The following is a 71086-nucleotide window of genomic DNA, read 5'->3' on the forward strand; positions in this document are numbered from 1 at the left end:
TATATATGATATTTTGATTTAAATAAAAAATAATAAACGTAATTATAAAAATAATGGATGGTATAGACCCCTGCAACTATTATTCCACTTCAGGTAATCCATATCCGTGATATGAGTCTTAAAGGCAGCATCCGATAAAAAAACAAAGTATGCAGCAAGTATTTTATTCATGTCGTACAACAGTCAACACGATTACATATGATAAATAAAAGGAAAATGTTTCATAGAACGTCATGTTATAAGACATCTAGATAAAGAAAAAAAGAGAAAAATATAAATATGTATTATTTTTTAGCGTGGAACTTTTAATATAAAACACGTTAAAATTATATTGATGATTTTTTAATGTTATCTTTTTTTCTTTTACATAAAAAGAAGGTTTTTTTTTTAAAAAAAATTAATCATTACTTTAATGATATTATGCAGCATTTTCCATTAAGCAGAGTAGTTGTCTTTGAATTGAATTGTAACTTTTGGCAAGTGGTTGAACTTTTGCCCTTTGACTTTTTATTATGCGCATAAATTTCAGCTCTTGCATGAGTTAGTGGTTGGACTTTTGCCCTTTGACTTTTTATTGTTCTAGTCATTGTTTATGCATCTTTCTGTTGATGTGGTTTCGGCATTTTTTCTATTGTACTCTCCTTTAATTTAATATGCATTTGTATTGTTTTTAATTACTAAATTTGAAATGTTGTGAACACTTAGCTTGTCGGGGCTAGCTATTAGCAACATAAAAAATTAGTTACAAATTAAGAGAAATATTAACAAGATTTTCTCCCTTTTCAACACTTTTTTTTGTGATTGATAATTTTTTTAAAATTACTAATTTTAGTGGATCTCATATTTAAATCATGAGAGAATTGTTAAATTAAATAATAAGAGTAACACCCACCAAAACAACAAAATTAGTAATTTAACAAATTTGAACCAATCACAACAAAAATAATGAAAAGAGAGTGAGTATCACTAATATTTCTCATGAATTAGTTATATCTTAAGAAACTTGTTGTTTTCATCAGCTATCTAAACCTTATTGTACTTAAATATAATAGCCTTTATCTATTATATTCAATTTTTTTTCTTTCAATCCTCTTTTCTGAGCCATGTTTAATCTGTTAACAAGAATAAATCAAGATAAATAACTGTGTTAATCTAAGATTGCACTGTGTTTTAAAACTATCTCTTTTTTAAAAATATATTTGCATAAATGTTTGAATTAAAGTTAAAATTATTCAAAAATATTTTTTATTTTTATTTTGAAAGCAATAACTAATTTATTCCTTCTTCATTTATATTACACATTGGAGATTACAAAAAAAAAAATAGTTTAAATCAAACATGAGTATCATTTGACAAATGTGACAGTTGCTTTAACAAAATTCTACATTAAACAATTGAAGCGATGCTTTGACTTTCTCCTTACATGCTTTTCTTTTTATTGATAAGCAGAATATTATATATATATATATATATATATATATATATATATATATATATATATATATATATATATATATATATATATATAAATTATAAATTATATGAGTGTAACTTTAATAATTATTATATCATTTTTAAAGCTTGATATATAATATGTTTTTTTTATTAATTTGACCTTTGAATTATATTTATATATTATTGAGTTTGTGTGTGTCAAATTTTGTCAAAATTCAACAATAAAAGTAATCATATAATCTATATTTTAATATATTTTAAAATATTTATATTATTACATATGGTCTTGGATAAATATAAAATTTTGCATATATAATTTATGTGATAAAAACTTTCAATCCAACCGTAAAATGTAAGAAAATATTATTCAGTTGAAAATTATATAATGATGTACTTGTCAAATATAACATATACAGAGAGGCTATATCGTGTTAGAATGAAAATGATTAATTTGAAGAATTGTCAAACAAAAAAATCAATTATCTTAAATATTTAATTTAAGTAAAGATCATCACTACTATTATCGCCGCAACCACTAACACTCTGATTGTTGTTATAACCACCGTCGTTGCTACCAGCAGTAGTGGCGACGATGACAACAACGATGATCATGTTAGTAACGACAATAGTGGTCATGACAACTATCACAATGTTGTTGGTGGTAACGACAGTAAGGAGGACAATAATCATCTTGATGGTAACAATGATTAATAATTATGATAGTGGTTGAGATAACAATTGTGATGAAAATAGATATAATAATAATGGTAGTATGATATATTTGAGATATTTTAAGATGTCATAAACTAATCTTTAAGATATTAGATTTTTTGTTTGGTAAATCTTATAAAAAATTTATAGTTAGATAAATTTTTAAGTTAAATTTAAAATATTTTAATCTTAATTTTTTATTTTAATATAACAGTTGAAATTAATCATTCTTATTTTCATATAAAATAATCATTCTCATATAATATACGAGATTTATATATATTTGATAAAAACAACATGAGTGCCATGATACAAACAATTATCACCCAGTGCACAAAATGATGATCACTGAGCAAACATCCATAAGAAGATACCCCTCACCCTTAAGAAACCACTACTTCACCAAACCTCCCTAGCCTTCAGAATCTTGATATATACCATCAAGATGGCATATAATTAAGAAGATACAAGACTTTACAAAGATCTTACATCACTTTAATACCTATCCCTTTACACCTTACAATCAACCCTCGTAAACGAATCTGAAATATACAAATATCATCACCGCCCACACATGCTTGTTTTGACAAAGTTTTTATTAATGTGAAAAGCATTGAGAAATATAATTCAATTGCCCTTTTTATGTTTTTCTATGTACTGTTCACTATTAAATTCACATTTTCCTGACATCTTGATAAACTATAAAAAAAATCTTAGAGCCCAAAGAAAGAGATTCCGTTCCTAGCTAGAAACATACCTAGAATTAGAATACAGGTTTTCATGCTACATAAATAAATAAGTATTCCATGTAGGGGTGCATGCATGCCTCACGAACGAGTTATATTGAATTATATATATAATTAGTTTTTAAAATTATAAATGTCAATTTAGTATGTAGATGATAAAATATTATTTAATCTACAAATTATTAAAGGTCGATTATTTTATTACAATTTTGAAAGTTAAAATAAACGTTACTAAATAATATCATGAACTAAATTTTTTTTTATAATTTTAAAAACTTAAATAATATTTATTATAATTATTTCAAAACTATTTTCTTAGAAGAAGAAAAATATTATTAAAATATAGAGTACAAGATGTACCCTTCAACATTCAACATAGTTACAAGCCGACAGAGTTGCTGTCACACAGTAGCCGCCGCCCGCCAGCCACACAATTGCATTTACCAAAACAAGAAGATCATGCAGCCGAGATTTCCAATACTAGCTTCTGCTTGATTTGCCGACTAATAACATTTCTACAGTAGTTAGTCTTCACCTTCATATTATGTATATAATACCAAGTGTTGCTATGAATTTCATTCAAGCGTGTTTGGGTAATAGCAAAATACCTATACAGTAGCAATGATCTCTTTCACAGTCTTTGTTTTCCTTACACTCTTGTTCACTTTGTCATTGGTTAAACAGCTGAGAAAGCCTACTGCAGAAAAGAGAAGACTACTACCTCCAGGACCAAGGAAACTACCCTTCATTGGCAACCTCCACCAGCTTGGTACGTTGCCACATCAATCCCTTCAATACCTTTCAAATAAGCATGGACCTCTCATGTTCTTGCAGCTGGGTTCAATACCCACCTTGGTAGTTTCCTCTGCTGAGATGGCCAGAGAGATTTTCAAAAACCATGACTCAGTTTTCTCTGGCAGGCCTTCGCTATACGCTGCAAACCGTTTAGGATACGGTTCAACCGTGAGTTTTGCACCGTACGGTGAGTACTGGAGGGAAATGAGGAAGATCATGATCTTGGAGCTGCTGAGTCCGAAAAGGGTTCAATCGTTTGAAGCTGTGAGGTTTGAAGAAGTCAAACTTCTGCTTCAGACCATAGCTCTTTCTCATGGTCCTGTTAACTTGAGTGAACTTACCCTTTCGTTGACCAACAACATTGTGTGTCGTATTGCTCTTGGTAAAAGGAACAGGAGCGGGGCAGATGATGCAAATAAGGTTTCTGAAATGCTTAAAGAGACACAGGCGATGCTGGGAGGATTCTTTCCCGTTGACTTTTTTCCACGGTTGGGGTGGCTCAACAAGTTTAGTGGCCTTGAAAATAGGCTTGAGAAGATTTTCAGAGAAATGGATAACTTTTATGACCAAGTGATTAAGGAGCATATTGCTGATAACTCTTCTGAGAGGTCAGGAGCAGAACATGAAGATGTAGTCGATGTGCTTCTTCGAGTTCAGAAGGATCCAAATCAAGCAATTGCCATCACTGATGACCAAATCAAGGGTGTACTCGTGGTATCATCTTTATTCTTTAACTCTAACTATGAATTACTAAGTCATACTTTTTTTCAGTAGTCGTAGGTATCTCTATATAATAGGCAGGTAATCCTAGAGGGCTAGAGGCACCTATAAGAGCACTAATATTCAACAACAAAAAACACTATAACCAGTAACACCACTTTAGGAAAGAAAGTGCAAAAGGAAAGAGAAGAAAACTTGAAAAAAGAGAGTGAGATAATTTTTTAGGTTATTTGGTAGAAAAGAAAATAAGTAAATTTAAAAGATAATTTTTTTTCATTTATCATGCTTAATTGTATAGAAAAAAATGTGTATAAAATTAAATAAATATCTCTAATAAAAAAATACGTATAAGTAATTTAGTAATAAAAAAATGGTACGTGAATATGTCCAATTTAGACTATGCTTAAAAATGAGAGAAAGAAATAAAAGTATACATATGATATGTGATATGATATGGTAGAAAAATAAATAGAAAAACTTGTGTTAATGAAATATTTGAAATAAAAAATTGTATACTATAATTACTCTTTAGTATTTTTACTGTACAGAACAATTTTTTTCTTTTAGACTAAGAATAATGATATCCGGATATTCATATATCATAAATGCATATTTGATATTTTTTTTTCTTTCTCTCTGCGCATGTTTATGGTGTGACCAAAGATCTTTATCACTCTCCTTAGTCTAAAATGGATGGATAAGAAAGTGTCGAGTCTTACTTTATTTTTCTTGCTTCCTTCCTTCATGGAAAATAATTCCATCCAATGGATTTGATTTTTCTATCCTTCCATGGTTCCAAGTAGAGCATAAATATGGATATTATTTTTTATCAAGCCAAATATAAAAGATATTATAGATGGGGTAAAAGATACCCAATGTTGAAAAGGAGAATATCAGAGGAAGTATTTAAGAGAAATTAAGGAAAAAAGAAGATTAGTTTTTATTATTTGAGAAACATTTTTATTTTGACTTCTTTAGGTTCATTTTTTTATTTCACTTACAAATGACAATATCTTCCTCTTTTATAGACTTCAAGAGAGAGTTTTTAGATATATCACATATTTTATAAGAGAATTCTATATACTTCTTCTAATTACTTAATTCTACATATTACTTTAACTAAATATTATTTTTATTTATTTTTACACTTTTTTAAAAATTTCTTTAAAATAATATCACAAACTTAATAGGCCTAACACTTAATTAATGGGCTAAATAAGTTTATATTATCCAACAGCTGTTGTTTACATGAGAAAAACCTACTATAAGGCTCTTCCTTACCACCCAATACAGAGCAACATATAAGAGTTCTATCCAAAAATAAAACTCACTATCAGGTCCCTACCTAAACTGCTGGTATCGGCTATGAAAAACAACACCAACAGCCATCTTCCAGTTAGACCACGAAGAAAGCAGCACGTTGTTTCTTTGTAACCACACAGACCAAAGTGCTGCCACATCCACACTGTCATCCAAATTGGAATCTTACTAATAATCTCCATTCATATCAAGATCTGTAAATAGAAAATCTAGGAAATATATTTAAAAAAACAAAAAAATATTTTTTTAATTTTTTTTTCATTGATTCCATTTTGAATCGATTTGTCAATAACAAAAAGATTGCTCGTAATCTGTGTAAACTTTCCTAGTTTTGTTTCCATTTATGAACCAACAATGCTGCCAAAAGTGTTGCGGAAACAAAACTAGACAACGTCCCCATGAATAGTACCGAAGCCAAATACCTTGAGTCTCCTGTTCTTTTTGACATAACATACACATGGCATACACCAACGACTTGTCACTTTCACTTGCTTTGTCCATGCACTTTTTTGAACAATTCGAATTAATTACTTGTCACTTTCAGTTGGTTTGTCCATACACTAACATTTTGCCAGAACAATTTTTATGCAATAGAAGGATTACTCTCGTTACTCGTAATTATTTTGAGATAAATGGTTTTTTTTTTTTACTGGATATTTTTGTGTAGGACATCTTTGTAGCGGGAACTGACACTGCTTCGGCCACGATAATATGGATAATGTCTGAGCTTATTAGGAATCCAAAGGCAATGAAAAGAGCACAAGAAGAGGTAAGAGATCTTGTCACAGGAAAAGAGATGGTAGAAGAAATTGATCTCTCAAAGCTCTTGTACATCAAGTCAGTTGTTAAAGAGGTATTAAGACTCCATCCCCCTGCGCCATTACTTGTTCCAAGAGAGATTACAGAGAATTGCACGATCAAAGGGTTTGAAATCCCAGCCAAAACAAGGGTTCTTGTTAATGCAAAATCAATAGCAATGGATCCATGTTGTTGGGAGAATCCAAATGAGTTCTTACCTGAGAGGTTCCTAGTTAGTCCAATAGATTTTAAAGGACAACACTTTGAGATGTTGCCGTTTGGGGTTGGTCGAAGGGGTTGTCCTGGAGTGAACTTTGCCATGCCAGTTGTTGAGTTAGCACTTGCAAATCTTCTGTTTCGTTTTGACTGGGAACTGCCTCTTGGACTTGGAATACAAGACTTGGATATGGAAGAAGCAATTGGTATAACCATACACAAAAAAGCTCATCTTTGGCTGAAAGCCACTCCCTTTTGCGAGTAGTACTTTTTTCCATAATTAAAAATGGTCATGTTTATGTCATAGAAAATAATAAATATGATTTGGTTATTAAAAATTACAATAAAAATGCACTAATAATGTTTACATTTTTTCCATAATTCTTTAGTTTTTATCATTATTTTTTGTATTAAAATTTTAGATTAAAAGAAAGCACACCTTCTTCCAAGATCAATGAAGACCATTAACTTTAGTGAGAATTTATTATTATTTTTTGTCTCGTATAAACGAATCTCAATTATATATTTTCTATTTAATGAAATTATTTTTAAAATACATTTTATTTAATAAGGTTAATTTTTTTCTTATAATTGATATGAAGTTTCAATAAAAGATAATTTAAAAAAATATATCTTTTACTTCCTCTGTTTCTTTTTAAGTGTCTGATTTTTAAAAAATAATATTTTTATTTATTTGTTATTTGTAAAATTAAATGTGACGTTAATTACTCTTTTATTAATTATATTCTTATTTATTTTTTAATATTTAATTATTTTATACATACATACATTTATCGTGAAGTGAAAAAAAACAAATTAAAAGAAAAATTTTCATGACTAATTTTATTAGAACCACTAAAATTTATTATATTTCTTGATTTCTATATAACAACCTTAAACACATAAAAAGAAATAAAAAATAATTAAAATAACACAAAAGTTAACTAATTTTCTTGATTAAATTGGCTTCACCGGTAAACTCCAGCACCATTAATTAGTCCAATTAATTGATTAATTGCACCGAACTAAATTGCTTTCAGTTGCCTAGCTTATCGAAGGAACCTCATAAAAAGTACAACAGCTATTCCCGTGAACATTACAAACAATTAAAGCATTCTCATCCATCCCAGCTCACAGATTATTTGGTCAGTAGTTTTACCTCGATGGCTTCATTGGGCAAACTTCCTTACCAGAGACTGAGAAATGAAGAAGAACTGGACGAAGAAGCACTAGAATTACAAAGAGAAGTGAAAAAAGCAAGGGCGTGGCTTAAGCTTAGGGCTCTAGCAGGTAGAAGAAGGCCAAGGCTTCGTGTTGCAGCCTTGAGGAGATTCCTTAGAAAAAGAACCAAGTTTCTCTCTAGATTCAGAGTCTCATGGCGCAAGGCGTTGAAGAAATTGAATAATGGCCAGAGTCATGTGAATGATCTCTTTGGAGGCAATTTTCTGTTAATGCAAGGCAATCTTACTCCTTTTGGATGTGGTAAGAAACCTTATTACATGGGTTATGGCCTTCAAGGATTATCGACAACGATCGCCTAATAAATTTTGCTTTCATGCATGCTATAAGAGGAATTATTATATTCCTATATATTACTCTTTTGTATAGTTATTTCTACTAAGATAAAAATAAAATAAAATTGAAATGATGATTGATGTCATAGATGGATATTATAAACATGTTTGTAAAAATAAAATGATGATATTTTTTTCCTTACGAGAGAGGGGTTCCAAAGGGGTTTATTTTTCATCCTTTTGTCGCCTGTTTTTGCACCCTTAACTATACATAGGGAACCACAATAGAAAAAAAAAAAGCACTTTAATATTCATCTAACACAACAATGCATATATAATTTTAATTTTAATAACTAACTTTTAACTTAGATGCATGTCGTGTGTATGTATTAATTGTATGTATTTGAGCAGTTACTTTTCATAATTGAATAACACCACACAATAGAAACTATTTATTTATAACATACGGTTATTTATTATTTCCCTAAAAAGTAAAAATATTTTATAAGAGATCAATCATATTACGCTCTTTCCTTACTCTGTAATTTGTTTGTGTGTAACAGAAGAAAATGGAAAAGAGAAAAATAGGATATAAATATCAAATTTCTACTTACTATTTGAACCTAGAATCCTAGAATCATTCATGTTGCGAACAATAACAACAATAGGATTTAAACCTAGAATCCTGTATAAAATATCCACACTTTTTACCAATTAACAGACTCTAGAGGGTGGTTTTCTCTGGAACTCACTTGTTTTCACTTTTGATTAAGTATAAAAAAAATTCAAAATTCTATATTTATATTTAAGCTAAATTGCAATGCTCCTGTTTTGGGAAAGTATTTGGGTTTGCGTAATATGCCTGGTATTAATTCGTCTTAATCATTAAGCAAATGCTTCAACAATTGAGAAATTGTTTATCATATAGAAAATGCCATATGAAGATAGATCAAGGCACCAAACGTTGCCTACTCGACTGGGTTACGAAAGAAGAAGAATGCCTCCTGGCCATTACAAGTCTTCCCGAGCTTCGCTCCCGAACACCAAAACTTCCCAATGGAGGTTTTTTGAGGAAGAAACCTGTCCAATTAACCAACCAAAATGCATAAACCTAATCGTTTTTGTCCATATAACTAGTTTTAGCAAATTTTAATAACAAAATGTTGTGTTTAAGTTTTTTCAACAAAAATTAATTTAAAAAAACTAAAAATTATGTGGGTTATGGGGATGTGTTCACCTTAAGTTAACATTTGCATTCAAGTATTATTTATTGACTTGGGACAACTGTTATGAGAAACTAGACAAGAAATAAACTTTATCAAAATTATAAGTCGGACTAAATAATAGACTTAAAGAATATTTAAGCATGTGATAACATCGTGCTTCTAGGAAAATGGATTCCAACAGATTTTCCTCCAATGATGTTTATATATAGAGTTCTCTTCTCATAAGTAAGCAACTCTCGAAGCACATATATTTACTTAATACTTTTTTACTTCATTGTTGGAGTCCTTATATATGAAAATCACCTCCATGTGAAATCTCTCTAACCACTAATGCGCCACCGTAGTACATACCATCGTGCTATTAATCCTTCCTCTGATCTCCCGATCTCGCATCACAACAACGTACGTGTAAATTGTTACATGCACTCAACTTGCCAATCTAGAAAGGAAAATATGCTCGGTGACACGAATTACTATATATAATTACTTGTCCATGATTTCTGCTCATTATAAATCACTCGCTTATATTCTTTAATTAACATTTGAACCAAATGAATTAAAACAATTGTTTCGTCAAATTTTACGTGCAGAAATACTTCGTACCATTTAGCATTGCTAATCCAGAAATGTCACTCACTCTCTGCTAGACAGTTAGCCTTTTATGTACGTAAGGCAATAATAAAATGTTTTGTAATGTTAGGTATTAAAAATGCACAAAAATAAAAAATTACAAGAACTAAAAATAGAAAAGAACTAAATTGCAAAGACTTAACATTTTATTATATTATATAGCTGTTGGCCTAATTTAAACCGAAATTAAGCCATACAGCTGAATGAGATCAGCAATCATGCATCTGCAAAGAAATGATACTTTTGGATGTTGTTGACTATCAACCGAATTGCTGAAATTGTGGTTGCTATTGTGAGCAGAAAAGAAAAAACGATGTTGAACCAGTGCCACGCCTTCTTCTCTATTCTAGCTGTTCTTCCCTTAACCTAACATTGAAGCAAAATTAAGTCAAATAATATAATAATGATATATGTGTCCAAATTTGACAAACTCTAATTGGGTTAATTATTTCGTCATTAAAGCTTCGTTTTCTGTAGTGTAATTATAAAATAACCTTGATGAAGACCATGCTGGGGAACATGAAGGTCAGAGGAACGAGTGAAAATGAGCCAAGAAAGTTTACAAAGTCACCCATAAAAGGAAATGCTGCAGCAACGAATGTGTTCCCTGTAAAGAAAAGCGCACGTAGGAGAAATAAGCGTTTCAAGTTCTCCCCTGAATGCATGGCCTTGTCAATTTCTAGGAACTTAGTGTCCAATGCCTCATGAATTGGTGCTACAAACATCTGCAATTTTAAGAGAAAAACAAAAGGACACCCTTCAATTTGTTATATATTTTATTTTTCCTTATCAATTAGTAACATCTAAAACTGCATATTCTTTTACTGAATATTCAAATGTAACATCATTAACTACGATGACATAATGCACCTATATATGCTAACATATCTTACATGTTGGGTGACTATGGACTGCAAAAAGACGATGGCATTAATGAGGACGTCAATCCATTTGGGACCACTTAAGTTTTCAGGAAGGTATGCGGACACCATTGATCCATAAGCCCAATATCCCATTACGGTAACACCATAATAGAACAGAACTCCCACTGTATATTGTAAATACAGGGCCTTCCTCATGTTCTTCATTGCTGGCTTACGTAGAGTGGACTACATTCACATTGCAAACGACTACTTTACTCATTATCAAATTATATATAATAACAAAATTCTATACATGTATTCGGATTAAGAAAACAAAATTAAAAGTATTTATGATGTTAAAGACAAAAAATACTTAATATTTATTTTAAAATATTCAAGATAATATATATATTCCAAACCAAAATATTAGCTCAGCCCAAATTTGGAAATGTTAAATGTACGGAAGTCAACACTAACAATAGAAAAAATTATTCTATGCCCTATAAAAATAGTGTAATAATTATATATATATATATATATATATATATATATATATATATATATATATATTTTGCCAATAAAAAAATGTAAGTCAACTGACAATAGAAAAAATTATTCTATGCCTTCAATTTAGTCAAGTAAATTTGTGTTTTTTTTTTATGTTTGATCTTGGTAAGGTTTTTTTGTCATTTTAATCTTTATAAGTTTATATTTTTTTAATTTTAATTTCTAAAACACAAACTTATAAAGATTAAAAGTGAAAAAAAAATATTTGAATGAATAAAATTAAAAGGAATTTTCTATTTATGTAACGTTCCACGGGTTAAATGACATTAATTATCCATTTTTGACAAACTTGGCTACTTAATTTATTATGTTTTCTTGAGAGAAAAAAACAATAATTTTTCTTCCCTATTTATGTAAGAGGCATTGAGGCCACTGCCAACGCAATTAATTTGTGTAAGAAAAAGAAGAATAGAAATATAACCTGTATCTCGGGGAGCAAGCCGCTGGTATTGCAAACAATGATGGCGGAAATTGCACCAAAAGCATTGAACACTTTGTTCATGACTTCACTTTCGCCAATATCGTAATCCCTATTCGAATTTGATCTCCCTTCCAACCACAATATATAATTTAACGCTAGTTATTATTATGATTTGAGGACAAGTTTGGTGAGAACTAATGTAGTAGTATTTTGAAAGCAGATGCTTAATTACCATCTTTGATTAAAACAATAAGAAGAAATATAATATATGTAAAAGTGACCACCGCAGAAGCTCCCAACCAATTTTTCATCGCAGATATTGTTGGGAAAAAGAATGAATAAAAAAAGTAAGCAGCTCCTGTGATGACTATGTAGTATTGGAGCCTCAAGGGAGAATCACTAAATTCTGAGTTTATTGCCTGCAATAAATAACCACTTTCTCTCTAATAAACTCAACACAAGTTGATACATAGAGTTTAATTTTCAATTTACATATTGTTACACACGGCCAATTAATTAAAAAAACACTGTAAATATGATTTTTAAGTAATTGTTATAAACATGAACCAAGTTGATTATGTTTGATAAAACTAGTTAATAAGCCAATTAAAAAAACTTAAAACTAATAAGCTAAATAATTTTATCTTATACATTGTGTTTTGGTTTTGATGATAAAAACAAAAACAAAAAATTAAAGTAAAGTAAAATATAAAAGATGTGAATCTCACCTAATATTTACAAAAAATTTCTCCTATTTCTCCTCCTTTCCTAAACCAAGTGCAACGACCTTTCATTATTTGTCTGTTCTAAATAAACTATTTATAATATAAATTAAACTTTACCTTAAGTGCCTTGCCTCCCAGGAGGATCAAGCCCATATTTCCAAGAAGAAGGGTCAAAAACTGGAAAACCCATGTGAGTTGGTACATACCCTTGCCTTGTGAAATTAAGGAATGCTTCAGTTAATAGCCTCCTTCAGTTAAAATGTAATTAAAAAGTTATAATGTCACGCAAAGGAAAGTATCATGCAAAGAATTAAAAATTCACCGTAAACATATCCCATGAGATCTCTGTATCTAATGAATCTGCGGTCATCGATGAAGTGAAATGCTGCCAAGAGCCAGTTTGCATAGGCAGTGTAGAATCCCACAACAATAAGGCATATGATACCCCATGTCCAACCCAGTGGCCACATGACCAAATTAGAAAAACTTAATATCCACCCGCAATTGAAGCTTGTCACCAGCATCAACCCCACTTGATGCCATGAATCTGCAAATTTTAATCAATTTCATCATGAAAAGGAGAATCTCTCAAAGTCAAGTGGACGAATCATTTTTTATTTTTTTTTACAATGACGGGGACAGAATCTCAAATTTAAATTTTTATGCATCTACTCCAAATCTTTCATCACTAGGGCGATCTTAATGGGTTAGTAGACGAATCATATATGTAGAGACTAGACAGTTTGATAAATTTAAACACCCCCAAAGAATGGTCAAAACAGAATTTAGCATAGTATATATAGATGAAGTATTGGTGTATTACCGCGGTCAGTGGTATGAGCAGAAGCGCGACCATAACCATCATTTTGGGTGCCCTTTTCTTGACCTTGTTCGAGGTTCATAGTGAGAGACTTGCCCTTGCTCCCTCTCCCTTCTACATGCATGACGAATCCTAGATGTCTGAAAAAGAAAAAGTGTTTGCACTTTTACGGTGTGTTTGGTACCGCAGAAAAGGAAACGAGGGAGAAGAGAACAAAACTAGGATGAGTTTGGGATCATTAAGTAGTTTTGGTAAAGTAAAAAATAAAAAAAAAGAAATATTAGAAAAGAATGATGGGATATGCATAAAAAAAATTCACGCAAGGAAATACGGAATTGCGTCAAAATGCTGCTAGCATATGGCCATGTGCCATAATGGATTTTTTTAACTTTAAAAAGTAATTCTAAAAAAAGTTATTTTAAAAAACAGATGGGATTAGTTCGTAAAAAAAGCAGAACTGCTTTTTTAAAAAAATAAAAATAAAACACTTTAATAAACATATCAAGAAAGCAAAAAATTATTACCTTTTCGATTATTCTTTTTAATCTAAAGAAAGTAAATTTTGACACATTTTTTCATGCACATGATAAGGGTATTCTAGACAATTGATTTTTAGTTAATTTATTTTTGTTTATTTTATATATCATATCAATTAATGAGTTATTTAATACAAAGTGACTTTTAAATGCAAATTTTTTGTTATTTATTGTGGGAAGGATAATAAATTTTAATGACATCTTTAATGAGTACTTGAATTCATGTGTTTATTAATTTTTTATTACTAGAAATTGAGGACAATATTAAAGGTTTATAAAATTCACATATCATGTTGAATCAATTAAGTTGGACTACTTTGATTATTAATTGATTATTATACATTCATTTATTATATTTATAAATATTACTTTTTTAAAATAAGATTATTTTTATTTGTTTTATAAATCATAAAGTATTAATTAGTAAGTTATTTAATACAAAGTGAATTTTTAACCAAGAGTTGTTGACAGAGCTGATTCAACATTTGAGTCTCTTGATCAAGATTTGGGGGTTGATTCCTGACTTGAATATGGAATTGCAATCGGAAATATTACTTTACCTAAAATGAGCTAACTTGATTGAAGGGGATTAATTGGAAGCCAAATAAAAAAACCTCATATACCTCCTTTTGTCCCAAAATAGATTGTTTTACACATATTAAAAAAATTAAAATAAATAAAAGGAAGTAGTAATTATACAAAACTAACTAGATGAAAATGAATAATATTAATATTAAATTTAAAAACTAAAATGATATTTATTAGAAATATTGATGAAAAACAAAAATTAATATTATATTGAAAAGATGAATGAGATACTTATGATTATGTCTCCAACTTTAATATAATATGAGTAAAAATAAATATTTTATTATATAAAACATTTTATTAAAAAATTACAAATATATAATACTTATGATACATTACATATCCTTAAAAAGTATACATTTTATATCTTTAAAGTATATATTGTAAATTAACCTTTTCATAAAGGTGGATCAATACAATTTATATTACTATCCCTTATACCATTAATTGTTATGTGTTTTTAATAATAATAATAATAAATTCTCTATAAAGATATTAATACTATACGTCACTTATAATAGTAAAAATAATTTCCTTGTGATTAAAGATTATTTTGATAATAAATAAGTTGGTTATTTGTTTAATTATTTCGTAATAATAATTCTTATATGAATTAATTTATATTTTACTTAAAATATTTTTATTTAACAATTTCATTTGAATATTTTTTTTTTGTTAAATTTGCAATTACATGTAATTAACAATATCTCCCATGTTTAGCTCCATCTTATTTGAATGTAAAGTGCAAAAAAAATGGTACAAGTCAAGGATGTAGTACTAGAGGAAAAACATAAAAAGTTTGTAACAGGAATTTAATTTTCTGAAGGCTCAAAAATTAACTTTTGTGAAAATCTTGAAAGGTTTGATAATGTTTTTAAAGGTCAAAATAAGAAAAAATTTAGCAAAAAAAATACCTGATGAATTTGATGAAGAGTGATAGTCATGTTTAAAACAATTGATAAATGTAATTTTCACTATAAATTCAAAAGGGCTTAAACAATTATTTTATTTTATTTTATACTTCCTCTATGATATGAAAAAATATTTTTTATATAATCAATTAGAATTTTTTCAGCTTAATATTTTTAAAATAAAACAAAAGTAGTATTATATATATGTGTATCATATATTAATTCGATTAAGAAATTATAATTATTTAGCTGAGAAATATATATTTCACTCGATTAAAGATAGTCAATTTAAATAATTAAATATTTCTAAGAATATAAAAAATCTAAAGAATGATTTCTGTAACTTTCATCGATGATATTTAATTAATTTTTTTTGAAAAAAACATAAATCATAATTTGAATAGTTATTTTTTTAAAATTCATAATTTGAATAATTATTATAATCTATGTTTGACATAAAAATAGATAATCTAATATTATATATTTAGTTATATTTTAAATATCTTATCATACATTAAGATTAAATAGTGAAATGAAATTTTGTAATTTTATTATACTTTAACAGAATGTTAAAACTAATATTGTTAGATCAATTAAAAAAATTATGAAAATTATTTAAAGTGTGTCTTAATAAATTATAGCAATTAATGTCAATCGATATTACTTGATAAAAACAGGTGTCACTATCCAATAAAAAAAATTCATGCCCATTTAGTTTTAAAACGGTTTAAATTGGTTCCTACTGTCACTATTTTGTGACCTCCATTAACGGGCTTAATGAAAAGTGTTGATTTGCCATCAAATGGCATTTTTGACTTCCTACATGACAATGACTTTGAAATGATATCGTTTCAAAGTTTTATGGCTCAAAAATTTAGAAAGCTCAACTAAAAACGTTCAAATTGGTCCCTCATATTTTACAGAAGGTTCTAATTGGTCCCCAACCTTTTTAATAGGTTCAAATTAGTCTCTCATTGTTTTTCTTATTGAGTGAAAAACACAAAATTGGGTTCACATATTCCACTCAAAAAATGTTCAAAGTAATTTTATATTTGTAAAATGTTCAAAATGGTCCTTCTCCTAGGCAAATTAAAAACATCAATTAATTATACAGAACTATATTAATCCCTTACATCAACAAAAGATAATAAGAATGAATTTGAATCATATTTTAGTGCAGATTCAACGTCCATCTTCTTTCTCTCAAAATAGACATGTCTTTTTTTTTTTTTTTTATCAACAATCTCCTCAAAATACAGATGAAAAAAAAAATCACAATTGGTGTTTCCAACCCTTTTCTAACATGAAAAATGATTCCTTAATTAGATTGGATTCCATATCTATTTTCAACAAAATATTCAAAACTCAAACAACTTATACCATGAAATGTTTGCGACCCCGAAACCTCCTCCCTATGTTGTTTATTGTTCCAGTGCTTCTAGAAACCACAAAATCTCTACAGTCGCAATGAGGCACCCAATTGCACCACTCATGGACGTAGCTTGCGAACTCATGCCTCTCGAAGAAATCATCTTAGACCTACACGCAAACGCACTTGATTCCATGGCTCTCTAATTTCAGAATTAGGGTAGAACCACAAAAACTTCAGGACCCTGATTTTTCAATATGTTGAAGAAGAATTCCCCTTGTAACCCAATTAACCCCAACGGTCCAATACCAACCAACCTCCAAGGTTATTTTTAAGAAAAAAAGAAATTAAAAATACCAACTTTTAAAAAAATTACACATTAAATGCCAATGTGTGACACTAATCTAACATTTTCTATTACCACTATCACGTCATCGTTTGCAATACGGTACCAAAATGAAAAAAAAATAAAAATAAATGACCATTGAGCCAATGATATAATAACTTTATTTATTGAGCTTTTTTATATTTTTAACTATTCAAGCTCATCCAATATATTTCATATTTATTATATTATACAACTGTTGGCCTAATTTAAACCGAAATTAAGCCATACAGCTGAATGAGATCAGCAATCATGCATCTGCAAAGAAATGATACTTTTGGATGTTGTTGACTATCAACCGAATTGCTGAAATTGTGGTTGCTATTGTGAGCAGAAAAGAAAAAACGATGTTGAACCAGTGCCACGCCTTCTTCTCTATTCTAGCTGTTCTTCCCTTAACCTAACATTGAAGCAAAATTAAGTCAAATAATATAATAATGATATATGTGTCCAAATTTGACAAACTCTAATTGGGTTAATTATTTCATCATTAAAGCTTCATTTTCTGTAGTGTAATTATAAAATAACCTTGATGAAGACCATGCTGGGGAACATGAAGGTCAGAGGAACGAGTGAAAATGAGCCAAGAAAGTTTACAAAGTCACCCATAAAAGGAAATGCTGCAGCAACGAATGTGTTCCCTGTAAAGAAAAACGCACGTAGGAGAAATAAGCGTTTCAAGTTCTCCCCTGAATGCATGGCCTTGTCAATTTCTAGGAATTTAGTGTCCAATGCCTCATGAATTGGTGCTACAAACATCTGCAATTGTTAAAAGAAAAACAAAAGGACACCCTTCAATTTGTTATATATATTTTTTCTCATCGTACTCAAAGTCAATATAATTAACCATCTAAAAACTGCATATTCTTTTAATGAAGACATAAAACACATGTAAAATATCTTACATACATGTTGGGAGACTATGGACTGCAAAAAGACGATGGCATTAATGAGGACATTAATCCATTTAGGACCACTCAAGTTTTCTGGAAGATATGCCGACACCATTGTTCCATAAGCCCAATATCCCATTACGGTAACGCCATAATAAAACAGAACTCCCACTGTATATTGTAAATACAGGGCCTTCCTCATGTTCTTCACCGCTGGCTTACGTAGAGTGGACTACATTCATATTGCAAAAGACAACTTCACATACTCAAATTATTTATAATATGTAGACATACAAATAACAAATCCGAATTTTCTATTCTATACATTTACTTGGATAGTGATTTTTTAGTATCTGTAGTGAGGTTTATAACAAATCACGTGTCTTATCCAATCAATCAATCGAGCTAGATATTATTGGATAGTGATTAAGAAAATAATAGTAAAACATTTTGTTACGTTAAAAACAAAACAAAACAAAAAATATCTTAATAATTGTTGTTCAAGCAATTTAAAATATTTTATCTAATGCATTTATTGGGCTTAAATTTAATCTGTATAATGATCTCTCAAACCCAAATATTATTAGGTCAGCCCAAATTCGTAAATGTTAAGGTACGGAAGTCAACGCTGATAACACAAATTAACGTATATAGCAATCCACTCATAAATAACAAATCACATTTTAACCGGAAATAAAATTATCACTCATATATAACTAAAAATAATTAATTTCATATTGATTAAAAAAATAGTTAATATTATTTAATTTTATTAATCTCAAATAAAAAATAAAATTACTTTTAAAATGATCTTCATGAAAACTTTATATCATTTATAAAAAATCATTAAAAATAAAAATAAAATTAAATAAAAAAATATTTTAAAAATAATAAATTTAAATATAATAATATTAGTTATATTTATTTCTATTTAAGTTCAACATATAAGATTATTTTTTTCATATATATATATAGTCCAGAGAGAGTATTATAATAAAATAGGATATGTAAATATTAATTCGTGTCTTTAGGGTATTGAATATGGAATTAAAAGAAAAAATATATTTTGACAGATACATAATATCTGTTCATAACTTGTTTACGTTGCCCAATGATTTTTAAAATAAATATTTTTTATTTTTAATTGTTTAAACAAATACTTAAGTCACTAGTTAACCACAGTCAATAGGATATTATTGTTCACGAGAAGCCTTAGTCCTGTGCTAAAACAATTAATTTGTTTAAGGAAAACAAAATTAGAGATATGACCTGAATCTCGGGGAGTAAGCCACTAGTGTTGGCAACGATGATCGCGGAGATGGCACCAAAAGCATTGAAAACCTTGCTCACTTCACTTCCACTTAAATCATAATCCCTATTCGACCTTGATTTTCCTTCCAACCACAAATAATAGTTGGGGCAAACAATTTAACCCTAGTTATTATGGTTTGAGGGCAATTTAATTGAAGAGAACAATATACTTAGAAAGCGAAAGCCTAATGCTTAATTACCATCTTTAACTAAAACAATTAGAAGTAATATAATATATGTGAAAGTGAGCACCGCTGAAGCTCCCAACCAATTTCTCATCGCAGATATTGTTGGAATGAAGAAGGAATACAAGAAATAAGCAGCTCCTGTGATGACTATGTAGTATTGGAGCCTCAAGGGAGAATCACTAAATTCTGAGTTTATTGCCTGCAGTAAATAAATAACCACTTTCTCTCAAATAAAACTCATTTAGTTGACGAATTTAATTTTTATGAATTGTCATTTTTATGAATTATTTTAAATATAATAATAACTTCTAAAATAATTATTACAATAATCTTAACAGTTTTTTTTTTCTCGATAATCCACTATCGGAATTGGACGATAGTGAAAATCTTTTACATCATTTGTCCACTCTTAATAAACTTAATTTATAGCATAAACTTTACCTTAAGTGCCTTGCCTCCGAGGAGGATGAAACCCATATTTCCAAGAAGAAGGGTCAAAAACTGGAAGACCCAGGTGAGGTGGTACATACTCTTGCCTTGTGAAATTAAGGAATACTTCAGTTAAAATTTAATTCAAAGTTTGGATATCATGCAAAGAATGAAAATTTCACCGTAAACATATCCCATGAGATCTCTGTATCTAATGAATCTACGGTCATCGATGAAATGAAATGCTGCCAAGAGCCAGTTTGCATAGGCAGTGTAGAATCCCACAACAATAAGGCATATGATACCCCATGTCCAACCCAGTGGCCACATGACCAAATTAGAAAAACTTAATATCCACCCGCAATTGAAGCTTGTCACCAGCATCAGCCCCACTTGTTGCCACGAATCTGCAGATGGTATTGATCAATTTCATCATGAAAAAAAAAAAAAAAACAAAATCTCAATTCTCAATTGGAAACCTGGTAATTGAAGACTTCCCTCGCAAAAAAAAGTAATAGTTCATGGCTGAATCATATAACAATAAGTAAATATTAATAAAGAGTTAAACAGAATTTAGCATAGTATAGATGGTGTATTAGTGAATTACCTTGGTCAATAGCATGAGCAGAAGCGAGACCATAATCATCATTTTGGGTACCCTTTTCTTGTTGACCTTGCTCGAGGTTCAAAGTGAGAGACTTGCCCTTGCTCGCTCTTCCTTCTACATCCATGGCGAATCCTAGATCTATGGGAAAGAACAAGTCTTTGCTCTTTAAATGATCATAGCGTGGGCTAAATTCTGTAGAAGTGGAATATTCAGATTCAAATAATTGGATAAATAAGACAATTGGTCAACTTGACAGTTGAAGGAAAGGAAATGATTGTATAATGCTAGCTATGAACAGATTTTTCTACAAATTTTATTTTATTTTGTCAAATCAGAGACCCATTCCTTTGAAAACAGGACGCACTGACCTAGACTGGACCTTTTATTTATTAAGATATGCATAAATTCTTACCAATACGAAAATAAATAACAAATTCAGAATAAAACAATATGAAAAAATTGGTGTTAAATAATGATAAAATCGCTTGTTACAAAGAAAGAAACTTTAATAATAAAATATATTTTTGTCAAGAGTCTAACTCAGTGATTAAATAAGATATATTAATTATTGTAAATCTCTACTTTTGAATTATACGAATAAAAAAAAGATATATTTTTATATTTAATAATAAAAACTTAAATTTATATTATAGAAATTAATTTATTTTTATATTAATATAATAAAAATATATTAAAATAAGCTACTTCTATAATATAAATATAATAAAAAAATATTATAATTTTTCTCTTAGGCTTTAATATGTTTTTCCTCTCTATAAAATAAATTAATTTTTATTTTGGTTCCTATAACATTTTTCTTTGTTTTATCATTTTCAAATTTAAAATCTTGTCAGGATTTTAGTCCTTGTATTTATTTTTCTTTACTATAAAATTTGAAATAACTATTTTTGGTACGTAACATTTATTTTGATGGAGATAAATAACATTAACTTAATTAATCTATTCTTTTTATATAGATGTCACATAAAGTCATACTGATATAGTATTACATATACTAAACCAGCAACGCACGTCTCAACAAACCAGCAACGATTCAGCAAAGATATCAACAGGACTCGTGGCATGCACCAACTCTATATTAAAACATTGGACCCTATCAAGCCCATTTTATCATTTGCATTATCGAAGCCCGTAAGCACAAAGCCCAAATAAAGATTTTGGATCAGTTTATTTAAATTTATTTATCGAAATAAGTATTTATTTTAATAAAATAAGTGGTTTTATGATGTTTAACATATTTATCTAAACTATTTCTACTTAAAAAAATATTTTTTTCACTTATTTTAAGAAATAAATCCCATATACTTCTTGAAATAACACTTATGTAAAATATACTTATTCAAAAATTATTTTTTAAGTTTAAACAAACTCATCATTTGTTTTTGGACATGTTTCTGCCGTGTGACATAATTAAGCGTCTAGTTTCACAAATTTTAAATGTGGTTGGTTGGGAACTCAGTGGGTGGAGTTTGAAAAAGTGAAAAGCAGAAAAAAATGAGACTCTAAATTTGAAAAATATAAACTAAGACATTAATGCGATTAAAAGGGAAGGTGAGTCTTTCTATCCAGCTCATATTAAGGAGTATCTTTGGAGTTCTGATACTTTAACGAGTGTAATTGGGTTTTATTGAGTTTGTTTTGATATGTTTATTTTTTTTATTAGTGGTTGTTTTGTTAATATATAATAGATTTAAATATTTCAAAAATAGGTTATTTTTAATTTATTATTTAAAATTGGTAAACGATGAGGTGAGAAACAAAATATCAAGTCTAATCATAACATATGAATTTCACATTATTTTGCTAAAACATATCAAGTCTAATCATAACATATCAAGTCTATTCTCTGCATTGTTCAAAGAGCAAAATCAGTTTGGTATTATTAGGAACGAATAGGGACACTTTGAAATTTGCTAAAACAGCCTTCATGTTTGGTTCCCCAGAGCCTGCTGAAGCTGAGGCTTGGAATTTATTGCATGCACTATCATGTGGCTAAAAGACCAGAACTTTCAAAATATGGATATAGAGAGGGATGCAAAAGGAATTGTAGATGCTTTATACAATAATTCATGTGGATTTTCAGATTTTCAAGTTTTAATAAATAATTGTAGGATTTTTTTTTAAAATTTGATAAAATTTTATAAGATGACAAACAAATCATGACACTTAGAGTCTAACTACTTGGTCAAGATTACATGTAAGTCGTTATATTTTCTCTTTCATTAGGAATGAAATTCCACAATTGTCTTTTCTTAAAAAAAAATACTGAAATGAAAACTTATTTAAGAATTAAAAAATATTAATCATCATTTTTTATCTGTAATTGCTTTTATAAATAACTTTATAACCAAATCATGTTAGTCAAATTTCAGATCACGTCCAAAACTAAAAGTTCACATATTGACTGGACTTCATGCTTTGTCTACGAGATTTCCACCCAAAAAAAAAAAAGCTTTCACAATGAGATATGCATCACTATAAAAAACCAATACAAGGTCGAGTGGTATGGCTTCAGTAGTTCAGTTAAAATTTTTTTAAAAAAATGAACTGATACTAGTATGATTTATCATAGAAAATTTTACTAATAGAAACACATAGATTACATGCGGTATTTCTTTTCTAATTAGAATTCGTTTAGGGCAAAAAAAATGAATCACATAAAACTTTTAATAAATGAGCCTAAATTATTTTTATTCGAGACTAGATTATACAACTAAGGCTACTACTTACTACGACCAAACCCACTTTCAGAATCATTGAAAAGATTTGAAGAGATTTGAAAAATTATTAGTTTAGTAGTTTTCCACAGGATTAAGAATAGAAAAATTATACGCTTTTGATTTTCTCTGCGAGATATGTCCAGCTTGTATTATTTTAAATTTAATATAATTTATATTTTTTCTGAGAATAAAAAAATCATTGTCGATCCACGTCAACTACGCTTAAAGTTATCCGACATGGGAAAATTCCAATTGCATAGTCCCGTAACTCCCGTTGGGTAGACGGTATTAAATAAAAATATAAATTATCATAAGAAAATAAGGCTATAATAGGCCATCATATTAAAAATATTTTTACGACATATGAAACACAAGACTTTATTTATTATATACACTCGATCAACCTTCTTTAATTACTTGAATATAATTTTAATAAATAAGACTTTATAAAATAATGTTTTACAAATAAAGAAAGGCGTTTTCGTTTAATTTCAAATACATAATGGTCTTATTTAGTTATTTACTTTAAAAATAAATTTACTCTAAAAAAAATGTTTTTACATTTTAGAAGTAGATAAGGAATGTACCTAAAGCCTTAAAATATTGGTGGTTAACATATGAATTCTTCAATCATGTTCATATTGAAGGGGCATCTCTAATAAAAAATCTCATTTTGGATTCTTAATTATTTTTTTAATGGACCCTGCGATGTCATATCTCTTTTAAGATTTTTAAATTTTTTTACTTCAATAAAAGATCTTATATTATATTTTAAATCATTTTTTAAACCCTACAAGGAACCCACTTTTTAATATTTATTTATAAAATATTTTAAAATAATGAAAAATAAATAATTATATGTTTTTAATTTCAAAAAAATTATAATAGAAATACAAAATTTATTAATAATTAAATTATCGTTCATGATAAAAATAGAAATTATCGTAGATTTTAATTAATAAGATTAAATCTTAAGCTCAAATCTCCTTCCAAGAAGGATTATTAAAGATGGCCTGATAGATGCCAAGTTTCTCGTTGTGTGTGTGTGCACATGTGCTTCACCTCACACTTGTATTTGTATTTCAACAATTAAAATCTGACAGCTCAAGTTTACGGGTATTTTTTACACTTATATAGTGTTCAACTTTCTCATTCCTACACAATGTGAGACTTCATGCCTCATACTTGTACTCTAACAATCTCCTCTTCCAGCGTGAGTCTTTTTCACATGATAGTCTCCCTTTCCAACGAAAATAATTTTCATTCATGAATATTTTCATGGTGGCTACTAGAACACACATGCTCTAGATACTTGTACCATCGCTCCACCCATAAGACACACCGTCTGAACCCACCGTCAGGAAGATTTTTGATACAAGGGATCCCTAGACCAAGGATCTACCACCTCCATCATAATCGTTCAAGCTAGTCATCAAGTTGAATCAGACTCTAATACCAATTGTTGTACGTTTAAGGGAGGATAAATACCAAAGAGATTTACACCTATGGATCATGAACAATCATATAAGTGAATCTGACACTGCATATTAACCCAAAATCTTAAGGTTTAGGTTTATAAATCTTATCCTCACTCATATGGTACTGAACTTTTTAATTTTTATCCGATATAAGATTTCATTTCATACTTATATTCCAACACATACCATTAACATAACTATCGTGTAAGGATATTTGCATCTATCTCCTATATATTGTATACTTTTTTTTGAGTGGATAACTCATGATATTTAAGCCATGCTAGATCTATAGAAAATGGTCCTTGGCACCGACGCTTATGTGGATGTAAAGCAAATGTTAAGGCAAACACAAGTGGACACTTCAGCAAGATGCACACATTGAAGGGAGAAGACTGGTTGATGATTTTATGTTTTTATTTTGTTGTTGAACCTCGAGTTGTGTATATACAGGAGACCACTGTTTTTATCCTAGTTTGATTTCTTACATATTCTCACCTCATCTATAATTATCAAGTTGTTTCACTAATCAAATTATTCCAAATAACTGAAATTAAAAACCAAAACTCACTAATTAAGTTCAAAATGCGTTTGACACTAAATGAGTAAAGAGAAAGTAGATCCCCCCACAACACCAAAAAAACTTTCCGTTGTATAGTTTGTACAAACTATACAAAGAAAACTTGCTTTCATAGAGTTGTGAGAGTGTGAAGCTTGAAGAGCAATTTGGATAATAGCAACATCCTGGGTAACGAAGCCCACGCTGAAACAAAAAGCCCAAGGAGAAGCAGCACAATAAAACATAGTAAACTTTGTCTTGTGTTTGACCTAAAAAAATATCTGGTATGTTTGTTTTGGTTGTACCAAAACCCTCCACTTGTTTGTTATGTTCAATTATACCCCTTATCCTCATGTCAATCTCCGCGTTGTGTTGTGAAACTGTGATGTCCTCCTAAAAAACTCTATCCATGTCTATGATGTCTCTCACAACCGTGGCTGCATTCAAGTCCCTCACAATGGCGGAATCGTGCCTTCTATCCCTCCCTTCCCTCTTCTACGCCAAAAACAATACCCTTTCTCTCTCAATTCCCACCAAGCCCCTCAACCTCCATCTTCCATGCTCCAACTCTTCGCTCTTTCCCCTCACCACCAAAACAACGCGCCACTCTTCTCTCCTCACATTCGTGGCTCAGACATCGGATTGGGCCAAAGAAGAAGAGGAAGAAGAAACCTCGTGGGAGAACCAAGGCGACACCGCGTGGGGAACTGAAGAAGGTGGCCACGAAGAAGGGGGTTTCGCTGAAAAAGCTGAGGAAGATAAGATCTTCGTTGGGAACTTGCCTTTCGACATCGACAGCGAGAATTTGGCGTCGCTCTTCGGGCAGGCTGGCACCGTTGAGGTTGCTGAGGTGAGTGCGTCTCCTTAGTTATAACGGTGTTTTGTTTGAGGTTTCGATCTTTGGTTTTAAATAATGTGGGCTGTTGTTTCAGGTTATTTATAATAGGGCCACTGACCGGAGTCGTGGGTTTGGATTTGTTACCATGAGTACACTTGAAGAGCTTAAGAAGGCTGTCGAGATGTTCAGTGGTTACGTAAGTTGTTGTTGTTGTTGTTAGTTCATATATTTTGTATTGTGTGACTTCGGTGAGAATGGTCCTCGTTATGGTCTAATGTTCAAGTGGAAAACTGTGTTTGGATTTGAATGTTTAATGGTGACTTAGTGGAATTGTGGAATGGAACAAAGTTGTTATTACTCTGGTGTTTGGATAATTTTGTGACATGATTGACAGATTGTCGTGCTCCTTAAGTATGTGGTCGAGGAATGTGTGTGTATAGAATATCAAATGGATTTCAATACCTAGAGATTAATTTCTGACTCTTGGCCGGAGGATACTCTAGGTTTGAAAAACAGCTAAGTATGAAATGCTTTATATAGTGGTAGATGGCAGGAAAGGTAGTTAAGTAATTACTGTAGACCTTGGACCACATGGCCAGGCCCAAAGTAGCTCAAGAACAATTCTAATTCTCAACGTTAAAATCCCTGTGTAAAAGTGTAAATGAATGTGTCCAGGGTTGTCAAATTATCGATCCTAAATTGATGTGCATTTCTAACTCCCCTTCTTCCCCTCCATTTTCTCCTCCAACTGAAAGAAAACTTAGGGACAAACTATGATGATAGACTTTGTAGACAAGGGGAAAGTATTATTATTATATTTGCTTCTCTTTGATTATCTTCAAGGTCTATGACTAAGACTATGAGGCTCACTAAACATGCTGGCTGGTGTAAATGCTATGCCTTTCTTGTTCATTGTTCTAATGATGCTTTGCTCTCTTTGATAATAAATTTCTTTGAGATTTAAATGGTGGCAAGGAATTAGTAAAAATGTTTAGACTGAAACTTGTAATTGATAGTTTTTACCTTATGACATCTGAATATCTTCATACTTATGTGTCTACATACATCTTAAAATTGGAACCTCCATGCGATTATATTTGGAATATTATTGTTTGTAATTATAGACTTTTATTTTTCTGAAAAAAATAAAACTAAATATTTAAAATTTAATTTTGCTTTCATCAGACTTTTGTATGAGTATAGGAACTTTTCTGCACATACAAAGATGTTTTGACTTACCTGTTTTTCCCAGTTGAAATGTTTCTTATGTGTGACATGTCCGTTACTGGAATAACCATTCATATTAATTTTCTTCTCTAATTGCTTTTATTGTGGTTTCGATCTTATCCATCTTTTCTGTGACAGGAACTAAATGGAAGAGTGTTGACTGTTAATAAGGCTGCTCCAAAAGGAGCACAGCCTGAACGCCCACCACGCCCACCACGTTCCTTTAGTTCTGGTTTAAGAGTCTATGTTGGCAACTTGCCATGGGAAGTTGACGATGCTCGGCTGGAGCAAATTTTCAGTGAACATGGTAAGGTTGAGGATGCTCGGGTGGTCTATGACAGAGAGACTGGTCGATCACGTGGTTTTGGCTTTGTCACAATGTCTAGTGAGACTGATATGAATGATGCAATTGCTGCCCTTGATGGTCAGGTAACACAGAAGTTCTTTATTACTTGATCCTCGGTAACATTACAAGGACTACTTGTGTGGTTAATTCTTTGGGATGAAATTCTGATATGGTGGTTCTGATATTGCAGAGTTTGGACGGGAGGGCTATCAGAGTGAATGTTGCACAGGATAGGCCTAGCCGCAGCTCTTTTTGAGTGGTAACTTGAGTGATCTTCCATGTCCGGCTGATTGAGTTTCCTTTTAATGGCTAAGTATACAGTGGCGTTTTTTTTTTATCTTCTTTGGCAGCTGGTTCCAGATTAGATTTGCATGTTGTAATGTTATTAATTTTGTGTCCAGATGAAAATGATTAAAGTTACAATTCCTTTTATAGGGATTTTAAAGAAACTCTATTGATTTTTTTAACCATTTTGTTTGCTATTGTTGTACGAAAATGTAGATATTGTCTCTTAGCTTAAATCTTCTGGTACATTATCTGGCTACTTAAATGCCACGTAAGTTCAAATGAAAATAGGGGGAAAAATGTGTTTTTAGTCTTTATAACTTCAGTCAAATATGGTCTAGGTCCTTATATTTTCATATTGATGAATTCGGTTTAAAAATCTGTCGATTAAGTCTCTTCTCTATAAGTACTCATTTTTTGAAGTTAGGAGATATTAAATCCTCATGTTTTTTTTTTTTTTTTGTAGTTTCAAGACTAAATTCATCAATATGAAAGTAGATGGACTTTGATCACGTAACGTTTAACTGAAAGTGTGGGGATTAAAAACATATTTTTCTTATAAAAACTATTATTATTAACGTCACCTGGTATAGTAGTATTGGAGTCGACAAGTAATTTGGGATGATATTACCTATTGAACTGTATCACATGATCTCATTCCATTATCTCCTACTATAGAAGGGCAAGCCAATGATACGTGTTCGTTCTAAAATTATACTTTCTGCAAAATCTTCAAAATCCACATAAACCTCTACATGAGAATTTCATATGCCACTCTTTCAATTAATGACACGAGTTTTTTAAGTTTTGGTTCATCTTTACCTTAATAATTTATTTTCTCAGTGAGTTTCATACATAATTTATTAATTTATATTGTTTTTTGGCTTCTATTTAAATTTAAAAAATAAAGGTGAAAGAATATTTTACTGATTAGCTCCTTACTAAAAAATCTCAAATAAATACACAAATAAAATTGACCCGGGTATTTTTTTAGACTGACTTGATCTTTTGTCATGTCATCTATTAGCTTTCTTATTTGTAAGCTTGCACTTTTACTGTAAAAGAAAAGAAATCGGCTACTTATCTGAGATGAGTGTAGATTTTGTCAATACATATCTCCCTTTGCTTAAGGGATCAGGATTCTCTTTTGCCTCTGCAGCATATTGTTTTCTGGCGTTAAAATCTGGACCGTTCATTATATTCTCTCTCAATTTAATTACCATGCAACAACTGATTTTGAAATTCATTAATTTTTTTTATCTTTCTCAAAATATTTTCTTTTTTTAGTCAAAAGTGGAAAATCATTTTTGACTTTATTTTGATTATAAAATATTGTGTTTCTATGCATACTATTTATATTATTTGGATTTAAACAAATTAGAATTCTCAATTCTTTATTATATCTGGTGGATAAAATGTTTTCACGAATAAGTAAATCATAATTATCTTTTTCTTTTTTTCTGTTGTTTTTTTATCTCTTATTCTTGTAATATATTTATAAATTTTTTTCTTATTAACATGAATTTTTTCTGGGTATTTGTGATAAATTTTGCTGGATATTGATTGCACAAAAAATTGGTTGGAGAAGATCAGATTTTCTATAGACTCTTGTGTATGGTTGACCTAGAAATTATTGCTTTAATGTGTATCTCATAACAATAACCATCTTAGCAAGTGATTAAATAAGCGCTTAAATCAATTTATCGTAAATCAAGCTCACGTACTCACGTAATATATGCACGGATAATCTATTGTAATGTCTAAGTACCGTTTTTTTGGGTATATTTTTTTGTGAAAAGTACCGTTTCTCTAAAAAGGATTGAAAATTGTTACAAAATATTAGGAGAACTTTAGACAATGTTAGGTTTTACGAAATATAAAATAAAGTTCAACAATTAATGTACCTTAGAATAAATTTGTTTATGTAGCTGACCAATAAAAAATCATTGTAATATAAGATTAAAAATAATTATTACGAAAATCAACACTCTAGTTACATATGATGATTTGTAATTAGATAATAATGTAAAACTGTTTTAGATTAATATGACATTAAAACTGTTTTACATTCATGCATAATCTATTTTCTCTATTATTTTTTATAATAATCTCAATCCAATAACAATCTTCCTAAATGATCACCCTTAACTCAAAGTTATAACTTGTCGTTGTTTTATCTTTTATCCTAAGAAAGTCCGTAAAAAATATTTTTTCATGAAAGATTTAAACCAATAATCATAATTTTAATTTTCTTATTTAACTCTATTGTTTATTTAAAATAATCACAAACCAACCTTTTAAAGTTGTCTAAATTATCATCGAAGTAAAAATTTCAAATTATCCATCAACATAAAATGATAGATTCAGATTTCATACAGCGGACGACAATGTTTATGGTGTAATTATTAGTATTTATCTGTATGATCAATATGATTCATGAATCATTTGTTTTAGGGTAAGAAAAGCACAGCAACTTGAACTATACAAATTCTTACAGCACGTGGTATAGACAACCACAGCCTTCCCAGTCATCCACTTCACTAACCTCGCAGTTGAGCTTCTTTGCTAGTGAGAGGAACATATCGAACAGAAGTCTCAGTCCGGATACTGATAGAACCATCGGAGTTCTTATCCACGACCTTTAAATCTTGAAATATGTTTCCAACAGGAATAACCATCCTACCACCCGGCTTCAACTGGTCAATAAGTGGTTGGGGGATTTCGGGTGCCGCTGCTCCAACGTGAATGGCATCATAAGGAGCAAACTCAGGCCAACCTTGCCTTCCATCTGTCAACACAACAATTACTCAAACATTTGAAATATTTGATCCACCAACTTGACATAGCAAATTATTTTACTTCTCAAGAAACATTAATATAGCTATGCAGTTATCACAGCAGAGCAGAGGGAAGAGTTCAAGAAAGTGAATATGGACACTCACAATCCACAAAATCATGGATGGCCATCATATAAAATGCTTATGGATCAACTCTAGTTTCAGATTAAGTTGACTCAATCACTTCAAACAAATCTCAAATCCTGACCATCTGAGTTATGGTTTTCTGTTTAACAGAAGGACTGTAAAAATTAAAATTATCCAATCCCTCACCTCCCATTAAGCCTTTGACACTCATCCGACAAATGGACTATAGATTAAACAGTCACAGTCAATTATATCAAATGGAATTGTATTTTTGTTGTGCAAAAAATTTAAAGAGTTTAAAAGTTTCAGATCAACATAGAAACATACCACCAGCATGCACAGAAAGGGAACCATCTTTCAATGGTTGAGCTGCAGCACTTTTTTGAATATTCTCGATTGAAAAAGAAACCAACTCAGGAATATGTTCCACGCCAATAGCACGGCCTTGGGGTCCAACCATCAAGGCAAAGCATGCTGTCAGGTATCCCGTTCCTGCAAAGGGGTCCAAAGTATGAACATTGTGCATCAAATGCAGAGAATTCAGAGAAAAAATGCATTGAAATTCCACTCCAGTTAAATCTATATAGTAGCACATCATGGAACGTAAAACATTTCTGGGTTGAATTGGGATTATGCAAATCTACAGGAGAAACCTAATTGTCACAGACAAGGTTTTACATTATAAATCTTCACGTCATTCTTCTATAACTCCATTGAGGAAGGAAATGAACCATCCATTCTTTTCTGCACACCCTAATTACTGCAGCTGCTATCAACATTTTATTTAGTATATCTATGACTCGTAAATAACAAAGTAAACAAACACAATAGTAGTGGAATGAAATTCATTCCTAATTAATAAACTTTTTGGGTTTCTCTTTAATACATTAGAATAAATTAGAAAAGAAAAAGTAATTATAGATAGCTCATTGGCTCTGGCAATAATTATAGAAAATAGTTCATGAACTATACCGGAGCCAACGTCAAGAACACGCATTCCAGGTTGCAAATTCTTCTCAAGCAACTGAAGGCAGGTGGCATGCATATGCGGCGCAGAGATGGTGGCATTGTAGCCAATCGGCATAGGACTGTCCACATAAGGTTGGAGTCCGCCGCCGCTGGGTACAAACAAAGCTCTATCAATGGTTTCCATTACTTCAGCTACCTTTCTAGATGTGATTACTCCATAACGATGCAAATTATCTACCATTCCTTTGTTTTCATTGATGGCACTCCCAGACCAGTATTGCTGTATTTTTTTTGCAAAAAATATAGTATTTAGTTAGACTTGTTAGAGATAACAAGAGGACAATATAAGAAAACACAAGCAAGTAACGTTCCATTCTTCCTTTTATCGAAACTTCATCCACTATGGTAAGCAAGCATAGAGAAACAAAGACTAATTTTATGATCAACGCATAAAGAGAGTGCGATACCCACTGTGAGTTACAAGTACAGAAGACGATGTTCAAATTCCTAGAAGAGAATTACTACCATTTATGAGAAGGCTCAAATAGAATAGAATAAGTATACACACCACTAAAAGTGCATCTCCTCAAGTAATGTAATTGAATGATGAAAACAAGTTCATAATTTCCCTATCTATTTAGTTACTAAATTTTAATAATGAGGGAGCAAGAGATAAGGGAGGTGTTTCCGTCGGTGAACAACTATAGATCGCGATCGGTGGCAGTGATAAAGAATGAAGAAAGAGAAAGGGGTTACCTCCATATTAGAGAAAATAGAGTTTCCCAGAAGAAATTAGGGTTCAGTTAGGAGGATGAGACAAATACAGAGCGATACTGGTGTATAAAATGGAAGAGGTAAAGATGCTGTTGTGTGTTAAACGTAGGCAATTTTGGGTGTTGTGAGTGCTGCACTATCGTGTAATTGGCACCATGGCATCTTTCTTTTTCGCACTTCCTTCACACGCTCGCTCTACACTCGTGCACGTATGCTTCCCGTTGAATCGGGTCCCTGGGCTTATTGAGATTTTGGGCTTTCTCACTCAACCTTTCTCTTCTTGTGTTTAGGTGCATTTTGTTGTAATACATTTCTGTTGGTCATAATTTCTCATTTCTTTTTTTATTCGTCCGTCGAGTATAGGACTATTTCTTTAATTATTTACATTAATTTTTAGTTCATACTATGGCTTTTTGGTCTTTTTTTTTATTAAAATAAGAAATATTAACCCTTAGATAAGATGGGGCTAATTGGGATTAAATGGATGCAGGAAATAATAAGTTAGTAATCTCTACATCACAGAATAGAGGGGAGGAGGTGGAGTTAGTAATTTACAGCAATCTAGAATTGAGTTAATATATGAATTGAGTCAGTAATATATCAACTGTAAGAAACTATGGGTTCTTGTTTTGTTACTGGCTGACTCGGTGACTGTTAATATACGCTGAATCCATATTTGCAATCTAGAAGTCCTTCTCTTCTAGACACTGTGGTTTAGTGTGCTCAAGAATATCGTGGATGACTTGATGATGGGTGTTGGTTCAAAATGTAAATGAACGAATATATAATTGTTTCCTTCATCACATAATGGTCAATTCCCTGCTCCACAACCAAAAAAATAAAGAACACTGTAGTTATTTATGTCTAATTGAATATAGAACCGCTAACTTGCACTGTGACCAGGTATTTGATCCTAAAAATCATTTGAGTATTATCATCGTCATAGATGAGCATGAGAAAATCTTAAATTCTTAACTGCTGTAGCTTCATTAATCGAGCCGTACAAGTTAGAAAGCAATAGAAAGAAACGAGTAAAGGTACTCCACAGTTTTCATCCCAGCCCTTTTCTCTTTCGATGGTATAGCTTCGGACCAACAAATCTTAATGACCTTTCTACTACATTGATGATAGGGAGAAGTAGAAGCTACATTTAAGTATTTCAAATGCTTTAAAAATCTAAAAGTAACTGAGGGAGAATAATCTCCAAATGAGTAGGTTCTATTTGACTAGCACCCTCTGCTTCTGCAATAGTAGCAGCACGTTGAACAGCCTCTGCATCAACAGAAAAGTTGTTGTCGAGATTATAAAGATTATATGCAAAGTTATAGTCATGACCAAAGAATCCCAAATGTGTTTCTCTTTTAAGATGTATGAACCTGTGATAAAAATCCGGAGAAGTTCAGAAGTAAGCTTCAGAGCATTGGCATTAGCTGGATCAGAAAAGATGGAGAAATGAGTAAAACATGCAAATGTTCAATTTGCAATTCCAACACAACTATAGCATGACTTGATCACCTAACCTCCATCAAAAAAGAAATTTATCAATAGAATGAAATAATGGAAACATGGCATAAATACCAGAAGTTGACCGATTCTTCTTGGATGTTCCAACTCCTACCTGTGGCAGTAAAACCCACTCGCAGGTTATTGGCACACAATGCAACAATTAAGCATGAGATATTATGCATTTGAAGAGAATAGATAAAAATTAGAGGATGCAGGTCGTACTTAAGATGCTTTTGCCATTGATGGCACCCAGTTATATATTACAAAATTTACTTCGAAAAACAAGTTATTTGCTTGAAAGAGATTGATAGCCATCTTAAACTGACAAATGTAGCAAAACTTAAATATTGAATATAAGAAATTGAAAGGGAAACAATCAGGGCCAATTCCCTTACCAAACATTTGGAGAACAAAGGATTATATACGAATATCATATATTGTAAAAAATTATGCACTCCATGTATTTCATGTTTGCTACACAGATCTCTCATCTATTACAAAAACCAACACAAAGCTCCCTTGCATTAATAAAAAAGTACTACAATTAACTCTAAATGCTTTGAGACCACAAAAATTTCTTAATAACATAGCACATGGTCTACATGGAATTTTTGAGGTCATTCAGATTTATATGTTCAGAGTTTCAAGTTGAAGGTTCTTCAAGGATTTGGTCAAAACCCAAAAGTAACAATTGAATAAGATTATGTGAAATGCATATTCCTATGCACCAAATGAATAGAGTGAGACTGAAAGATGATATGTAAGGACCTCGAAGCTCATAATGTGATTGAAATTGAAAGACCTCCCAAGCAAGACTTACAAAACAACAAATGAACACAGCATACGATAAGATAGAAGGAAGGAAATGTTCACAATTTTGCATTGCTAATAATTGGATCACTCATGAAGAAAAAACAAATTTATAAAAATGCAAGCAGGGGAGCAATTTGATGCTAGGCCAGAACCATATGTTAATAAGGGCAATAAGCATGGGATTAACCAAACTACAAAATGACCTTATGTCACTTCACACTTGTGCCAATAAGAACAAGGACAAAAACATAGATAGAAATGTAAATGGCAAGGTTTCTACTTCCAAAAAAGCTTGAGAAACGTGGTATTAAATTTAAATCCAATGCTGTAAGCAGAAAAGAATCCTAATTCATGAGCAGATCTATATCTTTTTTGTTTTCTGCCTTATCCTGTTCCAATTGCAAAGATTGACAAGCACCAGTGACAAGTGAAGTGAAGTAATTGTTGGAAATAACAGCGCAAAAACAATTCAAATGTTCCACACTCCCACAATTTAACAACTGGAATTCAGAAATTATATCATTGTCAAGAAACAAACACAGACAAAAGACATAAAAGTTCAATCAACGAAAAATAGAAAAGGGTTAGAAATGAAATGAGAGGAATTTGCAAAGAACCTCGGAGTCCGGAGGGTCGTTAGCTTCAACATTTTCGCGCTCTGAAAATGGGAACGGAAAAAAAAAAAAAAAGGTTAGTGGTAGGCGAAGGAAGAATTAGGAGGGCAAGAGAGGGAAAGTGTGAGACCAAGGGCTTGCAGTGTCCAAAAGCGCTTCAAAATGGAATGAATCAGATCCTGTGAACCCAATTTGAACGAAGAAGTAGTCAGGTAGGTATTTAGAAAATAAAAATTGTGGTGTAAAGAGAAAAGAGGGAGGAAAGGGTTTTAGGACTGTACACACTCGAAGGTGACTTCTTCCATGATACAGCAATACTTTATGTGCTTCGTCGCCGATCACCGCCACAACCTTCGCCACCACACAGTTCGGTCACACTCGTTTGGAGGGAAATATAATAAAAGGAGAAGTTGGGTGCGAAATAAAATGCTACTCCAACTGTTATGTTACAAAATAAAATATATAATAGTAGGGAAGTTGGAGAATTTTTCCTGAAACAACAAAAAATAAAAAATAAAAGAGAAACAGAGAGAAAGTCAGAAAAATAGCAGAGAAAGTGTAGGGAAGTTGGTTTATATTCTTTCAATTTGTTGTGAGGTAGTTAATTACCAATGTGCATATGGGTTGTTGTGTGTGTTGCATATAAAAATTAATTTGTTGTATTAGTGTAATTGAGATAGTGTGTGATCAATAATATTCATTCTATTTTTTGTCTCATTTATTTCTAATACTCAATGTGTGAGTGTCTTCTTTCCAACAAAGTGATATCTAGAGTTATTGACTAGGGACTTGTGTGAGAATAGGTGAAGACCAATTTTCTGTGCGATACTCTGAAGCTTTGGTGACTGCGAACCATGGTGGCTTCAAGTGATTATGTTCCAGGATATCAACCTGTGTTTGATGGTAAGAATTTTGATGACTAGTGTGTGAAGATGAACGTGATCTTCAACTTCCAAGATGTGGAAGACGTCGTCAAGAATGGATTTCAAGAACTAGGAAGAAGTGCAACAGAGGATCAAAAGGAAGAATACAAAGAATTCAAGAAGATGGATTGTAAAGCAATCTTCTTGCTTCATCAATGTGTTGATTCTGCCGAAAAATTTCCAAAGCCAAATCATCAAAATAAGCCTGGGATATCTTGAACAAAGTTTACAGAGGTGCTGACAAGACAAAGAAGGTAAAGCTCCAAGCTCTTCGAAGGCAATATGAATTACTGTCTATGACTAACCAAGAATACATTGCTGATTATTTCAACAGAATCCAAACGCTTGTCAATGCAATGAAGGCCTGCAAAGGAGAGTTAACAAATCAACAAATTATTGACAAGGTGCTGAGAACCTTGACTCTACATTTTGATCACATTGTTGTGGCAATCAAGGAATCCAAGGATCTCGATTCAATGAAGGTGGAGGAGTTGCAGAATTCCCTTGAAGCACATGAACAACGAGTCAATGAGAGGCGAAAAGGTGAAAAGGCTTAAGAATAAGCTTTGCAGGCTCAAACTAGTCACAAGAATATAGCTGCAGGTGGCTGGAAGAAGAAAGGAAAAGGTAAATGGAAATGGGGAAGAAGTGGAGGAGTTGGCATATCATCAAATGGTCAAGATCAGTATCACACTGATCTTGATCAAGGTGAATCTTCAAATAGAAGAAGTGCGGGGCAAGCTCAAAATAAAGGAGGAAAGAAAAAGTTTGATAAGAGAAAGGTTCAACGTTATAACTACAATAAGTGGGGGCACTTTGCAAATGAATACTGGAGTGAGAAAGGAGGAAAGGGAAAACAAAATGATGAAGCGAACCTTGCTCAATATGAAGGGTCAGATTCAGATCAAGTGTTGTTAATGGTAACCCGAAACTCTGAAAATGATAACTCTTCATCTTGGTATCTTAACACTGGTTGTTCAAATCATATGATTGGACGTAGGGACTGGTTAATTGATTTTGATGCAAATGTCAAGAATAAGGTGAGATTTGTTGATAATAGAATCATTTTAGCAAAAGGAATTGGAAAGGTTATGATCAGAAGAAAGGATGGAAAGTCTGCATTTATGAAGGCTCCCTTGATCAAGTTATGATCAAGTTTTCATACTGTATGTGCCTACGATGAAGACAAATTTACCAAGTCTTGGACAATTGCTTGAAAAGGGATTCTCAAAGGAGATGAAGCAAAATCACATTGAGATATTTGATTATAAACATAAATTGTTGTTGAAGGCTCCCTTGTCCAAGAACAGAACCTTCAGAGTGAATTTAAGTGCAGTTGAGGTTCAATGCTTCTCAACCACAAATGCTGAAGAAGAAAAGTGGTTGTGGCACTGCTATTTGGCCATTTGAATTTCAAAAGTCTAAACCACCAAAGAAGGTTTGTGAAGGGTGCCTTGTGAGCAAGCAACCAAGGAAAGCTTTTAAGTCGTATGCACCTCAGAGAGCAAAACAACCGTTGGGAGTGGTTCATTCATAGGTGTGTGGTCCAATTAAGACTCCATCATTGGGGGGAAACAGGTATTTCACAACCTTTGTGAAGGGTGACTAGAAAGGTGTGGTTGTACTTGCTTAATGAAAAGAGTGAAGTGTTTTCAGTATTTGTGAATTTTTGTGCACTGGTTGAAAGACAAAGTGGTCATGAATTAAAGATTCTAAGGACTGATGGAGGGGGAGAATATAATTCTAAGGAGTTTTCATGAGTTTTGTAAGATAAAAGACATTGAACATGAAGTGACAACCCCATATACTCCTCAACACAATGGGTTAGTAGAGAGGAGAAACAAAACTTTGCTTGATATGGCAAGATGTATGTTGAAAGGAATAGGATTGCCTCATTGCTACTAGGGAGAGGCAATATCCACTAATGTATATGCGCTAAACAGATGTCTTACAAGAAGAATGAAGATTGTGACTCCTGAGGAAGCTTGGACTAAATGCAAACCAAGTGTCAATCATCTAAGTATTTTTGGTTCCCTGTGTTATAGGCACATTCCTGATGAGAAAAGAAAAAAGTTAGATGATAAGAGTGAAGCATTAATGTTAGTTGGATATCATCCAACTGGAGCATACAAGCTGTATAATCCAAGTCAGAAAAAGGGTTTTCATTAGTAGGGATGTAATTGTGGATGAGACAACATCGTGGAGTTTGGAGAGAAATCAGATTCTGGTGTTCTTTTCCTATTTGAAGGAACTGAGCAAGCTAAACCAGATTGCACAAATAACACAATACAACAGCAAGTCAAAAGATCTCAAAGGGAGAGACTTCCATCAGTCACGAAGTGTTTTCTGATGATGTTATTTATGTTGAGGTGAGCTAGTTCATTTTTATTTCCTGGTAGATTCTAAACCATTGAATTGGGAACAAGCCATTGAGCAAAAGCATTGGAGAGAGGCTATGAATGAAGAAATTAATGCCATAGAAAGGAATCAAACATGGGAACTTGTAGATCCTCCAACCTCAAAGCAGCCAATTGATGTAAAATGGGTGTTTAAGTTGAAACTGAAACCAGATGTCTCAATTGAAAAGTACAAGGCAAGGATGGTGGCTAGAGGCTTTCTTCAAAGGGCTGGAGAGGACTACACTGAAGTATATGCACCAGTTGCAAGAATGGAAACCATCCGACTGGTAATTGCTATTGCTAGTTCTAAAGGTTGGCCCTTGTTCCAATTAGATGCGAAATTTGCTTTCCTCACTGGCCCATTGGAGGAAGAGGTTTATGTGTTGCAATCCCCAGGTTTTGAGGTGATATGAAGAGAACACAAAGTGTATAAGCTGAGAAAAGCTTTGTATGGCTTGAAACAAGCACATTGGGCTTGGAATTAAAGAATAAATGTTTTCCTATATCAGTAGGGATTTTCAAAGTGTTCAGTGGAATTTGAAGTATATGTGAAAGCAAAGAATAATGTAGATTTAACTTTGGTCTGTCTATATGTGGATAATCTCCTCGTTACAGGTAGTGATCACTTGGAAATTGAGGAATTCAAGGGGAGAATGAAGTTTGAATTTGAGATGACTGACTTAGAAGTTCTCAATTATTTCCTTGGTCTAGAGTGTGTTTATACCAAGATAGATATTTTCCTTCACCAGAAAAGGTATACCCAAGAAGTGTTCAGAAGATTTCAAGTGGAGAATTGCAATGAAGCAGTGACACTAGTGGAAGCAAAACTGAAACTGATAAAAAGAGAAGATGAGAAAGCAGTAGATGGAACTTTGTTCAAGCAGATAGTAGGATCGCTTAGATTTTTGTGCAATAACAGACCTGACATTAGTTTTGGAGTATGTTTGGTTAGCAGATTCATGAGTGATCCAAGAGTTTCACACATGGTTGCTGCCAAGCGTATTCAAAGGTATTTAAAGGGAAGATAGAGTTTTGGTCTGCTATTTCCAAAAATGGAATGGGTAATGTGCAGCAATGATTAAAGCTTTCTCAGATTCAGATTGGTGTGGAGATAAAGGGGAAAGAAAGAGTACACAAGGTTACCTATTTCAATTTTTGAATGCACCAATCTCTTGGCGTTCAAAGAAGCAAGATGTAGTTGTTTTTTCTTTATGTGAGACAGAATATATAACTTCTTCACAAGCAACCTGTCAGATTTTATGGTTGGAATCATTGCTTGAAGAGTTGAAGGTTGAGTATAAGAAACTGGTGCAGTTGTATGTTGATAACAAGTTTTCTATAAGCTTGGCAAAGAATCCAATTGCACATGGAAGATGCTAGCACATAGAGACTAAGTTTCACTTCCTGAGGGACCAAGTAAGCAAAGGAAAATTGAAGTTGGTGTACTATAACATAGAGTTAAAAGTTGCAGATGTTTTTACAAAACCCTCGAAGATAGAACGATTCAAAGAACTAAGGGAAATGTTAGGAGTTGTTTCATTAGATCATTTGAATTAAAGAGGAATATTGTGAGATAATTCAAATGACAGTTATTTTATGTTATTAGAGTTAGTTTGTTCTCTTGTGAGGTAGTTAGTTACCTATGTGCATATGGGTTGTTGTGTCTGTGTGTTGCATATAAAAAGCAACTTGCTGTATTAGTGTAATTGAGATAGTGTGTGATAAATAATATTCATTTTGTTTTTTTGTCTCTCATCTATCTCTAATACTCAATGTGCTAGTATTTTCTTCCCAACAAAGTGTACGGTTACTTTAGCATGTTTGGATTGGGCTCTGTTTTTAGGTTTTTGTTCTTGTAAGGTCATTGATAAAATAAATCATTTTAATTTTTGGTAAAAATTATTAATGAACATTTTAATATATCTATAATTTATTATTTGCTTTATTATGTATGTTATATGATATATAATACTACTTATCAAATTTCTTATTAACAAATGTAATGAGTTACTTTATTTTCTATGACGGAATGGACACACCAAATACTATTGAGTACTGTTAATGGCATAAGGAAAGTTCTACTTAAAGGATTAATGCATAAGCCCAAACCTCAAATAGTTTCATGTAATTGTAATACATTTTCGAACCAATTAATTTGTTCATTTAAAAAGAATTCATATATGATTTTATACAAAAAAGTTGGCACTATCTATTTGATAATTTAGAATTTATTTGAGATGATTTAGAATTTATTTGAGATGATTGTGAGTTTTTTGTTTTTAATTTTAAAATGTAATTTTCAAAATAAAATGTGTATGACAAAAATAAAGTTTAAATGATTTTTAATTCATTTTTAAAACACTTTTACATTCATTTACAAAATAGAAAAAAGAATAAGTTTTGTGAATTTGGTTTTAGTTAAGACACTTTTCTCTATTACCATCATTATCACCCTTAACAAACTAGCACCACCAATACCACCTCTATCATCCCATTATCACCAACAACTCCATTATCATCACCACAATTGTTATTGTTACAGGTCACCATCATTATTATTATTGTTGTCACTATCGACATCTATACCATTGTCACCATCATCATTATTATTGTCGCCACTTTTATTGATTATCACCACTACTACCATCATTATTGACACCACTACCATCACCACAATCATCTACACTTGCATTACCATCGCCATGTTATTGTCACTGTCATCACCAAATAAAAGCATTTTTAAACTAATTTTTTATGACACTTTTAAACTAATTTTAATACATTATAAAACTTTTAAAATGAGTTTATCTAAAAACTAAAAATTGGTGAAAAGACTAAAATTAACCATATTTTAAGAATTGGTTTTAAAAATTTTCAAAATTAAAGAATTGGTTTTAAAAATTTTTCAAAATTAAAACTAAAAATTGGTTGTTATTTTAAAATTTTTGAAACTCAAAATTAAAAATCATCCCAATGTGACCTTAGGTTATAATTTAAGGATATAATCTTAATAAACACAAATATTGTTTTATGAATCAAATATTAGAAGTTATGAACTCATGATTATAAGATAAAATATACTTAGAACATATTGACAGTAATAGTGTTTTATTTTATTATCTAATCACAAAATATTATATATAATTGTTTTTTAATTTTTATATAATTACTTTTAAAATAGTTTTTATAATTATTTCTGATTAACTAATAGTAAAAAAATTCTCACATTAAATCGTGTAGAAAAATTAAACTCTTAAAATTTAATAAATTATTTTTTTATTGTTTTATCTTTAATAATTGATTAATATAAATTTAAATTTAAATATTATAAATAAATTCATTTTTTTAATCTTACCATGAACAAAACGGTTGTTTTAAACAATTAATATCCAAAGTAAGTAGACTGTTTTAAAATCACCTTTTTTAGATAAAAAATTATTTTTAATATAACATACTTAAATACAGAACTGATTTCATATAATCAATTTCTATAAACAATTGATTATATGTAAAATCAATAGATGAAATTGTTTTCAGAATAATTTATTCTAAATACATACTGAATTTGGATATAAAGTTTAAAAATTATAAATAAAAATATTTTCAAACTATTTTAAATTAAAGAAAAAGCATATGTATAAATTAGCTTTCTCAATTCAATGGATAAATCTTATATACAATTTTATATTATAGGTGCTAGTCAATTAAAATTAAAGTTTCATCTTAGTAATCTACAAAATAAAAGGTTTGTATGAAAATTTACTTTAAATTATTAAAGTGAAACTCCTATTTCAATAGGAGAACAGTATAAACAACACTTAATCATAAAATTGTATGTAATTAAATTTTGTCTCAATTCAAATTCATGACAGACACTAATTATTTTTTCAAGAAAATTTACAAAATCTACATGGAGTAAGAGCTTCTCAATTCAGAGCCAGTGGCGCGCAACATCTGGTATCGTTAAGCTGAAAACAAATTAAAGCAAAAGCTTTTGATTCCCAAGGAGGTTTGGAAGTGTGTGTGTGTGTATATATATATATATATATTAAAAATGGATCAGGTCTGATGCGTGAGTTGCAAGTTGTTCCCTCAAGGGATCACTGCGGACATGCTAATTTGTTGCGCACTGCACCAAGTTTGAACAAAGCTCCTTTTCTTTTCTTTTTTTAATCACTTTAGATATATTATAATTTTAATGTACGCATGATTTGTGATGCATAACTTATTTGAAAAAGTGGTAAAGACACACGCACTCATATTTAACAGTAAGAGAATTATTAAATAGTACGAAAAATATTCTGAGGTTAATTATGACGACTATCTTTTACAGAATAAAATATTTTAGTCCTTCAGATTGTGTAGCTTAATTTTCAGACTGTAACCTTTAAACGTTATGGTGGGTGACAGGGTTGTGGTGATTTCATGTTGGCTTTCGTTTAGATGGTGGATCACGAAGGCTCATATGGTGGCTGAAGATGGTTGTTTTTATATATATTTGTTCAATATATATATATATATATATATACACGATTTTTTGGGGTAATATATCCTGATTGCTTATTGGTTGCATTAATTAATTGTAATTGTTTATGCTGCCTATTCTTCAAATTCTGGACTTCATTTTTTTTAGATGAATTTCCTGTACTCAAACTCACTTTTTTCTTCTTATAACAGTATTATTGTCCTGCAACCAAGTTTTGCAATGGCTGCTTAATGGCAAAAAGTAAAAAGCAACCGCGGACGTACGTTAAACTTGCTCTTAGGCTGATTCTCAATGATCTTAATATACCTGCACTACCAGTCATGCTAAGGTTGAGAATAGGTAAGTTTTTTTAACAAGTCTAGCTTAAACTCAATTTCCTTTGAATCCACTTATTAATTTACACTGTTAGAGTGTACATGCATACAACAAGGTCTTGCGTAATAACAAAACATAAAGAAAATTATTTCGCATTAATTAATCATTTATTCTTGTGTGATTAATTTACCAGTACAGTTCCTGTGAAGTTCACAAGGCTTTTAGTTTTGAAAGGAAAATTATCAGTGACAAACCTTAATTAACACAGAATGAACTTTAGGAATCTGGTTTGGAGATCCAATTATATGCTCTTACACAAACCAGAAAAGCATATATGTACTATATGTTATGATCTGCATTTCACCCTATATATTAGTGTCAGTTTTAATTAACCTAGCCAGCGTACGTTTTAAAATTTTAAACAGTGAACTTGGCATGCAGAACGCAGATTGAAACCAATACAATTACACCCTCCACACCCTAATCTCCCCGTCAAGGCTTCCACTGAAGAGCGTAACGACGCCGTTTGAGTCTCCCTCACCGTCCGAAAATGCCACCAACGACTTCACCGGTTTCTCGTGCCCTTCCAACACAGCCCTGCAACAATACCCACCATCACCACTACTCTCTCTCTCCCGTCGCCAGATCCTAACCGTTAGATCTGCTGACGCACTCGCCAACAAACCCGCCACGTGGATTAGACACAGTATGGCCCCACCATGACCCCTCAGCGTCTCCATCTTCACCACGCCGTTCTTCCCACACTCCCACCGGCAGATCTCGCCGTCGCAACCGCCGGAAAACAACCCCGCGCCACCACCGCCGTCCAACGCAAGCGCGTTGACCGTTGACTTCCGCCTCCCTGTGGTGCTCACCAACTTGTGCCGTTTCGCCTCGCCTTCCCTCCTCCAAATCTTAATGCTCCCGTCCGCGGACGCCGTGTAAACGGTGCCGTCGCCGTTAACGGCAACGGCATTAATAGCGTCCTCATGCGCCTTAACGGACTCCAAACACCGGTAACTCAACAAGTCCCACACCTTAAAGCTTCTATCCCACGAAACCGAATACATAAACCTCTGGTTAACCGCCAAACCCGAAACGGTGTCGCAATGCTGAATCCAAAGCCTCGTCTTGTGGCGGCGAACGGTAACGTAGTTTCGGGGTACTATGCAGCGGCGCAGACGGTCGGTTACGGTGGGGAGGGAGGAGAGGAGACGGTGTCGTTTTGAGGGAGTGATGAGCCAGACGCGAATCTTGCGGTCTTGGTGGGCGGTGAAGACTTTTGAATTGGTGAAGGTGATGGACTTTACGAAGCCTGAGGTGGAACTTTGGTTGAAGGCGTCGATGTGGGAGTAATGGGAAATCAGGTCGAAGACGTTGATGAGGTTGAGGGATGCGGCGTAGAGGAGGTTACGGTGGACAGCCAGGCAGGTGATGTGGGCTGTTACGGTTTTGAGGGAAGCCACGCAGTAGTTTGTGGAATCGTTCATTGTGGCAAAAGGGAGTTGCTGAAGCGGGAACATAAGTAGTTGTTGGGATTTTCTGTTGGAGAGCCACGTGGCATACGTAAAAGGCTTAACACTTGGCAGATGGAGAATGCTCAAAGGAGTAGCTTGGTGGGGTCCACCCGAGATTTGTTGGACCCAAAGAATCAGATTGGTCAACGTGTTGCTTCTGCATAATAATAATACTAATAATAATATTCATAAAGAGATGGATAAATATTTTATGCAGTTACCTTTAAAACTTTAATTTTAATTAAAGAAAAACAACAAAAACACATAAAAATTTCTTTTTTTTAAGTAAGATTTTGAGGTTCAAAAATTTCATTAATTTGCTTACAGTTGAAGAAAATTATACAAAAAATGTTTTTTTATCCTCTTAAATAAATTTAAATATGTGTTTTGGATGGGAGATACTTTGGATTCACTCTCTTGTGTTGACGGTATGGTAGAATCATAAATTAAATTATTATTTAATTATATATTATGTTACTCAATAAGCATGATAATGAACTAAAAAAATCATTACTATTATAACAAAATAGAATACATAATTGATTCAACAATAATATATGAAAATATTTTTATTATCAACATGATATGATATAATTGATAAATAATTTTATTAAAAAATAATTTTTTAAATGAATCTATATTTTGAGAGATTAATTTTTTATTCTCAGTGTAAGGATGACTAGGTTCAAAAAAATATTGTTACTTATAACATATTATTAATATATATATTAAACTAATTAGCTGGTAGCTATAATTATAGCTTCGATGTGTTATTGGTAGTTGATTGATTATAGATTAAATTTATGCATATAATTCCTTTTTTGTGTGTGTGAAAATTATGCATATAATTCAGTAATAAAATTCGAAAAATGTTGTATATGTGGGCGTGAAAAAGGAGTAGAAATGCTAATACATACATTAGGATAGCTCTATGGATGCTTATTCGATCTAGCTGGCTAGGCCGTCTATTACTTCAAACAATGGAGACACACACATGATAGTGAGTTAAATTCTTTTCTTTTTTAAAGTGTGATAATTAGTTCTCTTTGTATACTATTTTACGTTTTTAAAAAATTGAAGCAATTGTAACTTTATTATTGATCCACTTTAATTTAACCTTTTTCATTGTTTACTATTTCCAAATCTTTCTCTTTCTCACGTACTTATGCTCATTGTCTCCTCGCTTGTGAAGCCTTTTTTATTGTGATATTTCTTTTATGCAACGTTCGTTTTCGCTGAAATCACATTATTCCAAATAGTGGACTCTACACATGATACTCAGCTATATTCTATTTGTTTCTTATGAGGATTTTTTTTTTTTTTGAGGTTTTCCTTATTTTGTATTCTTCAGTATGATCATATACCAAAGTCAAATATCCTTTCTATAGCATTTTCTTACATGCGTAAATCTTCTAATTAAGTTAAAAGTTGTATGTTTAAGAATTTTGAGTCCTTTTCACTGCATCAATACAAATTAGATAAAAGTCTCACGATATATATTCTTGTATTATTTTAATTTTTTTTATAAAAAAAAGACATCACACTTACTTTTTTTAATTTCTTCCCTTTTTTTAAACAGTTTAAGTTTGACATATTTTTGGTGTAAGGATTTTCACGTCATCTACCATAAATTCTTGTTATCTTTCTCATTTTTTCCCATGAAGAATATCTTTCTTCACATTTTGGGTTTTTTTATATTTTAATTTAGTATCACAAGATGTTAGTTAGTTTGTGCACCGTAAGAGTGAACACAACTTCAGCTGTTAGTCCTTTCAGAATGCGTTTTTTCTGTGAGAGTCAAATGTTATTTTTCTTTTTTGCTTTTAGTCCTTCCATCATTAGTTTTTTTTTTTATATATATAAAAAAGAAACACTTGATTAAACCCCTAATTGATTAAAGGGGAAGAGACATGAACATGCATTTTCGAGGTGAAGAGAAAGAAGTATGTGTGAAAGGTAAGTCAAGAACTACCCCTAACGGTAAAAGAAGGAAGCAATTACCAACCAGCATGTCAAAGGTGAAGAAAAGGTAACATATAATTGTGAAAGTTAAGTTGGGAACAATTTCCAACATTGAAAGAAGCAAGAATTGACAAACCTTTAGTGAATTTGCAACTAAAAATATCATTTGATAACATTTTATTTAACATGTTCAGAAAATGTTGCGGATATTAATAAAATAGTATCATTTGGTAACATTTATACTATAAAATATTACAATTGACTCCTTTTCTTTTGTTTCTTACATAAATTTTGATTATTTATTTTGGGTTAAGTAAGTTTTAATTCCTAAAATTTCAAAATTTGAATTGTACTAGTTCCTGGACAAAAAAAAAACTGATTAAGGGTTCAAATTTTTTGTTCATTAAAATTTTTAATCTTGAACAAAAGTTTGATCGATTAAGATTTCTAAACTTTTTTAAAAAATTGATTTTTAGTCCTTAAATAAAAATTTAAATTTTATTATTTTTATTTGTTTAATGAAATTTTAGAGAGTAAAAATTAAATTTTAAATAATTTAGAGACTAATAAAAACCTAGTTAATTTTTTTTGGAAATATAAATTATATTATAATTAAATTTTATAATAATATTTATAACATATAGATTAAATTTTTTGTTTTATATTTTATATAAAACTTTGTTCGTTTTCAATAAATTATACTTCTTTTGTTGGGAGACATTATTGAGATACCTAAGCAAGAAACATGAGTTTGATGCAATATAGAGTAGAATCCCACCAAAGAGGAATATAATATTATGTGGCCCTAGAATATAACAGAACATGTAAATGGAAATGTCATGAAAACATTAAACAATGGGGATCATCAGTGTATACTATAGGGCTGCATTTGTTTGTGCTTAAGTGCCTGCATAGAATCGTATCATTGCTATAAGGTCCGGTCTAGCATAGCTATGAGACGTGTCATCTGTCGCACTACTCCTTTTCTTGGACAAAACTTCACTCCAATGGGGCTGCATTGAAAATTATATTCTTTTGGGTTCATGGAATGTAGCACAAGCTTATGCATATTTTATATTGGGATCAAAATCAAACTGACACTTTCTTAATTAATGATTATGTGCATATGTAACACCACTTAGGTTGATTTTAATAATTCGAAATATAGGGCAAAACGCATGTATATCGTTGATTCCAATGGAGGGACAATAGGGGGGATCGATACGATCCTTCGGTGCCTTTTTTTTTGCTGAGTGAACAAAAAGGCCATTGAGATATAAACTAGTGCGCTGACTTAAGTGCTGACCACATCTGTAGGGAACCAGTACTGTTCAGTAAGCAGAGTTCTTAGGCAATATTGTACGTGTTTGAGAGTTTTGAAAGCTCTCTTCTTTTCATCTTATGGTTGGGAAGAAAAAAGCTGTCAAGTTTTTCGTTTTGTCGAATGTTATGAGTTGGTGTATAATTGAAACAATTGATGTTTTATATATGTATGATATTTCATACTTGGTGGAACAGGCATAGCTTGAGTGCAGCTTTTTGTGTCTCCATTATCAAGCTACCCGCTCAATTAGAAATTGACAAATATATAATTAATTGTTCCTTCTCATGCATGTGCCAATTTATAAATTTTTTAATTTCTCTGCATGTTTCTTCCTCCCCTTAATTAAAAAGTGAAAGTGAGAGATTGGAGATCCATGCTAGCTTTCACTCACCTCTATAATTTCACCATGGAGCGCAACCATCGTGTGGGAACTTAATTGGCACAAAGAGAAACAACAATCATATGAAGAAAGACAATAGGAAAGAGAATTGAAGGAGTCATCCAATGAAGGACGGTTAAGAAAAACCATGAAGAGATTATATATATATTTTGGGAAGAGTGAAGCAACTCATCAAGACTTCTAGCTAGTTTGAATATAGTAGGCAAACGGATGGTTTTAGGGTATAATTAGGTTATGTGTACTAAAATTAGTTGATAAATTAGTTAAAATTTTATAAGTTAGCTAAAATTTTATAAATTACAAGTTATTAAGTTAGGAGTTAAAAAATTAAAAATTAACTTATTTAATTGAAAGTGTTTAATAAGATTAAATAATGTAAAAGAATATATTTAATAATTTTTACATTTGAATTTATTTCTAATAATTAACTTATATTCTTTGAAAGTACCATAATAATTTTTAAATTATGTATTATAAGAAAATGGTAAAAATTTGATGATTTATTATTTAAACTCAAAATTTTAATTTTATTTCAAAAAATAAAATAAAATGAAATAAAATTTATCAGAAATGTATTCTTTAAAATCCTTTTTTTCACAATTAAATACTTTATTAATGATATTATTTTAAAGTAAAAAGTATTTTTCTTTATAACTTTTTTAAAAATTTATTTTTCTATTTTTACAAGAATAATTTAAATATATACGTCTATCACTTGCATAACTATGAAATATTATACAAATTAATTTTTTTATTTAAAACTAATCATATATATTTAAATTTAGCTTAAATTAAGTCATATAATTAAAAAAAAGATTCTGCAAAACATTCTAACATTGATATGATTCAAATAATTTTTAAAGTCGAGGAACACTATGACAATGACAAATAATGAGTTTGATGTCATATGTATATAATAATGATAAATTATATAAGAGCTTAAGTTCATTTGATTACTAAAATAAACATATAAACTTATTTTTCTTTAAGTTATCTCAAGTAGCTTATGTTTCAGGTATTTGTTTAATTAAATCTTAAATTTGCACACTTGAGAAATTAGGCATATACATGGAGAGAGAGGGGCCAGAATTTATTTACGTTAGTATTATTAAATTTTAAATATTATGTAAATAGTTTATGATTAAAATTCATTTAAATATTACATAATTATACAAAAAGTTCCATAACTTTACGTGTTGATCTTAATTATATAAACACGATCCAATTTTTTTTTCTCCCTCTCAGCTTTCACGATAAATTACTTCTCTGATTATATGTTGTTTGTTCGGTAGATCGTTTTCGGTAATCCTTATCCGTGTGTGCTTGATTTGGCAATTGAGGATTAATTCTGAATTTAAGATTAATTTTAAATTTATTTTTATATTATTTAATGTTATGTATAAGAAAAATTTAGAATTAATTTTAATTAAAACAAGTTTGAGTAACTTTGAATAGATATAAAATTTTGTAGTAAATTTTATTTTCATTTATTTTATAATAAAACATTAAAGTATAAACCAAATCATTTTAAAATTAATGTTTATATGTGACCGTCTGTGTCAGCTAGCCTGCCCCACGCGCATAGGCATGGCCTTCAACAAATGAAAAAGCAAAATGACGACTAGAGAAAGAAATAGCTCAAGAGTTAACCTGACTTTTCATTAAAAGGTAGGGAGCCAATCGGGTTCAAATTCCTCATCCCTTGTCCAATTGTAGTTATGCTGTGTTTCATTTTATTTTTAGTTTTTAAATATTAAGTGTAAAGAAATAAGACATGAGAATGTAAAGGAAAATATAAGTAATAGAAAAGTGAAAGAAAAACAATAATAAAGTCTTATCTCACCTAGTAAGGTCAACTATATATATTACACAATATTATTTAATAATAAGGTTAAAAATTAAAATTTGAGAACTATTATTTAGTTTAAAAATTTTCTTAACAATTTTCTTCAACGTTCTTTTTGTCTCCCTTAAACTTAAAATTTTCCTTAACAATTTTCCTCTTGTAGCCTTAGAAAACTAAAAGGAAAAATCAAAATAATTTAAAGATGCTCATATTTCTTATTTTAGAAATTCAACATGATATTATTATTTAAAATATTTCCATATCCACTCATGTCAAATAAGTTTTTAATTTTTTTAAATAGAAAATAATTTTTAAAAATAAGAAACAAACGGGTCTTAAAATTCTCCCCATTCTTATCTTTAAAGTTTTTTTTTGCAGCGTTATCTTTAAAGTTACTTTCAATAAAATCTTTAAAACTAAAATTAATGTTTTTGATAAATTTGTTAACTTTAATGTTACTTTTAGGTGATGTTTATACTAAAATGTAGCAGCTCTCTAGAATTTTTCAACTAAATAAATAAACCTAACTTCAATACTAGATGGCTCGAAAGGTTAGAGCCAAGATAAACCAAAAAATCTTAGAAAAAATCCTGGCAAGTGAAGAAGTAAGTCGCTGAACTGAAAATGTGAGAAAGAGGTCATTAGCACTGAACAGTGAGCACCCATGTAAAAGAGGATCCACCGCCCACGGACACCAGAATCAACTTTGGATCAAGTCCTCATCATAATCGCATAAAGATTTTAATGGGAGATTTTAAATCAATGTTTGGTGGATCTTATAATATCATATAATTTTATTATTTGTTTCTTTAGTGGTATATATATTTTAGATAAATTTTAATAAGTCATACATGAATCTCACATCTTAATATTTAAAAAAAATTTCTCTTTTTTTTCTCCAAGGTTCACGTTTCTCCCAACACTTTCTTGTAGTTCTTTTTTTCTTTTCCCCAACTTGATGCTTCCTTCCTTTTCTTATCCTTCGTGACCTTTCTTCTCCCTTTCATCTTCTTTCCTTTTATTTTCTTTTTCTTTCCTGCCACTCCCACTGCCTTCCATCTTCTTTCTTCTCCTTCCTCTCACGCGTTCACGGCCTCTTCCTCCCCCTTCCCCCTTCGCGGTCCTCCGCCACGACAGTTCACGGCCACCTTCAAGTAAGTTCATTTTTTTTCTTTCTCTTCTCTGGTTTTTTTTTTCCTTCAACTACCTTCTCTCCTTCCTATTAATTTTTTATTTTTATTTTCAAATTTTTTTATTTTTTTTTTCAGGTATGCCAGAGATTTCAGGATTCTTGTAGAATAATTTATTCTCCGCCACCTTGAAAATCTTTGATCCCCTTTATTAAAAAATTTATATCAGATCTGACACTAAAATTACTCTAACGGACTTAAAAGACCTGAGATTTATTTTATTTTATATGTAAGCAAAATGTATTTATTAAAGAATAAATAGCTACACTTTCTTCACTTAGGAATGCAAAAGAATAGATACATATAAACCAGAGCAATAACAAAAAAATCTAATAGGAAATTCCAGCATATTCCAGCTCCAAATCCACCTTAACAGTTTTAACAATCATTTGTCCCACCTGAATGGACAACTATCTAGACCTTCAAATAATTGAAAACATGTCATTTGTCCCACCCGAGACACAACTTAATAGAAAAGACCTCAGAGACAGGCCTCGTCTAGCCCTGAGAGACACTAGCACTGAGTTAATTTGTTCAAATGATTTGGGAGAGAGATTTATGAAAGAAAATTTTGGGAGGAAAAGATTTAGTAGAGATATTATAAGTATTTCTTTTGTTCGGAGAGAAATTAGAAAAGAGAAGTTATAAAAATCTAATCCAGTATTATCATATTACATTTTTTTCTTTGCCAACAAGTAGCTGATTCAAGTGAATATAAACTCTGTCCCTTTAAATAAATTTTTGGATGAAAAAAATATAGGAAAAAGATTAAACCCCTCCAAAATTGGTCAACCAAATTTTGTATCAGACATTAATCATCAACAAAGTCGATAGATTATTTATAATTTTTAAGAATTCTATTTTTTTTTTAATATCACCTACCACAAATTCACAATTAATAATTTTGATTTACATTATAGTGTATTGAATTTTATTTTTAATTTAGAGAGCTCTTCTAAATACATGTGTGTATTTGTGAATTTTTCTTTTCCATATTCTTAAATTCCAAAATCAAGCTCATGAACAAATGTGTAATAAATGTTAGCCTTTTATAACATAATTATACTAAGGATTTTGTTAACCAATACTTTTTAAGACATTGATTAAAGAATTAAATTTTTTTATAAAAATTATAAGAAAACTTAAAAAAAAATATAATTTTGTATATCCCAATAAAAGTCATTTTCATTTGAATTTTTTAATCAATATCCTAACGATATTGGTTATTTTAATACAAGTATGTTAATTGGTAGTATATCATCAATGATTTTAATTGCTTGAAAAAATTACTGATTTTATTTTACTATATTTCTTTTCTTTTAGACTTTTACTTTCATTTATCGCAATGTCTCTGTTTTTTTTTTTAATGAATGTGTATTTAAGTGCATTAATTTACTTTAGCGATGTTTTAAAAAAATTAATACTGGTAGCACTATTATTTATCGTTGCAATCAATACAACTGAGATACTAGTATCTCATTATTTTCAGTTTCTTGAGTATTTACTTATCACATGACCTTAATAATGGAAAATGGTTATTGAAATCTCTGCAAAAACGTCAGAATTCTGCATATGGAAAGTTACATGCATGTACGAAAACTTTAACTTGAATTGATTTTATTTAATTTTTCCTTGGTAGGAAACTTCAATAGATTTTTAATTTGTATTGTTTTGTCTCCATTATTTGTCGCTAGCTTCCAAAGCAGAATTGCCGGTTGAATCTTAGCGAAAACAATCAACGATGGACACAAATGCATTTTGAATCCAATTATTGATAGCTTTATTTTGTTAACTATTTAAGGAAATCCACACCAGAGATCATAGTTGTCTCGATTCCTTGGGAATTTTTTATTAAATTCTTTTAAAAATCTCTTACAATTTTATATTTTTAGTATAATTCATTAATAGTGTGATGAAAATATAATGTATTATACTAAAAATATATTACACCATGATATGTATTTTTGCCTTAATCTATTGAATGTTAATATGATGCATCATATTTTTAATGAATTAAAACTTATAATAATAATTTGTTTTTATTAATTAAATAAAGATTATACTAACAAAAACAAATACAACGTTACACGCATATGACATTCTTTTTGTGATACATTTCCGAATGACAATATATAATGTATGCGACAATTTTTTTTTAATGAAAGATGAATTATCATTAGGTGAAGCTTGTGTGTGTATTGTTTGCCATAATAGTGTTGTTATTTTTTTAATCATGTTAACCACAAAAATACTGATTATAGAATCGATAAATAATTTTAATAAAATTATAAAATTGTATTGAAAATTATAAGAACGTGTTCATATATAATTTTTTTAAAAAATATTCGTTAGCATTTTCATTTTACCAAAATTGTGAGTATATTTTTTGGTACAATGGAAAAAACCAAAATTGTGAGTATAGTATTGTTGCATTATTATTTGAATAATTTCAATTGATGATAAAAAGTATGATTGATCAATTCATGATAAAAGTGAGTTTCGGTGATGCAGTAATGAATAAAAAGTGTCACATCAGTATTCTGTTGTGTTAGGTTCACTAAAAATATATATGCTGATCGTATACTATATCTTATAAATCTTACGTAAAAATAATATGCATTCATAATATATAAAGCGATTTTATAAATCATTTAATTATAAATTATTATTATTATTATTATTATTTTGATAATAATTACCTTAAAAATTATATTAATAATAATTTTTATTTGTTGACAGTAAAAAAATTTATACTGAGAATAGCCATTAAACTCAAACCTTGTACGGTTGAACCTTTGATAAAATTGCATTCTGGTTTTAATTTATTGAGGTGCTCGTTAGGTTCACCAAAAAAAATATGTGCTGGTCTTCACAATAAAGAAAATAAAAATTATGAAAAAAAAGGTTTAAAATCTTGCTTCTTTCATTTTTTATTTTTCCTTTCAACAAGTAATATATTTTTTTAAAAAAAAAATATTTCCTCTCTATCATTATTGTTTTTATTATTAATGTTTTCAAACCATACAGACCTCATCTTTTAAAAAGGCAACATATTATATTCACCTGAAAGACAAAAAATAAGGAAATTTATTGTCATCTTAAAAAATGACTAAGGAAAGACAATCTATATAAGAAAAAGTTTTAAATAGACATGAATGATATAATTAATTCTTAATATTATAATTTTTTTGTTTAAGGCTTAAATATTTTTTAGTCTTTTAAATTTGAGTAGCTATTTTTAATCCTTGAAAAAAATCTATTTTTATTAGTCCCTCAAATTTTTAAAAAAATTACTTTTAATCCCTATTTGATCATCGTATTTATAGTTTTATAATCTATAATGATTTTTAACCATCACAATTTGTTTTTAATTTAATTTTTAAAAATATCTTCTGATGATTTGAAACCAAAATAAAGAAAAAAACATGAATGTAAATTTGTTGCAGTTTTTTATTTAAATTTACAAATTTTAACAATTTTATACCATCATAAATCAATTAAAGAAATTAAATTTTAAATGATTTATGATGGTAAAAAAACTGTTTCAAATTATGATACTATTAATGCAATAAAAAAGGAAATAAAATCATTTTTCATTAATTAAATCTATTTTAGTTGTTTTAAATTTGAAATTTTTAAATATTCTTGTCGTTAATATTTTTAATATTGATTTTATAACCATTAAAATAATTTACACTACATTTCAATTTTATATTTTTGATAATCAATAAAATGATTTTAGGAGGTTTGTAACATATTTCCCCTCACTTGGTGATTTGTTAAACTACTTTTCAAGAGTCATAAATTATTTTCCTTATAAATATCAACTACCACAATTAATAATTTTGATTCACCTTACAAAAGTATTGATTTTCTCTAATTTCGCTTTATGTAATTTAAAAAGTATTTTTTTATTTCCTCTAATTTTCTTCTCACTTTTCTTAATTATATCATTAAAATAAGATTTAAATATGCTTTTAGTTTTGAGATTTTATTTTTTTTAGTTCTTCAAATTAATGTTTACATTTTTTAGTCCTTTAAACATAAGAAATGTTATTTTTAATCTTTTTGTCTAAATATCAATAACATTGTCAAACAAAGAATGTTAAATTCATAATTTGTAGCGATTTTTATCGGTGAAAATTTAATTTTATAATTTAAATTTTAATATTTAATTTCTAACCACCACAAATTAAAAATAAAAATCAAATCCCCCAAAATCTCCACCTAACAACTCCGCTAGGATCTCCACCCAAGAAGCTCTTGGCAAGGAAATCATCAAATACTACTTTCAAGGTACATGCTTTAGTATTTATCACCAATAGTTGAATACAGAATCTTACCTTCTTATTTTTTGTCCATGTTTATGGTGCAGACTTGCGAGTACATGAAGGAGACTTTTGCTTGAATACAATATTATTGGAATTAGAATCACATGTTAAAATTTTTAATGGTTAATAATCATCACAAATTACATTTTAAAATTAAAAATTAAATTCTAGCAATCAAAAATTAGAATAAATTGTGAATTTCTTATTCCTCATTTCACAACACTGGAGAATGACTAAAAAAATATATTTTTCTAATTTCAGAGACTGAAAAAACATTTAACTTTGGAGGACAAAAATAAAAATAATTTATATTTAAAGAACTAAAAATATATTTAAACTTTAAAATAATTTTGTCTTCTCACTTATCAAGTGAGAAATTATATTTTCAAGATATAAAGGCAAAATTTTTCTTTTTTTTATCATTATAATATTAGCATAAAATATTTATTAATTTTATTAATGATTAATCTCTATTTTTAGTATAATTTTTCCTTTCAAGTATGTCCTCTCTGCTCACAAAAATCAAATTTAAAATCTTATTTAAGATATCAATACAATATTTTTTTCTTTTTTTATCCATAAAAATAAAAAATATACCAAAAGATTTATAATACTTACACACTTTATTTAACTAAGTCAAACTCCATGCAATAATTCTTCTAAATGCATGTGTTTAATGTTTGTGATATCTCTTTTATTTTAACTTTCTTGAATATTATTTATACCATGACCTTATAATGCATAGTGGTTAACCTCTCTTTCTCGAGATCAGTACAGAAACGCCATAATTCTGCATCTGAAAAGTTTAAACACATACGCAAAACTATAACTATAATTGATTTGTATTAATTTTTTGTTGGTAAGAAACTTCAATAGATTTTTAATTTGTACATCGATTTGTCTTAATTATTGATCCCGAGCTAGCTTCCTCAGCAGAATTGCAAGCTGACACTTAGCGGAAACATGGAGTGATGGACCCAAGATATATTGTTTCCTGCAACATGGGTCCCTTGTTGAGTCCGAACCCAGTGTTATGTGTTTGAATTCTGAGACCAAAGACAATTGAAGCCATTGATGTGTCCTAATTTCCATAAAACATTATCCATCTTAATTACCCAAAAAACCGGGTTTTCTGTTGAAAGAACCCTGGGGAGAAAAAAGTTCTTGGACGATTAATCAATGGTTAATTAGGGTGACATTAGCATATACTACAAGTGCATTGGAAATCATGGACATTCCTATGCCCATGTCAATGTGAGGTCCCATTTGAAAAACGAAGCCAAAAGACATTTTCCTTCATTAGTAGGCAAAGTCATGGTCACGGTCTCATTGAGAAGCAACCATCACTTTGAAAAATAAGAAATCATATCTCACCTTGCCGTTTCTATGTTCCTTTATATATTTTATTACTATCATTATTATTATTATTATTCCCTTTCTTCAATTAAAAAATAATAGTAGTATTATAATAATAAACTAATGACCAAAGAATAAAAATATTACAATTTAGTAAAAGAATTCAATGTGGTCAATTTTTTTCAATGTAAAAAAGATTTTTTTTTTTAGCATTAACGGTTTTCCCCCATTTAGTAATATTTTGCTTATCTAGTTCGCTCTCCAATGAATACTTGCAATAAATCAACAATAAAATAGTCAAAGAATTTATCATGATTCAATTACTGCTCTTAAAATTTAAAATACAACCACCTTCATATAAATTCTTAAAATCTTACTACCACTTACTAATAAAAGTAAATATCATGAAGTAAGAAAGATGAAAGGATAAGGTAAAAATTGCAAAAAGCAAAAGGGGACCAGACTCAGCCGAGGGTTAAAAGTAAAAAAGAAAGTCCAGGTCAGTAACGTCCCACGTGAGCGTCAGCTAAAGACAACGCGGCATCCTTAAAAAAGTTTAATGAGGAGAGGGAAAATAAACACACAATATATTCATTATTTTAAATTTTTAATTAAATAAAAAAGAAAAATCCCTGTCTGGGTTACACGCTCGACACTTTATATAGAACCGAGAAGTTACGTGCATCTCAAAAAGTGGCAGTGGCAGTGGTAGTGTGAGAATTAAGAAGAAGAAGAAGAAGAAAGGAATGTGAAGTGTGTTTGTTGGACTTGGTTGGTGTTAAGAGATAGAGAGGGAGATGGGTGGCGTAACTTCTTCTATGGCGGCGAAGATGGCGTTTTTTCCGCCTAACCCGGCGTCGTACAAGGTGGTGGAGGAGGCGGCGACGGGGGCGTTGGTGTTGGAGGCATTTCCTCGGCGCGAGAACGTGCGGGTTGTGAAATTCGGGACTAGGCGTGGAACTGAGATAGTGGGGGTGTATATTGCGCACCCCATGGCCAAATCCACCATCCTTTACTCGCATGGGAATGCGGCTGATATCGGACTCATGTTTGAGCTCTTTGTGGATCTCAGCACCCACTTGCGTGTTAATCTTTTCGGGTAATTCAAGTTTTCTTCTTTCTTTCATCTTTCAATTGTCATCTTTATGTACATTCATACATGTATAAGAGCTACATGCATCACAATTTATCTTATTTTGATGAAAGTCTAGTGAAGAGGGATACCCTCGAATTAGGTCGGTGACAGGGTAACTTTTGTAGTGTATGTTGAGTTTTCGTAGCAATTTACTTAGCTTGGACTGGTTTTACAAGGTTCTGATTTTGATAGGTTGGGTGACATGAAAGAATTGATTGATTTTTGTTTTTTGTTATGGTTTGATGAATGAAAATGCCATGAGGTCGGTATGTCTTGAACTCAGTGTTATCTGCTGGCATGTAACGGGGGGAAATATCCAAGTGATGATTTCTGGTTAGTCTGTGTATAGATCTGTTTTGCTTTGAGCATGTGTTTTCTCTTTTCTGTGGTTCTTCCATGAATGGAAGATAAATATTTGAAGGTGGAAGTGACATTCCATTGTTTTTTTAGTATGCTACAAGTATAAGCTATATTTGATTATTGTTGATAAAGTTTGAATTTGTTTATGGGAAGGAAGTTGGAATTTAATTATTTGACTCTGACAAATGCAATCAGAGGGTTTATGGTTAAGTTAGCGGTGATCATTTACTGGAAAGGTTTCAGTGCAGCTTGTGCTGTAATGAAGTGATAGCAGGGTTGATTTGCAATTAGGTTAGTTATGGCCTATCAAGCACGGACTTGGACATGGGACACAACACGGCTAAAATCTAAAACATAGGACATAGGGACACAACATTATATATATATATATATATATATATATATATATATATATATATATATATATATATATATATATATATATGATCAACATGAAAAAAAATGTAAGTTGATAATTAAGATTTATATCAAGACGAACAAAGGATGTACCAAAAACACATGAAAGGAGAGGAAAGTTAGTGAACTAGAAAAGAAAAACAAGACGAAGTGATAAACAAAGGGTCCTCTAATGTGAAGTCAGCCAAGCAAGACGACCAGACATCAACAAGGCAATGATGAATGGAAAATAACCAATGATAATGACGTACTCGAGAATGTGAACAGATGGTGTTGTGCAAAAGGGGCAAATCACAAACGTGCATAGAAGAGAAGAAGGCAAAACGTTACGTGAAAGAGAAAGAGGTTACCAAAATATGCTAATTTTTTTAAGAAAAAAATATAATCTCATTTTTTAGGTTGATTTTTGATAAAAAAAAAAATCAGATAAGTATCTATTGTGTGTCCAGAGAAGTGTCTGCTGTGTGTCCAGCTGTTTAGAGAAGTGTCTGTGGCATGTCGAAGCCCCAAAAAAAAAATTGGACACTGCAAACACATGTCCCACACAGTGTCCGCCACGTGTCCGAGGAGTGTTGGTGTCGGAAATGTGTCCAACACGTGGACATGGCATTCATCGGAAGTGTTCGTGCTTCCTAAGTTATGGCCATCTCCTGGGCAAGTATTAATGCAGCCCCTGTAGTCATGAAGCAATAACAGGGCTGGATACACTGTAAGTTAGCTCTGTCCATCTACCAGATAGGTTTCAATGCAGTTTGTGGTGGTGTTGTCGTGAAGTGATGAGCGGGGTGAGGTGCAATTAAGATTTATATGATTCACATATCAACAAATGATCGCATAAATAAGACTTAAATGCAATAAAAACATAAACTAATCAAGATAAGCAATACTGGAAACATGATAACATTTAAGTACACAGCCAACTAACTACAGGTCAAGTCAGAAGACACAACAAAAAGTATATCAGCAGACAGCCTTCTTGCTTTCTTTATTCTTGCATGCATGCAACCTAGGTCAGTTAACAATCTAAGGGTGGATTTCTCGGTCATATTTGGTTTGGATGATTGTATTTGACTGAAAAGTCTCTTTGGATTAGATCTGTTGAGTGTTTTAAGGATAAGAGTCAAATTGCCAAAATTTCATAAAGTGCCATCAGCTACTTTTCTGCATCAATAAGAAGTAGCTCTTCACAGACGAGTCGTACAAACTCCTTGCCTCAGTAGATAGGCAGCCAAATCAGCCACCTTGTGACAGCATTAATGTAACACAATTAAGGCCTTTATATTCCTTTTTGTTCCCAGATAGGCATTTCCTTTTCCATCTATGTTTTTTCCCAGAAAGGATTAGTTGTGTAATCAACACACACTGAAAACTCACATATGTTTGCTCCATTACATTTTAACTCCATATATGTAGAGTGCCACATTAAATCTTTTCTCTAGTAGTGAAATTGTAAACGTTGATGGGTTAGTCTAGTTTTTAGATTGCTCATCCCTATGCTTATGATAGTTGTCTAATTTATTAAAGAACACATTTATAAGTCTCATGTTAATGACGCTTTCAAGCATGTTGGTTTAATAAATGCAGATATGATTACTCTGGTTATGGGCAGTCATCAGGGAAGGTAATTACTCTACTTTTCTTTCTGGATTTATTCGCTTCTTTTGATCCTGGCATGATACTTATCCGGATATCATTGCACAGCCAAGTGAGAATAATACTTATGCGGACATTGAAGCTGCATATAAGTATCTTGAAGAGAACTATGGTACTAAGCAAGAAGACATAATCCTTTATGGTCAATCAGTTGGAAGTGGTCCTACTTTGGATCTTGCCACTCGTTTACCCCGACTAAGGGCTGTTGTTCTCCACAGTCCTATACTATCAGGATTGAGAGTCATGTACCCTGTGAAACGGACATACTGGTTTGACATTTACAAGGTCAGATACTTTGTCATTGTCCTATATGCTTTGGTTTCCTTTTTCTCAAGAAAACTATTTACATGGACCTGAACATAGTTGTGTTATTCTTGCGCAGAACATTGACAAAATTCCATTGGTGAAGTGTCCAGTGCTGATAATTCATGTAAGCACTCAATACTTATTACATTGAATATCCACTTTCTATTGTTATCATATGGATGTTATCATATTTTCTGTGGTCACTGTAAGTTGTAACTGTTATCCAATCAACAATCCCTGTAGTTGTTGCAGTCCTTAACTCATAGTGCTTGCCTTGGAGCTTTGTGTTCAAAATGATAAATCTGCCTCTTTTTTATTCAAGTATTTTTTTTTCCCCTGTTGACCATTGCAATGAAAACCAAGATAAGTGGAGAACGATACATTTCATTAGCATGAGCTTGCTAATTTAATAAAGTAGAGTCTCTTCATTGAAGCTGACTTAACTGGCATTGAGGTCAAACAGACATTGAAGTGTTGTGGATACAAGAGACATCAGTGTGTTGCAGATATAAGCTTGTTAAATTGCTTTCTTGTAAATATTGTGACTTTACACTTATGGCTTTCTTATCATAACTTTTTGGGTACAAGTATTGCTTAACTAATTTACAATCATTCTTATACTTTATTCAGGGAACCGATGATGAGGTTGTCGATTGCTCTCATGGCAAGCAATTGTGGGAACTTTGTAAAGAGAAATATGAACCTTTATGGCTCAAAGGAGGGAACCACTGTAATCTGGAACTCTATCCAGAATACCTACGACATCTCAGAAAATTCATATCAATAATAGAAAACTCACCATCGCAGGGGCAAACTTTGTGGAAAAGCATAGGTGGAGTTGAAGAAGCCAGAAGAAGTGTTGATTGTTTTGAAGCTCCGAGGATGAGTGCTGATCTAAGGGACAAACCAAGGAAAAGCACTGATAAACAAGAACAACTGAAATTTCAAGGGCATAAGTTGAGTAATGTTGAAACAGTTGAGAAATCAAGGATCTCTTTTGATCATGTGGCAAGATCTCAAAGAAACAAAGAGAACCATGATAAATCTCGAAAAAGCGTTGATGTTCATTTTGGGAGGGCGAGGAAGAGCTTTGACTGGCTGGATAAAATTCGAGCTCGCTGAAGCTCTTGAAGAAGCATCTGGATAATTGGTAATGGGATTGGTATAGGGAGAGAGATAGAACACATACATAGTTACTCACATTGGGGGTTGGGGGGTATGTTTAACTAATGTGTTACAGTATGCTAATGTTGTTGGCGTGGTTTCTTGCATTGTTCTTGTAGATTTGGATATGTTGGGATTTCAAGAGATTCTAACCTTGTTTTAGTGTTAGTCTTAGAAATGAAGCTAATGGTTAAAGGCTGAAGGGGGCGATTTATTATGACTTGTAAAAATTCACATGATAAAATCTTCCTTGTTCTTATCCCAACTAATTTAAAATTAGCTTATCTTCATATTATTGCTTGTAGCTTCTTCACATTGTTACAAATTGGTTGAATTTTGCAAAATGAGATAACTTGCCTGAATTGGGGCAGCGATTTTTTAACAGAACTTATTAATACTAGATCAGATACAAATTTGGAATACCAAGATTCATATAAGGTGGTTTGTTACTTGCAATCTATTGATGTAGTAACAAAATTTAGTAATTTGTACGTGAAATTTGTGTAAAAATAAGCATCATTTGCTAACTACTTATATTTTGATGATTGGGAAAGAATAACTACTCATATTGGAGTAAATATGAATTTTGATTACTTCTTTCTTATATTGGCTTTCTGGAAAGTTATTGTCTCATTGAATACATATTTTTTTGAGAGATTTTTCCTTTTCCTTTTTTTTTGGGGAGTCTTGTTGGATACATATTCGACTATTATAAGCAAGAAGAAACAATATTTTTCCTTATTACTTTTTTATTATAGTATTTAAGGTTTGAATACCTATTAATGTTAATCACACTATTATTTCACAATATACAATTTTTATATTTTTAATATGTAACAAATATCTATTATTTGTTAAAATCAAAATTTATAAAAATAAAAAATTATAATGTTATAATAATAATTAATTGCTAGCGGTATAATTTTAATACAAATGAATTGTATTTATTGTTAAGTTTAATGTCACTTTTGGTCTATTATATTTCGTAGTTGTTTTGTTTTGGTGCTAAGTTTTAAAAGTTTTATCCTGATCCATTATGTTTTTTAAATATATCATTTTAATCATGTTTTGAATTTTATGTAAAAAAACGTTGATATTTTGTTAACTTTAAAATTTTTTAAAAAGGACCAAAATGATATTTCAAAAACATAAAGAACGAAAATAAAACTTTTAAAATTTAATGTACCAAAGCGAAACAAGTGTGAAAAATCATGGATCAAAAATGATATTAAACATTTTAAAATAATTAACTTTACGTAGTGAATTTGAAAACTGTCGATCTCTTTATTTTATTTTTTAGGCTTAATTATCAATTTAGTCTCCCAAATTATTATAAAAGATTCAATTTCGTTTCCAAATTTTTAAACGATTCAATTTAATCCCTAAATTTTTAAAAGATTTAATTCGGTCCTCATGTTTTTTAAAAATGTATCGATTTAATCATTTTAAAATATTCAATTTGGTCATTAAGTTTTTTAGAATCTATTATATTTGGTCCTCAAGATTGCAACCCAATTCAACAGAAAGGACTAAATTGATGCATTTAAAAAAAACTCAAGAACTAAATTGAATCTTTTAAAAGTTTGGGGACGAAACTGATAATTAAGCCTCTTTTTTTTTAAAAAAAACAACTAAAGAATCATCATCTCTTCTAACCTCTTCTAGATCTGGAAAGGTAGATAATGTAGCACCACATAGATCGAACGGTGTCAAAACATAATCTCGCTGGAATCACTTAAAAATCTTATACTCCTCACCAAAAAATCAAAACCTTTCATACAATTATGCTATTGAAAACAGAAGCAATGGAGATCGAAGCAAGGATCGTCTTTGATGAAAGACAAAAGCATGACCTTAACTTGCCAATTAACTCATATCTGAACAAGGATGTCACATTGTAGTTCTTTGTGAGGTCTACGAGCAATACCTTCACTTTGGCACATGATTGGACTAAGCAAGTAGAAGATTTTCTATTTGACATCTACAATTGGGCTGAACGAAGATGAGCAACGCGAAGAGGGACAAAACGGTGCGTTCCATTGGAAGATGATTCTAATCAACCCGACAGATTAAACCTCATCTACAATCCGACATTGTCAATTTTTTTCTTTGCCTTTGTCAACATGTTGTTGAGGGCGACTATGAGATGGTTGTTGCGTTAGGTGAGGTGGCAATTCCAATCATGTAGGGAGGATGTTACGCAAACGAAAACAAGGGTAGGGCAACGGTCTTTTTAGGTCAGTGACGAGAGACAAAGCGACAGAAGGAGAACGAATCCTTATTATTGTGATTGAGAATAATTGGTGAAAGAAATTATTATCATTATTAAATTATTAAATTGAATGAAGATGATGATAATAATATGAGAGTGAAAATTGTTGTTGTATATAGTTTTATATCTATCTTTTTTTCATTTACTTAGTAATTTTTAATTTATAAATAAAAAATAGTGGAAATTTTAGCTGTCACGGTACTAATTTAACTATTTTAAAACTAAAAACACTCACAGACTAATGAAAAATTAATAAATAATTAAAACAATATATTTTTAAATCATAAAGAACCGAATAAAATTTTTAAAATATAATATATTAAAGTAAAATAATTATAAAACATAATAAATAAATTATAATGAAATGAAAATTTTAAAACTTAAAATATTAAAGTAAAACAGGTGCACCATATAATGATTCCAAACTGACATTAGACTTTTATTATTATTGATATATTATTTTTCAAATTTTGATAAAGCTACCCTAGGACCTAGGTTTACACTTTCTCTTTTCTTTTCTGTGAGAGTGCAGCGTCTTTTCTTCTTTTCAAAATTCATTCCCTTGCCTTGCATGCGTTTTCACTTTTTCAGCGCTACACCTTTCTATCCGCAATCTAAGAGCTGGGGAGGAAGTCGATTACGTTTTGATGATTATTGCTATGCTTAATTCTTGTTTGGAGGTTTAACTATGAAATAAACGCTTTTCTGAAAAATATTATGTTGAGTGGTTTTTTTGTGCCGTGCCAAAAAATATCTGTCATAGGGAGAGAGGAAGAGACCGGGGGAGTGTGTTTAGGAGTAAGGAGGGTAGTTTATGTGGAAGAGGGAGTGAGTAAGTAAAAGGGGACGTGTAAATAGCAAATGCCAAATGTTCTGTGGGTATGGAGCCCCAAGATTTTGATGGTAGAGATTTGGGAAAATGCCCCTGAAAGAAATTATTGTTTTCAAGAACCCTATTTCATCCAATTTTCATCTTTCTTGTGGATCCTGAATTGCAATTTCAGTTTACATTTGCTCTAATTTTTAAATCAAAAGTTTGGTGGTTGGATTCTGTTTTTTGGGCAGCAATGGCGAAAGCAGGGAAGTCACAAGAAGAAATTGCCAGTGAAGCTATCAAGCATACTTTGAGGGCTCTGCGGAAGCGCCATTTGCTTGAGGAAGCTGCTCATGCTCCCGCTGTTCTAGCTCTTTCTAGACCCATCGTTTCTCAGGTCCTCTCTCTATAATTCGCTATCAACAATATTCATGCTTCTTATGAATTACTAATTTGTATCTGATTTCTATCCCTAATTATGTCTTAGAAATTTGTTTAATCATCGGTTCCAATAGAATAGTTCATGTCTACAATTTTGCCCATCTTCAGGGGGTGGTGATAATGGGTATTAATGCTGTTACTTGGATCATGGTCTGTGTCTAGCAGTTTATCAATTGGAATGCTGTCATTGAGTTTAATGTTGTGTGTATTTATGTCTTTGAAGGGCTCTGAGTGGAAAGAGAAAGAAGAGAATCTTCAAGTGGAACTTCAGCAATGCTACAAAGCTCAATCTCGCCTGTCTGAGCAACTTGTTGTGGAAGTAGCTGAGTCCAGAGCTTCGAAAGCGTTGCTTCAAGAGAAAGAAAATGCATTGGCTGATCTGCAGAAGGAGTTGACTGAATTGAGGTTGCTCAACTTTTCTTATGTGTTTAATGGCCTTTCAATTCCATACTCTTCTTTCTTCTTCTTTTTTTCTTTTTTTTGAGTTTGTGGCAAATGATTGAGTTAAATTATCGTTGCAGGGATGAGTGCTCTCAATTGAAGGTGGACTTGGAAGAAAAGATTAAATCTCTGGAAGTGATTGTCAGCGAGAATTCTGAACTTAAAGCACAACTGGAGCAGATGACTATTAAAGCCAATAAAGCTGAAGCAGAAAATAAGATGTTGATAGACCGCTGGATGTTAGAAAAGATGAAGGATGCTGAACGCCTAAATGAGGTACAATATCTTACTTTTGGAATTAGATATTTAGTATTGGTCTGTGTTATCAACAGTGGATGGTGGAATATGGCAGAATGCCCAAATTCCGTCATATAAACACGTCATTCTGGCCTATGGCACCGCCATCACAAATTGCCTATGGCGGTTGCCAAAAAATCTGCCATGCATTCCACCATGGCAGCCATGGTTCTGCCATTTAACAACATTGGTATTGGCACCCATTCTCTGTATTATTTGAACTAAGTGCTGCTGAATGCCGATCTTCACCTGCTTCTGATGCTTAAATTTCATTTTGCTTGATTCAGCAATGTTAAGCCAATATTGCCATGTACTTCTGAACTAACTTTTTGATAGTTTGGCATCTGAAACTTGTCTGTTAGTGATTTATCTATTTAAAAGTCAGTGCATGATAGAAGTGAATCATTTCAATAGTTACATTAGCAGTGCAAGTTTCTTATGTGTAGAATCCTCACAAAACTGTGATGCCACTTGCTAATTCTTGTTACATATGCTACTTAATTAATAATTTAGTTCCTATCACTTTAGGCCAACGCACTGTATGAAGAGATGGTTGAGAAACTAAGGGCCAGTGGGTTAGAACAACTTGCAAGGCGGCAGGTGGATGGTATAGTTCGCCAAAGTGAAGAAGGTGCTGAGTTCTTTTTAGAGTCAAACATCCCTTCCATATGTAAATACAGGCTTCGTGCACATGAAGGTGGTTGTGCTTCCATGTTGTTTGAATACAATTCCAGTAAATTGATTACTGGGGGACAAGATCGGTTAGTTAAAATGTGGGATGCAAATACAGGATCCTTAAGTTCTACTCTTCAGGGCTGCCTTGGCTCAGTATTGGATCTCACAATCACCCATGATAATCGATCTGTCATTGCTGCAAGCAGCTCAAACAACTTGTATGTATGGGATGTCAACTCAGGTCGTGTCCGCCATACCCTTACTGGCCACACAGATAAAGTTTGTGCTGTAGATGTCAGCAAGATTTCAAGTCGTCATGTTGTCAGTGCTGCCTATGATCGTACAATAAAAGTTTGGGACTTAGTGAAAGGTTACTGCACAAACACAATAATATTTCACAGCAACTGCAATGCTCTTTCCTTCAGCATGGATGGTCAGACCATATTTTCGGGACATGTTGATGGTAACCTTCGGCTATGGGACATTCAAAGTGGAAAGTTACTTAGTGAGGTTGCTGCACATTCACTTGCAGTCACATCACTATCCCTTTCTCGAAATGGAAATGTTGTACTGACTAGTGGAAGGGACAATTTACACAATTTGTTTGATGTGCGATCTCTGGAAGTTTGTGGCACATTAAAAGCCATGGGAAACAGAGTGGCTTCTAATTGGAGTCGCTCCTGTATCAGCCCAGATGACAATCACGTTGCTGCAGGGTCTGCTGATGGATCTGTCTATATTTGGTCAATATCTAAAGGTGATATAGTCAGTACTCTGAAGGAACACACTTCCTCTGTTCTGTGTTGTAGGTGGAGCGGAATTGGAAAACCCCTAGCTTCTGCTGATAAGAATGGGATTGTTTGCGTCTGGACATGATGGGCTTTCATTTCTTTGGATACGCTTAGAGGTTTGACAACACTAAAATAGATAAGGTTTGCATATATGCAAGGGGTGTGGTACTACTCATTTGTACAGTTTTCAGATTGGGTGGTTAAACTCTTTATTACGGTTTTATGTTCATACAAGGTATAATATACCATTCAAATCAGGAACCATGTATTTATTATTTTTTTAACGATGTTTCATCTAAATAAACTAGTCTCAAGTGAAACTTGAGTAGACTAATTTGTGATGAAGGCATGAAGCCTTTCTGTTTTACTAAATACTAATGTTGAATTGGCAAAATTTGATGACATGTCACCGGCAGGCTGTCATTGATGCAAATTATAGTGTCCCATTAACGTGCAACAAGTAACTTGTTCCCATAACCTGCGGTTGAAAGTTGTCGTATTTTTAATGAGTAATGTTAACTACATGGATACATATATGCTCCAGTTTTTGGTATTTGTTTCTTCCAAGAATATCTATTTCTGGAAATTAATTTTCAGAAAGTATCCAAGACTTCTGGCAATTAGTTTCCAGAATGTGTTAAGTTCTGGAATTTATTGAAAATTTATGTATCTTGCCATGGCAAACCTACTCGGGATGCAAAGACCTTGCCAAACCCTCTCATGCCTGGGCTTGTGTTGCTGGTTTGATTGTGATCATGGTCTGCAAAAAAAAAAATCCACCTCTTTCCGTTGCAGCCTCTCCACACAGCCATCCACCACCACCAACCACCTCTGCACTTATTCTGCCCTCCTCCACAGAACCTCTTCCCTTCGCTCCAGTGCCTGCATTCATTACCGCCATCTTCGTTCAACGCTTACTGTGTACCCAAAAAAAATGGCGAGCTTTCAGGTTTATATTGGGTGTATTAAACAAACAAAAACAAAGAGTTTTCCAATTCTCCAATGTCGAAAAATATATTGGGTTCACATACCATATAAAAACTTTTGGGTTCACACGTCTCAGATACAACTATCAAGCCCGATATTTCTCAGTTATGGGCAAAACATATTTTGGACTTAACCTAGGTCCAGCTTGAATATGTAGTCCAAAATATTATTTAACTCAATTCTGTCACGCAATCTTGTTTTCAAAATCTCTTAATAATAAGATTTAAAGGTACAACTCGCTACTTTGTAAAACATTTATTAAAAAAAATATTTATATCCTTTCACTAGATTCAACTTAATATTTGATCCCGAGGTTTAAAAAAATCAGAGAAAATATGCATTTCAATAGTAGTAACTTAATTTTTCTAGACATAACAGAGCGGGGAGACTGGAGAGAGTAGGAGGCCACATTTTTTCATCTTGCCACACCTATCCCTCCGTATTCAGATAAAAAAAAATCTCAAAATATCACCTTTAATTTTTAACGTGATATAAATTATTTTTTATCACCAAACTCCTAATAATATCACTTTAATTTTTAAATTTGATATTAATTATTTTTAATCTATTAAATAAGACTAGTTTTGTAGTAAACTTACTAATCTATTTATTAATTTTCTAAGTTTATATAAAACAACCTTAGTTATTTTTTTATTACCAGTTACATTGAAAATATAAAAATCACGATAGGCATATTAATAATATTTTCTAGTAAAATACTTTTATATTTAATTTCTTAACCAACACCACGCTTGTTAGCATTTTCCACTTATTATTATATTTTGATTATACTAAATCAAACGTGACCCATGTCATGATGTAAGAAGCACTGAGAACGAAATCGACTACATTTGCCGTATTATTTTATTTTATTTTACTATAGTAAATCAATGGTGACCTTTTACCAAAAAAAAAGAAGAAAAAGAAATCAATGGTGACCCATGCCATGACGTAAGCAGCAGTAGTGAGATTTTTATTTTTTTTAAATGCATAGTGAGAATGAAAGTGACTATATGCATACTATCTATGATAGAATGGAAAGAAAACAAGAAAAAAAATGAAATTTAAATTAAATAAAAATGAATAAAAATTATAAGATATTTTATTTTCAATCAAATAAAACAAAATATATTATTATTTGTAATTTATTTTCTTTCATTCTAACAATATTTGCGAAATGTCAAACTACCATAAAAAAGAGATCTTTTATAATAATTTATTTAACATTTCTATAATGTTATATTTTATTATACAATAACTTTTTTTAAAAAAATGTTTCAGTTTTAGAGGAAAGACGTCGGACACAGTATACAAGATGTTAAAAACTGTTTTCTGTTTGTTAAAAGACAAGAAAATAAAAAATTAAAACATCTTTAAGTTATATTAATTTTTTATTACTCATTTTATGTACATCTTCTTTTCGTATTTCTAATATCTACAAAACAGTGTTTGAAAAATATTTTATAAAA

At 31.1% G+C, this 71086-nt stretch overlaps 9 protein-coding genes across 10 annotated transcripts; 4 read left to right on the top strand and 5 right to left on the bottom strand.

Annotated features, from left to right (window-relative positions):
* Positions 1-3493: 3493 nt before the first annotated feature.
* On the top strand, positions 3494-7212 carry CYP71A9 (cytochrome P450 71A9-like). Its single transcript, NM_001252763.2, has 2 exons — positions 3494-4421; positions 6415-7212. Exons 1-2 carry the CDS (start codon positions 3534-3536, stop codon positions 7024-7026), a joined length of 1500 nt encoding a protein of 499 aa, NP_001239692.1. The 5' UTR covers positions 3494-3533; the 3' UTR covers positions 7027-7212.
* A 2978-nt stretch (positions 7213-10190) lies between these two features.
* LOC100782983 (proline transporter 1) lies at positions 10191-13715 on the bottom strand. The gene is given in 9 exon segments (XM_014775460.3): positions 10191-10463; positions 10465-10497; positions 10626-10856; positions 11025-11240; positions 11983-12110; positions 12215-12401; positions 12825-12919; positions 13030-13254; positions 13531-13715. Coding segments are annotated over 9 exon segments (1281 nt in total). The 5' UTR covers positions 13652-13715; the 3' UTR covers positions 10191-10418.
* A 3700-nt stretch (positions 13716-17415) lies between these two features.
* Positions 17416-21031, bottom strand: LOC100783525 (proline transporter 1). 2 transcript variants are annotated; one of them, XM_014775462.3, is made up of 9 exons: positions 20745-20905; positions 20617-20662; positions 20320-20544; positions 20150-20244; positions 19721-19907; positions 19479-19603; positions 18226-18441; positions 17845-18075; positions 17416-17716 (listed from the first exon to the last, which is right to left on the bottom strand). In XM_014775462.3, exons 3-9 carry the CDS (start codon positions 20519-20521, stop codon positions 17567-17569), a joined length of 1206 nt encoding a protein of 401 aa, XP_014630948.1. In that variant the 5' UTR covers positions 20522-20544; positions 20617-20662; positions 20745-20905; the 3' UTR covers positions 17416-17566. The 2 variants fall into 2 exon arrangements, with proteins under 2 accessions (XP_014630948.1, XP_014630947.1); XM_014775461.3 differs by lacking the exon at positions 20617-20662 and having other exon boundaries at positions 20745-21031.
* A 4760-nt stretch (positions 21032-25791) lies between these two features.
* On the top strand, positions 25792-28525 carry LOC100811487 (RNA recognition motif-containing protein). The gene is made up of 4 exons (NM_001354878.1): positions 25792-26369; positions 26452-26553; positions 27723-28013; positions 28121-28525. Exons 1-4 carry the CDS (start codon positions 25929-25931, stop codon positions 28184-28186), a joined length of 900 nt encoding a protein of 299 aa, NP_001341807.1. The 5' UTR covers positions 25792-25928; the 3' UTR covers positions 28187-28525.
* Positions 28526-30522: 1997 nt separating this feature from the next.
* On the bottom strand, positions 30523-33133 carry LOC100527082 (protein-L-isoaspartate O-methyltransferase 1-like). The gene is made up of 4 exons (NM_001369264.1): positions 32865-33133; positions 32112-32388; positions 31467-31631; positions 30523-31003 (listed from the first exon to the last, which is right to left on the bottom strand). The coding sequence occupies exons 1-4, from the start codon at positions 32868-32870 to the stop codon at positions 30756-30758; spliced, it is 696 nt and encodes a 231-aa protein (NP_001356193.1). The 5' UTR covers positions 32871-33133; the 3' UTR covers positions 30523-30755.
* Positions 33134-33829: 696 nt separating this feature from the next.
* On the bottom strand, positions 33830-36187 carry LOC100817363 (protein MHF2 homolog; the record flags this gene model as incomplete). The annotated part of the gene is made up of 6 exons (XM_041015909.1): positions 33830-34154; positions 34259-34312; positions 34461-34500; positions 35819-35859; positions 35946-35994; positions 36101-36187. Coding segments are annotated over 6 exons (375 nt in total), but the record flags the coding sequence as incomplete, so codon positions are not given.
* An 8215-nt stretch (positions 36188-44402) lies between these two features.
* Positions 44403-45428, bottom strand: LOC100784592 (protein JINGUBANG). The gene has a single exon (XM_014775926.2). The coding sequence runs from the start codon at positions 45426-45428 to the stop codon at positions 44403-44405; it is 1026 nt and encodes a 341-aa protein (XP_014631412.1).
* Positions 45429-58514: 13086 nt separating this feature from the next.
* On the top strand, positions 58515-63164 carry LOC100785117 (alpha/beta hydrolase domain-containing protein 17B). The gene is made up of 5 exons (XM_003525480.5): positions 58515-58963; positions 61361-61397; positions 61478-61714; positions 61812-61859; positions 62366-63164. The coding sequence occupies exons 1-5, from the start codon at positions 58662-58664 to the stop codon at positions 62855-62857; spliced, it is 1116 nt and encodes a 371-aa protein (XP_003525528.1). The 5' UTR covers positions 58515-58661; the 3' UTR covers positions 62858-63164.
* Positions 63165-65612: 2448 nt separating this feature from the next.
* On the top strand, positions 65613-68934 carry LOC100778336 (autophagy-related protein 16). The gene is made up of 4 exons (XM_003525566.5): positions 65613-66382; positions 66650-66831; positions 66948-67143; positions 67693-68934. Exons 1-4 carry the CDS (start codon positions 66239-66241, stop codon positions 68713-68715), a joined length of 1545 nt encoding a protein of 514 aa, XP_003525614.1. The 5' UTR covers positions 65613-66238; the 3' UTR covers positions 68716-68934.
* The last annotated feature ends 2152 nt before the right edge of the window (positions 68935-71086 follow it).

Source organism: Glycine max, chromosome 5 (assembly GCF_000004515.6).
Source record: "Glycine max cultivar Williams 82 chromosome 5, Glycine_max_v4.0, whole genome shotgun sequence".
Classification (NCBI taxonomy): Eukaryota; Viridiplantae; Streptophyta; class Magnoliopsida; order Fabales; family Fabaceae; genus Glycine; species Glycine max.

What these genes read in the sequence shown, in the direction of transcription:
- LOC100785117 (XM_003525480.5), top strand. Translation starts at nt 58,662, where the DNA reads ATGGGTGGCGTAACTTCTTCTATGGCGGCGAAGATGGCGTTTTTTCCG. An exon ending in TTGCGTGTTAATCTTTTCGG is followed by an intron (nt 58,964 to 61,360) that starts GTAATTCAAGTT and finishes TAATAAATGCAG; the next exon opens with ATATGATTACTCTGGTTATG. An exon ending in ACTGGTTTGACATTTACAAG is followed by an intron (nt 61,715 to 61,811) that starts GTCAGATACTTT and finishes ATTCTTGCGCAG; the next exon opens with AACATTGACAAAATTCCATT.
- LOC100527082 (NM_001369264.1), bottom strand. An exon ending in TGTTCTTGACGTTGGCTCCG is followed by an intron (nt 31,632 to 32,111) that starts GTATAGTTCATG and finishes ACCCCTTTGCAG; the next exon opens with GAACGGGATACCTGACAGCA. An exon ending in CCTTTCTGTGCATGCTGGTG is followed by an intron (nt 31,004 to 31,466) that starts GTATGTTTCTAT and finishes TTGTGTTGACAG; the next exon opens with ATGGAAGGCAAGGTTGGCCT.
- LOC100811487 (NM_001354878.1), top strand. Translation starts at nt 25,929, where the DNA reads ATGTCTATGATGTCTCTCACAACCGTGGCTGCATTCAAGTCCCTCACA. An exon ending in TCGAGATGTTCAGTGGTTAC is followed by an intron (nt 26,554 to 27,722) that starts GTAAGTTGTTGT and finishes TTTCTGTGACAG; the next exon opens with GAACTAAATGGAAGAGTGTT. An exon ending in TTGCTGCCCTTGATGGTCAG is followed by an intron (nt 28,014 to 28,120) that starts GTAACACAGAAG and finishes CTGATATTGCAG; the next exon opens with AGTTTGGACGGGAGGGCTAT.
- LOC100784592 (XM_014775926.2), bottom strand. Translation starts at nt 45,428, where the DNA reads ATGAACGATTCCACAAACTACTGCGTGGCTTCCCTCAAAACCGTAACA.
- LOC100778336 (XM_003525566.5), top strand. Translation starts at nt 66,239, where the DNA reads ATGGCGAAAGCAGGGAAGTCACAAGAAGAAATTGCCAGTGAAGCTATC. An exon ending in CTAGACCCATCGTTTCTCAG is followed by an intron (nt 66,383 to 66,649) that starts GTCCTCTCTCTA and finishes ATGTCTTTGAAG; the next exon opens with GGCTCTGAGTGGAAAGAGAA. An exon ending in ATGCTGAACGCCTAAATGAG is followed by an intron (nt 67,144 to 67,692) that starts GTACAATATCTT and finishes CTATCACTTTAG; the next exon opens with GCCAACGCACTGTATGAAGA.
- CYP71A9 (NM_001252763.2), top strand. Translation starts at nt 3,534, where the DNA reads ATGATCTCTTTCACAGTCTTTGTTTTCCTTACACTCTTGTTCACTTTG. An exon ending in AAATCAAGGGTGTACTCGTG is followed by an intron (nt 4,422 to 6,414) that starts GTATCATCTTTA and finishes ATTTTTGTGTAG; the next exon opens with GACATCTTTGTAGCGGGAAC.
- LOC100783525 (XM_014775461.3), bottom strand. Translation starts at nt 20,868, where the DNA reads ATGGATGTAGAAGGAAGAGCGAGCAAGGGCAAGTCTCTCACTTTGAAC. An exon ending in TCGGAGGCAAGGCACTTAAG is followed by an intron (nt 19,908 to 20,149) that starts GTAAAGTTTATG and finishes TATTTACTGCAG; the next exon opens with GCAATAAACTCAGAATTTAG. An exon ending in AGTCCATAGTCTCCCAACAT is followed by an intron (nt 18,076 to 18,225) that starts GTATGTAAGATA and finishes TAACAATTGCAG; the next exon opens with ATGTTTGTAGCACCAATTCA.